This window comes from Lonchura striata, chromosome 12 (assembly GCF_046129695.1).
Source record: "Lonchura striata isolate bLonStr1 chromosome 12, bLonStr1.mat, whole genome shotgun sequence".
Lineage (NCBI taxonomy): Eukaryota > Metazoa > Chordata > Aves > Passeriformes > Estrildidae > Lonchura > Lonchura striata.
In genome coordinates this window covers 14,228,507-14,289,454 of record NC_134614.1, presented here as the reverse complement: position 1 = coordinate 14,289,454, position 60,948 = coordinate 14,228,507, and the positions used below count along the sequence as shown (strand labels likewise).

The window sequence follows — 60,948 nt, the reverse complement described above, 5'->3', positions numbered from 1 at the left end:
TCATTGCCTCCATCCTAACACAGTAATTTTCCAGAAACTCTTTGTGAGATGGAGCTTCCTTACCAGGGACAAGCAAAGTGCCAGCCAGCAAACACAGTAAGTCTGAAAAGCCTCCTTCAAGGGAGACACTGCTTCCAAGACATACTTGAACACTTGAACACACTTTTTTTTTTTTTTCTTCAATGACAGTCTATTTAATCCTCCAGCTGGTAAACAACCCAATCTGTGGTGCACAGGAAAGTCTGGAAGGAAACCTCCTGATCACTGAAGCTCCATTTTCTTCCCCTGGAAGGAGAAACTCAACAGCTTCACATGGGCCATGAGGGATGGGGCCAGGAGCTCCACAGCACAGCAAACCAGAGCACAGGCAGAGTGCTCAGCACACTCAGGAGGCTGGAGCTGCTGGAGGCACTTGGAGGAAGGGGCCAGCTCTTCATTAACTCCTGAGCCACGCTGGACTGTGGCAAAGCTACAGTGCAGCAAGGGAAGGTACTCTCTCTTATGCTGGGGAGTATACAAGTATTTATATAAAACATGGGATGGTGTACAGATACACAAATGTAGACATACGTAAGCCAAATGTCTATTAAGTATTATAACCATATAAAAATGTAATCACTCAATATATAATATATAGATTGACCCAGCAGTAATTCTATTATACATTATAATAGAATCATTATTTTCACTGTATATTTGTGCACACATGAACGTATCAAAGTGAGGCTGTTCTTGTTTCCTGTGTCTCTGGTGCTCTGAGAGCTCCCCAGTAGCTCCCAAGCCTTGAGCCAGACTCCAGGACCAACCTGACTTATTTAGAGTCTCTTGTCCCCAAGCTGTGCAGCCTGAGGCCAGGATGGGAACCTTTCAGGGGGCTGGGGGACATGATTACCATGGTCTCACTTCAGCGAGGCCAGGACTGGCACCTTCTGCTGGTCACATTCCCTGCTCAGAGAGGGCTGCCCTGCTCCTGGGGGACAGACCCCAGGCATCCCCTTGGAGGTCATGCCCTGGCTGCACATCAGCCACTGCCACATTCCCACTTCCAAGTGGAGGAGAAAATCAAATCTAGTTACATTTTAGAATGGCCCAGGCCTCCTTGGTGTTTTCTTCTCTATAAAGAAAAAAGGTGGCAGCGAAACAATTTGAAAAGCCCAACCAACCAGGAGCCATCAGAGAAATTGTTCCCAGCACCCGAACAGGGAACCACAGCGCCTGTAGTTGGGATCAGCGGGCACACGGGGTCCTCCTAGCTCCGTCCTGCTCCCGTCCTCCAGCGCTTTCCGTCCCACCGGGAAGGCTCGGACCGTGCCTGCCCCGCAGCATCCCGGCTCCGCAGCATCCCGACCCCCATCGCACAGCATCCCGGCCCCGCAGCATCCCGACCCCACACCATCCTGATCCCGCAGCATCCCGACCCCCATCGCACAGCATCCCCGCCCCGCAGCATCCCGACCCCACACCATCCTGATCCCGCAGCATCCTGACCCCCATCGCACAGCATCCTTACCTCACAGCATCCCCGCCCCGCAGCATCCCGACCCCCGTCGCACAGCATCCCCGCCCCGCAGCATGCCGACCCCACACCATCCTGATCCCGCAGCATCCTGACCCCCATCGCACAGCATCCTGGCCCCGCAGCATCCCGACTCCGCAGCATCCTTACCCCACACATCCCGGCCCTGCACCATCCTTACCCCACAGCATCCCGACCCCCATCGCACAGCATCTTTACCCTGCAGCATCCTTAACCCACAGCATCCCGGCCCCGCACCATCCTGACCCCCCAGCATCCTGATCCTGCAGCATCCCAGCCCTGCAGCATCCCGACTCCAGAGCTGGCCCCAGAACACCCTGGTCCCAGCAATTCGACTTTGGCACGGGCTGAGCGATTCCTGTCCCAAAATGCTCTAGTCCAGGCTGAAAGTGCTCACTTCAGAAATGCAAAATGCCCCTTTTCTGTTTGCATGGTTAGGTTTTCCTTTGGAAAGCTTTGGGTTTTGGCAGAGAGGATGCCAAGGGTATGACCCAAATGGTTTGGATTGTGGATGTTGTCTGTTGGGATTTTATAGAAGCAGCCCAAAGGTGAGTATTTCTAAAGGTCCTACATGACCCAAACCACACCTTTACAGGGTCCTGCTTTCAGAAGATCATGACCAAGGCTGCAGGGCTGCATTTGGTCCATTGGCATGTGGCTGGGCTGTTGATTCGGTCTGATAAGGATTTATTGTCCTGATAAGGATGCCAGGACAGGCTGTCAGTCAAACAGCCATTCACAGCTGGGACCACCTCCCCATTGGCACTGTTGCAGGAAAGATTAGAAACCACCTGGCTGAAGAACAAAGCCCAGAGGCTTCTGTTCCCTCACTCTCACACCAAAGAAAGCCCAAAGCAGCTCCCAGCCAGCCAGATATTCTCTAAACACCCACAGACAGCACAGCTGGAAGTGAGTGTATCCGTCCTTGCCACTCACTATGCCATGAGCTCTTTAGAGGTACTGGCAGGGAACACTATTTAGTAAAAATAAAAACAAAAAACCATCCCAAAATCCATCCATTTATGACCCTGCATCTGACCCCAAATTATGATTCATGACCAAAAGTGATGAAAAGATCTTGCAATGATTTGAACAATGATTTTTCCAAACAGAGGCAGCTCTAAGCAGGAAGCACAAGACTCCTGAGAAAGCAGGAGGAATGCACTCCAAGCCTGAATACTGCAGACGAAATTTGTTGCATCATATAATCTGTTTTTGTGCTTTGTGTTTCAGCTAGACAGGGAGATACCAAGATAGCATGAGAAAGGCCATTTCTTCAAGATCTCCAGTGCAGATTGGGAGAATCAGTCACACTGCCAGGATCCCCAGGAGCTTCATTTACTTTTCTTTTTCATTGCTTTGCTAAAGCTAATCTCCAATGGAGCAAGCAAGGAGGGAGTGTCAGCATATAGATGCCACTCGGAGGCAGAGAGGAAAAAGGTTAAGATATAACAGCTGAAAGTTGTTAGATGGAAATACCATTTTTTTACAGATACTGAGAGCACTGTGGTTTTATAAAACCTCCCATTGTATTGCACTAATAAGTCAAGTGTTTGCAGCCAAGCCAGCAGACACACTCTACAGCATCTATTACCAGTGTGTTTATTTACAAAGGCAGCCAGCAAGCCAAAGCCAAACAGAAAAAAGGAAAGACTGAAATATGGACTGGCTTTTATTTAAAATCCTAAGGCTCAGTTTGTCATTTTCTTTTGTGTTTCACTCCCTCCTCCCTGTTTTTTCTCCAAGGAATGATTGTCCAAAGGCAACCAGGAAAAGGACTGCTTCCCTCTAGGTGTCTCTCTCCCTGTTTTTATCCTCAATTTTTTCTCTCTCTCTCTCTCACATACACAAACATACACACACAGACTTTTCTGGCCTCTCAGTCCAATATTGCTTCTCCATTGCCACAGCAATCACCCACATCCCAGCCCAGCGTTCCCCCAATCACTTTATAACTTTGGTAAAGGGGCTGCACACAGGAGCAGCCCATGCTGCCATGGGAAGAGAAGCCAGCACTGCCAGTAGAGCCTTGTCTGAGCAGCTGGGCCATGGGCAGGACATGGTGGATGAAGTGATTTCATCAGAGCAGACACCTGAACCAATGCTGCCTGCATGGCTTTACAACTGTTGTCACCTGCTTTCAAAAAAATGGGAGGTGTGGGGCCTGGATTTAATGGATTTGACCAGAAATCCAGAGACATGCACACACAGGCACTGAGCACTCTGCTGTGGTAGTTCAGGGGAAAGACTGAGGACCTGCTGCAAGCCTTTCCTCTCTATCTTTGGAGTATTTTGCATCCCAACTGAGAACACATGGAAGGTGAGAAACAAAAAATCCCTCCAGGGATAAAAATGTGGTCAGAGTAACACACCTCTGTGTGTTATATCCCCCTCAGCAGGAGATGGCATGAAGGACAGAGGAGAGCAAGACAAAAAAAAAGTGGGAGCACTTTTAAATAAAAGGAAAGTTACATTAAATTATTGCTTTATTTCTGGCTCTATGCAAGTCTCGGATACACTCCCCTCTGACCCCTGAGACTCCATGTCTGCCCCCAGATGGCCCAGTAGGGAGGAGAAAGACCTGAAGGGATCCTGCCCAAAAATAGAGCCTTCGCAAGATTTGGATCTACAGAGGAGTCTCTTAGTTACAAGAAAGTCCCCAACCAAGGTATGAAGTGTCCAGTCCCACCACCATTCCCTGTAGATATTGAAGGCTGGGAGGGAAAGGGAAGGAAAATCTCCAACCCCAGTGTATTGAGAAGTGTTCTTCCTCCAGAGCATGCATGACCAAGGCATCAGGAGGTGGAGCAGACCCCAACAAAAGGGCACAGGGAAGAAATCAACCAAGGCAGGAGAGCTCAAGGCAGGAGAGGAGGAATTATGGCAAGGTGAGAGTTATCCAGCTCTCCCTCACCTCTTCCCCCGCAGCCCCTGCCTCACCGGATGCGGAGGTATGAGGGGATGGAGTAATTGAATAGCAAGTAGTCCATTTTGTATAAATTAAAGAGTCTCCTTTGGTAGAAGGGGCTAATGTCCTGGAAGAACTGGGCTGTCATGCCGTCCGTCGTCCTGGTGGTCTTGGAAGACGCCGGGAACTTGACGCTCGTGTCGGCCCCCACCAGCTGCAGGATGTAGTTGGCATCTTGCGCCAAGGTCTCGTACTTGCCCACCACGTCGTAGTGGATGATGCAGGGGTGGCAGAGCGAGTGCACCCGCTCCCAGTGCTCGTTGAAAGGCTCCTCCTGCTGCGTCCGTGGGTCCAGCAGGTAGTACACGAACTCCTCGAAGCGCACGTCGTCGCCGCGCTCCAGGGCCCGGCCGCTGGGCTCCCGCCGGTGCCGCCGGATGATCTTGGTGCCGTAGCGCTTGTGGAAAGCCGTGTTGTAGCTGAGCGTGAACTTGTTGCGATAGGCCGAGACCAGCCGCTCGAAGGGCTCCCGCACGAAGACGAACTTGAGGTAGCTGCGCAGGCGGGAGTTGATCTCGGGAACGCTGTACTCGGACAGGCTGCGCAGGTTGGAGGGCACGTGCGCCTCGTGCGCGGGGATTTCCAGGGGGTCCCGGTACTTGCCTTGCCCCGTCAGGACCATCATCACCCGCTTCCAGTTAGTGCAGGCCACTTTGGGCACGTAGCAGTAGAGCAGCCCGTGCGTGTCGTCCACCACCAAGTGCCGCAAGTCGTCCGGCTGCAGGAGACGCCGCTTGCGGGTGTAACGGCTGCAGACGCTGCTCAGCATCTCCCGTCTCTGCTGGTGAACGGCCTGCAAGGACGACTGCTCAAACTGGGGAGAAAAAACCCAACAGAGATGGTCACCAGCTTGCCCAGGCTGACTGTGGCATACACACAACACTTGTCCCACAGCTGTCCCCACTGTCTCCCCTTTACTGGGCTGGTCGGTCACCCATGTGGGATTTTGGAGACAGCACTCACTTTGAACACATCTTGATTTGGTGCACTTAATCCTTGGACAGGCTGGCATCAAAAGAAAGGGCAAAATATGATGAGGAGCTGTATGAGGAGAAAAATCCAAGGGGGTGATGGAAGGAGAGGTGGTGCAGGGAGGGTCAATAACAGCATTTTTAAAAGCAGACACACACACTGGGCTAACGTGCTCTCCCCTCACACCAGCCTGGGGGGGATGTATGGCCCCAGGGGCAGAAAGCACAGCCTGTTTGCTGGCACAGGGCCCTGCACACCTCCTGCTGCTATGGGGCATTGCTGCCTCACACTGACACCCACACACATGTGCTTGCTGTGAACACCCAGCCAAGGTGTTGAAACGTGGCAGAACATTTGGGCATGCTGGATGGAAAAGGCCTGGGTGTTCTGCCAAGGAAAGGCAAATGGAAATGGTCTCTCACGCTGATGATCAAACCCTGGTGACCAGGAGGGGACCTGGAGATGAGGTAGGGTGGCAGGTATGATGGACAGGAGCAAGGGGCTGAGTAGATAGTGCTGGGGCCCTTCCTGAGAGCTTTGGGTTCCTTCTCCTGAGGGACTTCTTCCACACAGACCAGTCTAATGCCTCAGCTTTGGCCACAGGGACAAGGAACCAACACATGGTCCTTTAACCTTTCTGACCCTCACATCAAGAACTGGCAGCTGCTGCACTGGCTTACCAGAAGCCCAGAGTCCCTTAACCCCTGACCCAGCTCAAACCCCTTACAGATCTGGGGACGTGGCCTCTCCTGTCATGTTTTTTGTCAGAAATTCCAAAATCTCATTAGAACATCTGGGGAAGGAAGCCATTTCCAGGAAGTCAGAAGGGGAAGGTCCCCTCCTCCTCCTGCCCACTATGTCCCTATTTTGCTCTCAAGGGTTGGGAAATTTCGTGTTCCTCATTGCTGGGAACATCCAACAGCCTCGTCTGGAGACGGCAGCACCAAGCACCCGCTAACCTGGGACAGCCCTGACCCCGCAGGGCTGTGGCTGTCACGCCATGCAGTGACCACCACCTCCCAGCATCATGGTGGCTCCCACTTTGGGGTTGTAAAGACAATCCCCCCAGGGTCAGAGGGTGCCACAGCAAAAAGCTCTGCACTTGCACAGACGTGGTAAGCTCCAGATGAAGGGCAAGGGCAGGCCTTGCTGCCTACACGGACACCCTTGCATGCTAAAGGACACCCTTGGCCAGGCTTCAGGTGCCTCTCACTGCTCCCTGGGGGCTAATAAGGTGTTTGGAGGGACAGTTGTATGGGCTTGTAAAGCTCCAGCCAGGAGCTGGGACACTAAGAAAAACTGTCCATCCTGTGGATGGTCCAGCACACCTGACATCTTCAGAGAGACACTAACATCTGGGCAGAAAGCTCCTGCAAGGGATGAGCCACTCTCAAGACTCTTTTGGATCTTATTTCCACAAAGGAAATAACCTTGTCCAGGTCACCTTAGTGACCACGTTCTCCAAGAACTTGTATGGGCAGTAACGTGAGACAGGGACAGAAGAAAGCATCCCATCTTTACTCCTTCCAACAGGGACATGATAAGGAAAAATGCCAAAATGAACAAAATTCAGGTAAACAGATGCCAACTGCCAGCAAGGTATGACTCTGACATTGTTGGCTACTAGGCTACAAAAAAAATACAGCACCTAGGGAGGTGATAACCACAGCTGAAGAAGTATTCTCATGCTGCCTTGCAACACAGCCAAACCTTTCAGTAGAAATTTCTTTTGTTTGGAGCTTCCCTGTCAGCTTTCAGAATTGGAAAACCTTTTTTGTAAGGGTTTAGAAAAAGAAGCATTTTAATAATGTGATTTTTTTCAGGTGTTTTTCCCTGCACTTGCATAATTCAAAACTATTGGACCAAAGAGACAGACAGACAGACATTGTCTGCAGGCATGGCAACAAATAAATGTGACTACTTTTCAGCAGCCGCCCACTGGAATAAATGCATGTCTTGCAGTTATTTCAGAGCAAAATTGCTCCTTTCATTTCCTTCTCTTTTAAAGCCAGGGAAATTAAGTATCACTTTTAAGGAAATAGCACCATGACATTCCAGCAGCATCAGGGTTTGCTGGCATCATGGCCTAGGGAGTCCATATTTGTAATTTTTCAGAGAACAAATGTACTTTGGCTGCTTACAGACAGAAGAGCATCAACCTAGACAGTGACACAAAGCAACACATAGGGGAAGAGCTGACTCTGGCTGCATGGGGCACTGCCCACGGGCATTGGGGAGGCAGCAGAGATGGCAGCTCACTGAGGGGCCACCAGCATTGCTCTCTGCTCTTGGGGGCTGCAGCAGATGACAGCCCCATGGACACGGCGAGATGCAGGGCACCCTTGGTGGCTGGGGCACGTGGCATGGCACCCGTTGGAGGGTGGTTTCCCACAGGCCTTCCTGCAGGGAAGTTGTGGGTGAAGATCCCTCTGCAAAGGGAAGTGTGGCTGAATTAGGGGAAAACTGCCTGCCCAGGGGGAAATGAAGCAAAAAGAAACAAAGACTTTTTACAGCTCTGACCACAAGCCCCACTGTGAAGGGCAAGCAGGACACCTTCCCTAATTCCTGAAGGGGGAGGGACCCACTAAGCCCACCTGGAGGGGAGTGATCCTTTGCCCAGGCTGTGCCTGGCTGCTCATTTCTCAGCAGGTATAGCTGGCACAGCTCAGAGTGATGGAGAGGCCTGAGATATTCCAGGATTATAAATCCCCCATAGCTGAGCCCAGCTGTATCTATGTAAACATATATATGTGCACATACCTATGTGTGTGCACATATATGTAGCAGCTAACACAGAAATATCTGTCAATTATCAGTTTGGAAGGGCAGCAATGAAGCTCTTGCCCATCTATGATGGCACAGAGTTGGCTTTGAAATGCTCAGATGGCAAAGTCTCCCAGGTTTGCCCAGCTATGGCTCAGCCCACTGGTAATTAAAGTATTTACCCAAGCACTAGCAAGGGCCATAAGCAGTGTTTATCAAGCTACAAGCTCCAAGCAGTGTCGTCTTGTCTTTTAGACACAGACAGAAGACCCTTCAGCTACAAGGACCCTGGGGGTGGCTGGGCCTGGCACAATGCCCCACACACCAGAGGAGTGGAAGAAAGGGTCAGCACTCAGTGCTCCACTTGATCTTTGCCCCACCACTTCTCTGTCCCTGTCCCCTTACCTGGTCACTCTCATACAGGGCCTGGAGTGGGCTGCGACCAGCCTTGCCTTGCCAGGTGGATCTCATTTCTTCAGAGGCTGAAAAAGGAGTGAGGGAAATCAGAGGGGCTGGAAGGGTCTGCTTCCCATACTTTCTCTTGAGATGCCCAAATTGGGATAAGACAACCTCTCCCAAGAAGAGACAAACCCATTTTGCCCTGGAAGTGATGCTCAAGCAATGCTCTTCGCTCCCCCTTAGTTTGTAAAAAAATCTGCAGCTAGGATTCAAAAGGTCCAGACCTATTTTTTATTCAATAAAACACCATAAATAAAGGTAACAATTACAATTTCAAGTGCAACTAGGAAAAGTTTGATCCATATGCTATTGGGAAATGCCACTTGGTCCAGGCTGTATGTTTGAGGGAATGACCCAGAGGAGACAGGCCAGCATTGCCACAGCCCTGTGAGGGGTGAGATAGCCCCTGTGCTTGGCAGAGATGAAGGGCACATCCAGCACTGGCAGCTCTGTGCTGAGCCCCCACAGACTCAGAGCTTGCACTTCCAGGCTCAGAGACACAGACAGGAGCACACAAATTGGTCAGGTGCTTTGTCTGACCGGTAAATCAATTGAAGTTCTTATTTGCTATTTATATTTTTTTTTCATCCCTTCTAAACCAGCTGCATCTCCTTTGGTGTTTGAAGCTGAAGACAGCCTCCCAGGCAGTCCTTGCCCCCTCCCTGCCCTGCAGATCAGCTGTTTCATTTTGGAGGTCCATTTGCAGCAGCACCAAACCCAAGGCTGGATGTGGCCAGCCGTAAGTGCAGCACCAGAAACCCAACCAGTGACAGCTGATCAAGTTCTTGTGCTCATAAATTATTTAGGGATGCAACCACCTTCCAGGCTAGGAAGCATCTGCTTCAGCTCAGCCTCTGAGGTCCCCCCAGGGACCTGTTTCCAGCAGAGTGGTGGCAGAACCATGTGGCCTGGATATCCCAAACCCAACGCAGGGAGCCAGCCAAGGCAGGGCACAGGCTCTCACTTGCAGCAACACTTTCAAGCAGCTCTTCCATCACTCACCCACCCTCTGTTCTTGGCTCTGACTCTCTTCGTTGGCAGAGGATGCCACGACTGTTTCTGCATGACAAGGTTTGTAACCATGGGGGTTGTGCAGCCCTGGAGTTGGCTTCCACAGAAGGAATCACACCATGAGTTTTAAAATGGAGAATTATGTTTTTTCTGAAGGGGAAGATAGGACACATTGTTCAGGAGACTGTGGCCTGGGAGGCTCTTCCAGTCTCTGGAAAAAGCATCTGCCACAAGACATTTCTGGCAACATGAAGGTTTCTAGCAGAAGCTTTTTGCATGACAGTTTGGGGCTCCGGATCTTTTCATTCACTGACCATCACCAAATAACCCCACATTTGTTATACAAGTCCCACGTGGCATCTGTACAACCAAAATAACCAGAAGGAAAAATCCAGATCCTGTGTTCATTTTGACATGCTTGTATTTTGCTTAAATGAAAACTGCACCAAAGCACAAAGTCACCAGGGTCTCAGCTAAACATTATTCATTCCTGGAGCTGTAATTAGGAGGAAATGACTGCCTGACCTCACAAATTTCATCAGCAGTGCCTGTACGCTTGCGCGTCTGTGGGAAATGACACTTCCTGCACGCCGGATTGATCAAGATGAGACTCAACGAGAAGTTGCAGTTTCTTCCTCAATCCTGTGTATCAGTTACCCCACAGGAGGGTGAAATAGCATCTGTGCCAGTGGGAGATAAGCAGAAAATCCAACGTACAGTTCTGGGCTGAGATGCTCATCCCAGAGGAGTCCCGTTTCACATTTCCAGGCTTAGCCCTCTGCAAATGACACGGAATGAGACCTTGAAAACTCGGCTGACTGCAGCCCACATCTGCAAACAGAGCACTGAACTTGAGCCCCTTTCCCCTTTGGCTGGGGCTGATAAACTCCTCTTGGATGTAGGACTGTGACCCTGCTGAGGGCTGCTGGCAGTACCCTGCAGCAGACACTGCTCCTATATTTAGTAAAAACAATGTGGAGGCGTTTGGTTTTGAGATTAACACATGCATCAGTCAGAACCTTTCTCATGGGGACAGAAGGAACCCCAGGGTGGCTCAGGCTGACTTAAGGATGTTAGAAATGCAAATAGTTCGTGCTTGTGCTGCACAGGGCAGCATGGCAACGTCCCAGGGAAAGGCTTTAGTGCCTGTTGCAGCATGAGGTCACGGCCCTGGAGGAGTGCTGGCTTGGCAGGAGGCTCTTTGGGCTCAACAAAAGGCAAATCTGCAGTAAAGAAGGGAGGGAGCAGAGATCAGGCAGGTCACAGCCATGCTCTGACCTCTTCAGTCCTCTTTTTTTCAGAGGGACCAGCCTGGCCAGTGGCTGCTGCATCTCGCAGGGCTCTTGCCAACAGCCCCAGCAGAAACATTGCAGAATGGATTTCCTCCATCCCTTCCCCAGCACAAGATCTGGCAGAGAACAAGGCATCTTCTCTGGATAGCTGCAAATCCCCTGGGATCCCTGCTATGCTCTTGCTGTACAGGGTTCCAGAAAAAAAAGAGGAAGAGATTAAAAAAAAATGGAAAAAAAGAATGCCTGCCAGGCTGCTCCCGTGCAGCTGGAGGAGGCTGGGAGTGCTGAGCTGGCAGGGGCAGACACGGCACTCGGCACTGGCTGCATCCCGAGGTCTGTGCGCTCCAAAGCGGTGACACCATCCCTGCCCAGCGCTGCCAAACCTCCAGAGCAAGGCCTGGCCTGGCTGCAGGTTTTGGGTTTTCACACGGCTCCACTGCAGGAAGCCTCCCTGCTCAGGAACTGTCTGCTCACCCTGCACACGGCATTCCTGGGATCCCGGCTGGGCCACGACGGTGACTTCTGGAGTCGGGGTGAAGGCCTGTGGCAGATGCACCATGAGGAGGGCAGCATCTGCTGTGTCCCATGGGATGGAGTGTCCATCCTCCATAAGGCTGGGTCAGCGCAGCTGCAGGTGTGTGTACAGAGACAAGTCCAGGCTGTCTGTGCACAAAGCATCCCCAAAACATCTGGTATCACAGTGGTAAGCAGGCCAGGACTGCTGCAACCCACTCGAGCCAGCAGCAGGCTGGAGACAGTGATTTAATGGAGTCCACTCCACTAAGATCAGCCTTTGACACCCAACACAGCCCAGCCCCATGACCCCAAGCTGTGGCCACCCCCTGTTCACCAGCCCCAGCACCTGCAGCATCACTGCTCACACACTTACAACATGTAAATGTTCACATTTACACATCCCTCCTACTCCACTCATTCATGCCAAGAGAGTTAGGCATCCCATTCCCTGTACCATTGGTTTACCAATCTCTGAAATGCCCCTGGGACTCCCAAGAAGTTTGGAAAGGCCAAGGAATACTTAAATAAATGACACTGTTGAGGAGGGAGTATCATGTGAGTAGTTAATGGTTTGTGTTGCATTTTGGCACCACGGCCCTGAGTACAGCAGGATATTCCATTGTGGAGGAGCTGCCAAGATCTTCACATCTTGGATTTTCTCCTGACTTTATAGCTTGTTACTGAGGTTCCCAGATTCCACCACATGCAGTGGTAATCCTTGGAAATTTAGCATTGCCACAATCACATCTGAAAGCGGGGACATCACTTAGCCAAGGCATATCAACTTTCTAAAGGGGAAAAAACACCAACCCTTGGCAACTGCAGGATCACTATTTGGGTGAGAAGTATCAACACAGTGCATGTCTGTGATTGAAATCTGAAGTGTTTTTCACTGACACAGGCAGAAGGAAGTATCACATTTGTCCTTTTAATCTTCAAACAATGAGGCAAGGGAATGGGAATGATGGGGAGCAGGAGACCAAAACTGCTGTGCTAAGGCAGAGACACTGACCAGAAATCACTGAACCAGTTGAGACTGAAAGGAAGCTCAGGCCCATTTTTGAGTCTCCCATGCTACAAGGGCTTTCTTTTGGAGCTTAAAAAGAAATCACATGTCTTCCTTTCTTTCCTCCTGTACCCCAGATTTCAGTGCTGTCCCACCACAGCACTCTCTTGCAGTGTGACATCAACACCGCAGCAGGATCTGGGGCTTCAGTGTCTTGCCAGCTGTCCTTGGAAAAGGGAATAGATTTTTAAGCTGTGAATATTTAGGTGTACTAGCTGATTACAAAGACAGCCAGACTTGTGAGGTGAGGGAAAGACTGGCTCATGCCTATTCCAGACTTCTGGATGCAGCAGTGAAAGAATATGCTGCTTTGGCTGCAGAGACCCTTAAAAAAAGAGGGAGGTTCTCTGCAACCACAGCAGCAAATCCAGTGTGTGAATTGAAGAGTTTGGCTCGGAGACAAGATTCAGGCAGCAACAAGCCTGCTAGGCTGACATCAGCATTGCCCAAGCTTTAGAAAACAGTCTGAAGAAAAGAAAGCAATTAAAACATGTGGGTGCAACTGGATAATAAATAACTTAGAATGAAAATCAACATAGCACTAACTAGACACAGCTCATACCCATGCAAACTTGTCTGTAAATAAAATAAGCTGTTTCTGTAGATCAAGCCTATGTGGTAGATCCTCACCCAGATACACACAGTGCATGAGAGACAACACTCCATAGGAAACAAGGATTTCATCCTCTTCGGTCAGAGAGGATGAAGTTTAGAAGGTGAACTGGAAAGGTCTCAAGCAACAAGAAAGCAGGTGGCACTTAAATAAGAAATATTGGGCAGAAGGCAGATTCCTAGAAAAATACCTCCCAGATTAGCTTTGGGATTAATACATTGAGAAGGACTTGATACAAAAACAGAAAGATACTAAAGATGGACAAAGACTTGAGAAAGGCTGCTGTGGCAGGGAGAGACAAACACCAACACAGAAACTGAAGTTCATCCTGGATGAGGGGAGTGGAAACTTAATAGGGGATTTAATTTCACAATCTTGGAATTCAGCAGTTTCTGCTACTTTGCTGCTGGAAGTAGCAGGAGGTCCCAGATGCATTAGTTCTGGCCCATCAGCTGCCGGTGTGACAGTCGTAAAAAAAGGCAAATGAAGCCCTGAAACAAATCAAGTGAGATATTTGCCAGCACAGCAAAAAAAAGCATTATCCATATGCTACTATCCATAGCATCGGTGACCCTCCCCTGCAGCACTGACAGCTCTGCTCTCCTGGAGCAAGGCAGAGCCAGAGGTGCTGAGAAGGGCTGCCAGGTGAGCGGGTGATGCCAGGACTCACTGAGCTGCGTGGGCTGGATGTGTGTATGAGCAGAGCTGGGATGCCATCACCCCTGGGAACAGGCCAGCAGAGAGGATGGCAGCTGTCCCACATGCAGGACATCATCACACCCACGTGCTCAGGTGCCAGACTGGAAGAGGTTTGGAAACCCCAGATCAGTGGGAGTGGGTGGCTGGGATGCAACAGGAAGAATCCCAACTCATTTTGGGTTTGAGGATGAAACTTTCAGATATTTTCCAGGCTGGACCCTCAGGCCACAAGAAGCCAAAAACTCCACATGTGGTCTCCAATATGTAACACTGGAGAGGGTTAACACCTGGAGAAGATCAGTGGTCTGCAGACAAGGGAAGAGACAGCACATGTACTTGCACATGAGCAGGCACCCCAGAGGCCCTGAGGAGCTAATCCTGACCCCACCTCTGCCTCCCCGCCGCCCTCTCACAGCCCCAGCCTTGCTTCCTGTTGTGTCTGTGCAAAACCTAAAAAAAGAGAAAAAAATAATTGCGGTGCCTGAAATGATCAGGGTAAATTACAGCCTGCAATTGCCAGCGGGGCAGTGGGAGAGGTGCTTCTTTGTTCTGTAGGAAGAGTCAGTTCTCAGGGGAGAACTGACTTCCCTCTTGGAAGGGAATGCTCTCTCCTACACCAAAGAAAAAGTTCTGAAATTGAAGGTGATATTTTCGATGGATGCTGACTTGAATAAAGGAAAAAGGACTGGTGACAGAAGCTGTCTGCTTGGCACACATGGCATGTGTGCAGCTAAACTGCATTCATAGGAGAAGGAAGAGCATACAGAGGGAAACAAATAACTATATTACCAGAAGGGTTAACAACACCCAGAGTTTTACATTGTACAGGGATTAGCACTTGGTTTAAGGCATCACTGGAAGAGCCAGAAATTAGGACCTGGATCTCTTTGTGGGCACAGCAATGAGCTTCTCCAGATCATGCTGACTCCTCTCCAGGACCTGCCAGGGCCAACGAGTGCTCCAGCCTCAGCAGTGATGGCTCACTCACCCCTGACCACCAAGATGCCACTGCACAAACACAGGCTCCTCACTACTGAAATAATGCATCCAGAAGGATCCTGCCACAGAATTTCTGAGAGGATACTGTGACTGTGCTGGTCAAAGCCAAACCCTAGCTGAAGCCACTGGCTACTAATCTGTCCAATTTTCGATTTTAACATCCAAGCAGGACCAAAAAAAAAAAAATAGAGAGAGAAAAAGAAAATAGAGCTTGGCAGCAGCAGTGGTGGATCCAGGCAGTTATTGCAGTCAGAACTCAGTTTTTCCTCCTGGTTTGATACCAAGGATGGTCCAGGACATGGAGGCCAAGAAATCCCACATGGGAGCACCAGCTGAACCCCTGGGCAGTGTTCAGTGGTCCACATGAGAGCCCTGCCTGCAAGGATCAGAGCTATAAGGTCAAACAGGGCCGTCTCCAGAAAGCAGTTTAATTCTAGGAAGCTCTGGCTTTTATGCTTGGGCTCCTATTGGTGGAGAACACATTTCCTTAATTTCTGCCTAAACACAAAGGCTAATTGTTGTTGTTTGTTCTTTTGAATTTTTTAAAAGACAGATATTTTTCAAAACTACGGTGATGTGAGACTCCAACACCAGAATCCCACAGAGAGCTCCAGACTCACTTACTGCCTTAATGTTGTGGAAGGCAGTGACCTCTCTTTGATGCACAAGATGACCAAATAAGTGACCATCTGCTTTCTCACATCATACCCCTGGCTGTGAAGAACTGTGTGGCAATTCTGGCGTTCACAGAGCTAAGGGAGGACCTTTGGGAATTACTCCTATTTTAATTCTTACTGAAAGGTTTTGATTGGGAATGGTAATTTTTTGGCTCCAAGAGCAAATCAAATTTTTAATAAGAAATATAACACAGCCACACAATTGATTTGTTTAAATGCATCCTTCATCTTTGTGAATTCAGACACAAGCACCTCTGCTGGGGAGCTGTAATGAGGTGTAAGTGACTGGGCTCATCCAGCTGTCTGCACCCAGAACACTCAGAGGGAGTGGGCAGCATCCATGTCCCATTCTGGCAGGTAACTGGCATCAGAGCACATGCACAAGAAAGAATTTTGGGGAGAGAGAACATGTCACAGCAATATTCAGACAAGCACAAGCAATGGCAGAAAGCAACCAGCCCTTTGGAGAACAACCAGAAGAGACAATTTCTGGTCTTTTCCCTGGGTTTCTTCCAGGCACAGCACAGTTCCCCAAGAGAGCTCAGATATCAACCCACAAAAGCCCACACCTGGCACAGCTTGCAGGTGGCAGTGAACAGATCCCTGTGGAGCAAACGCTGTACTTGACCTCTTTTGTTCCTCCTGGGGCTGTGCCAGGGAGTGGTGAGCAGGAGTGATGGAGGGGAGCTGGCATCAACTCACAAGCTCTGCAACTCTGATATTTATAATACAAACATGCATTTATTCTTCCTGACCAACATCCTCTGTAGCTCAGGAAATGCCCCTATGGCCCTTCCCACCATTGCTTCTCTTTTCATGGTGCTTTTCTCCCCAGTTATGCCTTGTTCAGCCTGTTCTGCCTCAGTCCTTTTGCAGAGGCTCAGCACTGACACAGGTAACAGGTTGCCACCTCACACAGCCCCATGCAGTGTGGTCACAGGCAGACCCACCACTGGCCTCCTCCAGTGTTTTCCTTGCTGATGAACGAGCCAGCAATGCATAACCCAAGCTATTCCTGACAGCTTGCCCTTGGCTCTGTGGCCAAGCCTGGGGAAGGGCTGGCTGCTGTGCATGTCTCTCTGCTGAGGTACAGGCGGCAGAGAGTCTGTTGAGCTGTCTGTCTCAGCTCACTTGCTAGGGAACAGGAATAATTCTCCATCAGACCTTCCCTGCCAGCTCCCCTCCTGTTCCCTACAGACAACTGACAATTTGGAGCACCCTGGGGAGCAGCAGAACCTTCCACATGCTTGCTCCAGAGCATTTTCAGACATCAGAGCAGAGCCAAGGGCCAGGATATTTTTACCCCTGCAGGGGTCCTGGAGCAGGTCCTTCCCAGATAAGCCAGCCAGGTTAATGTAGCATATCAGAAGGGCAGGACCTTTGTGATTCTGCCTCCCTGAGCAGATCAGCATCCCTGTGCCCTGCAAAGCCATCTCGTGATTCATTCCTCCATGTCACCAGTTGAGCCACCACCCTCAGGCACTGGGATGACACCAGGAAGCTCAAGTGTCCCTCTGAAACCACTGGGTAAGTGTCCTTCACCAGCGCTGCACCCTAGCTCTCAGGCTCAAAAATTGCCTCAAGTAGCTTGGTTTTGGGCCACACAATTGTATTTTGAATCACAGGCAGTGCCTGGGTGTTGTCAGCCTGGTTATCTCCATGGCAAAGGGGCTCCATTTGGTGGCTCTTGACTTAATGATGTTTAATTTAGCAGAAATTAAACCAAGTGACTTGAACTTGGCTGGATCAGACAGAACTGAGTCCCGGCAACACAGGGGTGCTTGAAAGCTTAGCTCAGGCTTTTTTTTCCCAGAGCTGCACATTTTCTCCCATCCCTCTTGAAACAGCCAAACCAAGTAATTAAACCCCCCCACCTCCCCTCACACCCAGCACTTGGAAATAAAGATACACTGGGAGAAGGTTACCCACAACACTAAGGGAAAACCACAAGGAAAGCAGCTCAGGGCCAAGCTGAGCAGAGCAAGACAGGACATGTGCATGAGTAGGTTTGCACAGAGAACAGCCCACGCACAGTGAGCTGCAGCAGGGGATGACAAATCTGCTCTCCCATCAGCCCGGGTGGGTGAACCCCCTCGTGTTTGCATAGGGGACAGGGTGGTTTTGCATCCCCACAGGCACTGGGCTCACACAGAAGTGATGTTTTAGCCACAAGGATAAAGTAGCATTTCAGGGCAAGATGAGGGGTAGGGTGCAGCAGAGGGATGAAGGATGGACAATGGTCCATCTTCTTCCTCTTCTCCAGTACCTGGCTATAATACAGCACTCTCCTGTGGAGCCAATGGAGGGATCCTACCAGTCTCTATCACACAGATGTTCCTCCCCAGAAACCTCCCCTTTTTGCACAAATGGCTCTCTTGTTTTCCTGGGAAGCTACTTAAGGCAAACTCCAAGCAGTCACAGATGGCTCCTGAAGGGTGATGGGGCACCCCATCCCCAGGACACATTTTCATCCCACGTCTCTGCTGCTGAAGCACCCCAGTCCCCCCTTCTCAGCCACAACCCTCAGAGGAGGCTCACAGGCACTGAACTGAGGTGACACAGCTCACTTCTGAAGAGGCACAGTGGTACAAACCTCTTAGCCAAGAGGGAAAGGAGCATTTTCCAAACTCCTTCCACCAAATGTCTATACTCCACAGTTACCATCCCCTGAGACAAACCCTTCTGCAGCATTTTCCACCCCAAACCACACAGCTCCTACTAAACACAGTTCCAAACCACACATACACAGATGTGAAGGTATTTGGGATCCCTGGACCTCACCATAACCAGGTCTACATAAGAAAGATGTCCAAGATTGCTTTCCTTTGGAAGGAAATGAAAGGAGGTGTCACACCCTAAAAATACCCTTGTTTTCAGCAATGCCCCCCTTGCAGCTTCTCCGGGGCTGTGTGGCACAACTGGGTGGTGATGGCAGCCAGGCTGCCTGGCACTGGCAACAGCCTTCCTCCAGCCAAGAAACACTCTCCAAAGAGGGGACAATGAGTCACTGTTTTACATGGGATAACTCAATGGACTGCACTTTCCTTCAGCAGGAAAAGTCATTCACTCCTGCAGGGATGTGGCCTGCCGGCTGGAAGGCAGCAGCCACAGGCAAGAGAGGAACAAGGGGGTACTGCCTTCAGGAAATGTTAGTGAGGGTGTGGAAGAAGGTTCTCACCTATTCTCTCTGGAAAGTGATGGATGGGAAGAGCCACACAGAAGGGTGAGTACATGTCCTGCTCTCAGGCCTGCCAGAAGCAGCAGTGATTGAGGTGAACGTGTGAGGGTGGAAACACACAGCCTCAGGGAACTGAAGTGAGACCAAAAATCCAAGCACACCTGCCTCCACTTGTGCCCAAGATCCCTGATATCAGTGCAGAGTCATCTGCAGACAGCATCCCTGTAAATGGGGCTTGTGGGACTGGAATGCCTCTGGCATGCTGCACTGGGGGATGGAGAGGCAGCAGAGCTGCATCACCTCTCTGTCTGATATTGGGACACTTGTCCCACCCACACAGTGCAGATTATTCACAGCACAGGCTCTCACACAGAAATCTGAAGGTGACAGAGGGCTGACAGAAATCTGAGGGCTCACACAGAAATCTGAGGGCGTAGGGACAGCACAGAAGCCCCAGGCACATTAAATTAAACAAAAAACTCACATGATTTCCAGCCTGAAAGAGGCAGATGGATCCTTCCTCAGTCTGGGGTTGCAGTGACCCATGCTCATGACTGTCACCTAGCCACAACTATTTCCATGCTCAGTGACTCATGCCACATGCAATAAATCCACAGACAGCAAATGTGGGGCAGGGGCCAGCAGCACAAGGTGCCACTGGCACCAAGTGCCACCAGACTTCAGGTTTCTCCATCTGGATCCAGTTCAAGACAGACACATTGACTTTCATCAGAAAATGCCTCAGCCTGGCCTCTCAAGCACCGTGGCAGCCTTTGTGTGGCAGGCCAGGAAAGGCGCAGCCGCCTCCTGAGTGGATGCTGTGACACTGCAGCTGACCTGACCCCCTCCCAGCCACGGGCTCCTCGTGGCTGTCCCCCTTGCCACCACAGTTCAGCATCTTCTCTTTCAGCTGGAACATGTCCCAGCCATGCTCCTTGCCAGGAGTCACACCTGGAGAGAGCCTTCTGACAGGCCACGCATGGGGCTGGCACTGCCATCACCACAGAAACGTGACAACCAGACTTTATTTCACATCATCCTTCCTCCACTGAAAGGATCCAGAAACTGCCTCTCCAAGGGGCAATTTCTCCATTCCCACTCCCCAGGATCTGCTGTGCCTTTGGCACAGCTCATGGCTGGAAACAGGACTCTGGGTCGAGATCAGCCCCTGTCACAGCACAGCCTGCGTGTCCCACTCAGCACCACGTGGGATGGGAGGGAGGCAGAGGTCTGATGTTCAGAGCTACTTGGGTTTTCTCCAAACCACTAAAAAAGAGAGATCTCTGCTGAAAGTGCTCCAAAGAAACACAGCAAGCACTGCTGACAGTACAATCTCCACTGTCCATTTCTATTAATGCTCTTACAGGTTTAGCAAAAACTGGAAAGCTTGGAGCTGGCTTTTCACTGCTCAAGGCATGCAAGAGCTCCCAGATGAGCAAAGCCAGCATGACCCTGCGTGCAGCCCCCATCAGCGCCCTTTGGAGGGGCACTTGCCTGGCAGAAAAAGACTTTGTGTGTTTTGCTCCTCATGCCTGGCTGACAAATGCACAGTGCACACTCAGCACTCTGCAGCTAAGCCAGGCTGAGGGACGATCCAGCACTGAGGGGTTTGCAGCCAGCTCTGTCTCTCTGCCTTCCATCTGCTGCACACAAAGCTCAGGCAGCAGCCACAGAGGTGGCTCTGGGGTTTGAGGGGATGTCATCTGATGGATGTTTTTTTAAGCTGCTACAAAAAGAACATTAAAATCCTGACGTGAGATGGGGTCAGAACATCCTGCGCTAGTTTAGATTTCTACTGCATGTCACACATATTGGGCAGGAAAATAATTATCTTTCTAACTTTACTTTTTTGCCTTTCCTTTTTCATTTTTTTTTCCTCCCTAACAGGAGGCTCTCAGCTTTTAACTGCCTGGAAGAGACCTCTGAAATCTGAAATCCCTGGTCTGTCCAGGCTTCGGCCACATGCCTACTGTTTAGGGAGTGCTGGCTGTACCCAAGCCAGTGCAGGGGCTGGCTGCCACTCATTCCAGAAGTGACTGTGATTCAGAGATCTGGCTTCTGGACATGCTTCAAAACCACTTGTGCATTACTCGTGATGTTCAAGATCCTGGAAAGTTTACTTAGGAAGAAGTTATTGCCATTGCCATTAGGAAGATATTAAAATTACATGAAGAGCCTCCTTGTTTTCTACAAAGCTTCATGAAAGCTCTCTCCTCTTCTGGCTCTTGCTTTCTTGCACAGCTTACTTTGCCTTTATGATTCTAAAAACAATTTGTCTTCATTTCTCACCGATGACACCTCTTGGACTATCACAGTGCCACCAGCTACACCAGGCTCAGGGGCTGGCACAGCTGGGCCTTGGCTGTGTGGCTCCCTCCTCCCCAGAGGTGGGAATGGCTCAGGCTATGTTTCTCAAGAAAGGCCCTCTTATTTCCATTTAGTCAAGTTGAGTCAAGGATCAACCAGGGATACTCTAATCAAGTGATGGAAAATGGTGACAGTTATAGGATTAGCTCACAAAAAATCACACAGAAAGGGAAAGAAGGAATCCAGCTGCTTCAAGGAGCTTGCCAAATGCCCCAGCATTGTCTGTGGGGATCATATTAGGAATAGAGCCAATGGCAGCTGGTCTGGACACTCTGGCCCATTCAGTGCAGGGGCTCTTCTTAAACCTTCATGTCTCCTCAGCAGCAGGAGGCTCTGGTCACCTGGTACCAGCCGGAGGCAGATGCCAGAAAGGTTTAATAGAAAGATCACAGGCATTTTAGCTGGAGGGATGTATTTTGCTGGGGCAGTGTCCCTAGGTCTCTAATGTCACAAGGACTGCAATTAAGATCTTTATAGGAAACAGAAAATTAACAATATCCAGCAGGAACACAGCCTCTGCGAGCAAATAAAGTATTTGCGTGTAAGTACCATGCAATCTTCTGTTTCCAAATGGTTAATTCCTCCTATAAGCCAAGCTAGAAGCTTTCCAAGAGCAATTTCTCTTCCCCATTATGCCTGTCATTCTCCTGGCCCCAGTTGGCTGCTTGCATTTATAATTCAAGCCTGAACTGCCAGCATTTCCATTCCTTGTCAATAAACTCCTCCTTTGCAGCCTGCTGCCCGAAGGAACTGCAGAAGAAGGGCTTGCACCAGCAAACCACCCTTTGTCAGGATGGACAGGGGCTGATTTTCCCTGGGCAAGGCTGCCCCAGAGATCCACCTCTCCCTAAAATCCCACTTGTATGGTGTCTGTATTCTTGCAGGCCCCCTTCTCTGGGCAGGCTCGGGCAGCCCACAGCTGCTCACACAGCACCACAGAGCTGCCAAGCCAAGAGCCCATCTGCAGCAGCCCGCTGCCTCCTGCTCAGCTGCTGAGGCCACGGCAGGCCAGCGTGCAGGGGAGCAGGCTGGGCTTGCTCAAAACCTGCCCATGCTCAGGTCTGGTTTGGGCAGATGCTGTTTGTGCCCTCTGCACACAGGCCACCTGCACAGGTACAACAAAGAGGAGTCTCTTGAATGTCAGATGGCTCAACTTGCCTGCTGAACATGACTCAAGCCATCTTCTCAGCTCTCATCTGGGATTGATGAAAGCAGCAATAAGCTGATCTGAGAAAAAAAGCACGCTCAGCAAACTCTTCCCAGTGCAGCACCTTGCACACAGCCATCCCTCCCTGCTCTGCTTCATGCCTCTCATCCCAGCAGAGCCAGCTGAGGGGCCGTGTCCTGCCTCTCTAAATGACACAGGTCATCAGCTGGTGAGACTCTCTGTCTCAAGATACACAACAAGAGGCTTTACAAAGAATTGAAGAGATGCATGAGCTCACGGAGGAGGAGAGAAGTGAATTACAGCCTGCTGGAGACTTGGGAGAACCAGCTCTGAGAACCATCTCCAGCACATATGGCCCCACCACACGGCCCCTCATGCCTGCATTTCCTAATGACCCCTGCCTGAGGCCACCAAAGAGCTCTGTCTCCCCAGCCAGCACATTCAGCAGAGGACACAAACATCCAGCACCATCGCAGCTCTGAGGCACAACAGATCCAGCATCACTGCTAGCTGCTTATCTGAGTGGCTGTTGGATTTAACCCTTCCTGAGAGTGGCTGCTGGCTCTGGGGACGTCCCTTTTCACAGGGAGTGAGCAAGCTCTGATGGGTACTGGGAGGCTTGTGTCTACACCACCCAGCAGCAGCTGTGGGCTACTGATGCAAAACTCCAGCAGCATCAATTCAGCCTTGTTTGGGTCTCACAGTGCCTGTGTCTGCTGATCCTATTAAGCTAAAGGGAAATCAATCTCCCTGATACTGCCAGGAGTAAACTTGGAAGAGACCCAGCTGTGAATATGCTAGCCCTGCACCCTTGCCAAAAGGAAAGGCCTGGCTCTGTAGATATGTGCAGGACTGAACTCGCTGCCTTCCCCTGCCATGGGGAAATCTGCTGTGGCAGGCAGAGCCCCAGTCTCGCAGGGCAACACAGTACAAATGGGAGTGGGGAGCTCCCGAGCAGCTTCTGACCTGCAACCAATTTGTGCTGATTTCTCAGGTCCCTGCTTTGAAGAAGGCCCTCTAGAACAAGCAAGGCAGTCCCAGGGACACCCACACTCGGCAGCTCCCAACAAACATCACCTTTGAACCTCACGTCGATATTACCCATCTTTCTGCAAGGTCAGTGAAGCAACATCTGGCCAGAGAGCAGGCTTGGGGTGGGTTCCACATTAGTAGTGAGGCTGCAAACTCACAAGAAGAGAGAGCACTGCAAGGGATGGCTCAAACCTGCTGCTGCTCCTCCCTGGAAGAGCTGGGAAAGCAGCCAGGAGATGGAGGGCTATAAATCAAGTGACATTTACATGGAGAAGGAAAATCTGTGAGCACGTTGTGACTGGAGGCCAGGACTCATGGCCTCAGCACCTCTCTGTAGCACAGGAGATAAGCTGATGGGAAGGGACCTATGGGCCCTGTGTAGTGCTGTGGAGATCCAAAACTTTAATGGCACATCTCCTTGCACAAGTACCATGGGTAGAGATGCCAGCACCTGCCCATCTGCCATGGCCAGGTTAGAGGCTTCCTCACCTGTCACTCGAGCCACTGTGGAGGCAGCAACACCTTCAGAGACATTCTTTGGGGAGAAAAACAGCTTCAAGTCCCGTTGAATGCTGCTCTGAGGGAGTCTATGGAAATTAAGTCCAATGGTGAAAAAGCTGTGTCTCACCAGAATCAGCTGCTTTTTCAGCACAGCAGGTCTCAGCCCTGTGCTCATCATGGTTTGTGTACGTGGCCCTGTAACAGACTCACCCGAGCACAGCACCACACACAAGCCTGGGGCACTGTGGTTTGCAGCACCTCACAGCTGCCAAAACAGCTTCACAGTGTGACACCACCCGAGGGTTCAGTGGCCAGGGCTGGGGCACTGCTGGGAGCTCTGAACACCTTTGCCATTCCTGGCTCCAATGTGTCAAGGATTACTGATAAGGTGAAGGGGTGGTGGGACATGTCAATAGACAGGGAGGCAAGCAGGACCCCAAAGAGCCAGGCCAGGGCTGGGGATGGCTGTCTGGTGTTTGGAGAGCCCTGCTGTAGGTCAGGAAGCTCTCAGCACAACACAGGGAAGGACTTGAGGTGGCACGGGGCAGTGTGTTGAACTGGGACAGAAAAATCATCAGACCTTGAATCCACACACACTCACACCCTCAAAACCAGGTTCTTGACCATTTTCAACACCCACTGGTGATTACCCTCTCAGCAGAGCTGCCAGAGGATGTGGGTTCTGTGGCCAGGCTTTCCTGCACTGCTAGACAGATGAGCCACCTCAGCTGAGGATGTAGCTGCAGAACCCAAGGGTGGTGGAGCTGCTACAGTCCTGACCAGAGAAGAGAAACCCTGCTTCCTTCTCCCAGGAAACACCAACTCCAAGCCCTTCCCAGCCAAATTCCCATCAGTCTGCCTGCCCATAAATTTACAACTATTTATTTAGTCAAAGCTCATCCAAATATTAAGAGCTCAGGGGCACTGTGGGAAAACAGAAGCAGGCAGAGCAGGCAGCCTGCTCCTCCAACAGGCTGCAGGAATTCCCCACTGCCTGGTTCAAGGCTGGACACCTCCATGCCCTGAAGCTAAATGTGTTCAGTGACATGCCAGCAAGCTAAAGGGAGTGGACTTGTGCAAGGATCTCTGAAGCTAGGATCACCAAGTCTAGAAACAAACCCGAGGCAGATCTTTGCCTCTGAGACTTCCAAAGGTGGGAGGTGGAGAAGGTTACAAGGCAGGGACCTTCAAAACCCTACACACCCCAGATATCCCAGTAAGGGCTGCTGCAAAGGGTTTAGGAAAAAATGAAACTTGCTTAATAGCATTCAAAAGAAATGCTGGAAGAGAGCTCAGCTTCCCTCCCACCTGTCCTCTCCCTGTCCACCAGAAGCCAGCATAAAGATGTCCCCACATCAACAACTGGCAGGTCAGGAGGACAGCACCAGGTCCAAGATGGAGCTCTGATGGCATGACTGTGGCTCTGATCCCATGTGGTGCCCTCACACAGCTTTCATCAGCTTTTCAGACTGAACATCCATATTTTAGGCAGCTGCCCAGGGCAAGTCACAGCAATGTGGGGGTGATGCCGAGACCAATTTGGCAACGGCAGGGGAGCATGTGTGCACAGGGCAGTGTGTGTGTGTTTGCTTTTTGCAATCACTGTCCTGTCTGAGGAGCTCACACTGAAAACACGCTCAGGGCACTTCTGAGCTCTGACAGATTCAGCCCATCAAGAGGGGAGCAGAGATTTGTGGGCTGTGAAGTGATGGGGTGACAGTTCAGGATGTCAGGTTCCTCTGCTATGGGTGTCCTGGGCTTGCTCAGCTCGGTGCAGAGGGGAACTGGCACTGGTGGCTGCTGGAACCACCCCTGCTGCCTCCTGCAGAGGAGCCAGTGCCGGCTGGTGCTGCTGCAGCCCTGTTTGCTGAGCAGCCAGCACACCACAGCTCCTGACAGCACGAGTCTTGCAGTGGCAATGTTGGTATCATTTGTGTACAGGATCCAAGTCACACTGAGCCATTTCTCACACCGTGTCCTCTGGCTCCCCTTCTCTTCCCTGTCCCCACGAGGGACACACTGGGTGTCCCTCAGAGCATCACACTCTTCTTCCAACACAATGAATGAGGCATCTTCTCTGCTCCCCAGTCATTAAACTGTAACAGAAACAAAACCAGCCCCAAGGCTCAGTGCTATCCCCTACACTGGCTGATCTCCTGCGAAGGATGTGCAGGAAGATTTACCCAAGCAGTGGCTGCCCAGCTCCTGGGGACACAGAGAAAGTTTCTTCTCACCTTTGCCCTTCAACTTAGATTGAAATTTTGGCTTCCCAGTGGAAGGCACAGGCAATTGGAAAATAGAGAACAGAACAAGAAGAGACATTTGGGGGTTGAACCCAATTTATCAGAACTCTACAACTGACTTTAATGTGTAGTTTACTAGAATGACATAGGGTACAAACCTGCAACAGCAAAACTGGCAAAGCTGGAATAAATCACAACGGCCAGTCATGAAGCAAGGATCCCAGCATCTGGAAATGAACACCAGGGATGGGGGACAACCTCACAGGGCAGCAGCATATCCAGGGGCCATTTAGCAATATGACCCACCATCCAGCCTTGCTGGGAGGATTGCACTGCTAAGGGGGGAGTTCAATTTCAAGAAGAGAAAAATATCTATGTGAATCAGTGGGGAAATTTCAGAGAGCTTGTGGTTGAATACAGACCTGTCCCACAGCTGCAGATCCAGACAGGAGACAGAGACAGGGTGTCCCAGTTTACAGCACTACAAGCTCTGCAGGTACAAGTACACATATGGGAGAGGACACACTGGTCTAAACTGGGCAGCAAAGCCTGGGAATGTGGGGTTCAACTCCCCATTGACATCAGTCACTCCCCTCCATCCATGACAAATTTTACTGGGGGAAGAAAGTACCTCCAGCTCCTAGGGTAGGTCCATTTGTCCCTGTTTTTACTCTCAGTGTAAACTGTGCCATGCAGGCAGGACCAAGGCACAATGATGTTAAACTCAGGACTTTCAGGCCACCGGAGCTACTCATTGAGATGTTTCTCCCTTGTCTGACTGCTAGTAGTCCTTAACTGCCTGTGAACGAGGAAAGTTTTGGGCTTTTGCCCAGCTGTGCCTCAAAGGCTCAAAGTGAAACATCCCCCCTTGGCCCCTCAGACGTATTTGGGGGGCTAAGATCTTCTTTGGGTACTCAGCTCCAAGAAGCAGTACTGGGAATTGTCTAATGCCTTTGTAGTTTCTTTTGGCTTCTCATATAAAGTCTTGGGAAAGACAGCTGTGTTTGCACTGGAATTAAGATGGAGGGTTTGTCATGCTCTCTGTTCAGATGCTTGCAGGAACCAAGGACCAAGAAATAAACCCAGCACATAAAAAATCCCAAGCCCCTCAGGAGAGCCCTGAACACTGCACAAGCACTCATCTGCCAGCCTTGGACCTCTGCCCTGCACCAACACAGGCAAAGCCCTCCTGGTGCTGCTTTTGTGGAGTTCTTATTGCAGCACATTGGAGTTTTGTGTGTGGGGACAAAATGCAGGTGCACGTGCTGCCAGCCAGAAAGAGCCAGGCTGAGATGCCAGAGGAACGTGGGGCCAGGAGAGGCTGGATGCAGGCAGCAGATCCACTGGGACACCAATTTCTCCTGCAGGGACAGAGTTAACTCTGGGTGTGCTAAGCTCACTCCTTTCCCCTCCAAAACCTCTTGCATGTTATCAGAGATTTTCAGGAAACTGTATAAAGCCAAAAAGGACTAGAGAAAAGCATTCCTCATGAAAAGCCCGGCCCTCAGGAGCAGATGGGCTTCATTACTGCCCTGCTCTCAGCACAGGACTGTGTGGATTTTTCTACCCCAACAGGTCACGGATGGAGTCTTCATGTCTTTTCCAAAAACGACAGAACTCAGGGTGCCCAGCTTGTGTTTGCCAGCAGCTTTGGTAAATGTTACTGCACTTCAAATACTGGCTCCTCAAAAGGAAGGGGCTGCATTCTGGGCATCACGATACTATGACTGAGAAAATGAGTTGGGCAAAATTGCCCCATGACAAACGGAAAAGGGAACAAAGGGAAAAAGGGGAAAAAGGGAAAAAGGGAAAGAAAAAGGGGAAAAGGGAAAAAGGGGAAAAAAAAGGGGAAAAAAGGAAAAAAAAAAGGGGGAAAAAGGGGGAAAAAGGGGGAAAAAGGGGGAAAAAGGGGGAAAAAAGCGGAAAAGGGGAAGGGGAAGGGGAAGGGGAAGGGGAAGGGGAAGGGGAAGGGGAAGGGGAAGGGAAAGGGGAAGGGAAAGGGAAAGGGGAAGGGAAAGGGAAAGGGAAAGGGAAAGGGAAAGGGAAAGGGAAAGGGAAAGGGAAAGGGAAAGGGAAAGGGAAAGGGAAAGGAAAGGAAAGGAAAGGAAAGGAAAGGAAAGGAAAGGAAAGGAAAGGAAAGGAAAGGAAAGGAAAGGAAAGAGGAAAGGTCAACACCATCTGAGGGTGGCTTGATTGTCACCCTGCCTGTGCTTGCAGCCTTAGCCAGGGTAAAAGCAGCATCTGCCTCCTTATCTGGAAGGCTGAGGACATGTGTCAGCCAGCTGCAGGCACGACCAGGCTCAAAGCATTCGCTGGCTGAACCGCACACGTCCCAAGGCAGCGGCTGAATTTCAGCCTCCAAATACCTTTAAACAATGGGGAGGAACTGAGGACTAAAATAGGCTTTTTCCTGTTCTGAAAAAAAAAATCCCTGGTTTTCGAAGGTCTGCTAATATTTAAGTGTGTATTTATCTCCATTCACATCAAGTCTAGGTGCAGTTGTAGGTTCAGGGACTAGAGCTCTGCGGGTCAAATCACTTATCAACTCTGTGATCTCTGTAATAATTTGTATCCCTCTGAAAGGACCAATCTTTAGGCACAGAGATGGAGTTGACTAGGATCAATAAATTTGGACCAATGAGAAGCAAGAGTTTCTCCAAGATCTGCTGGTGCCGAGGGGTGTTGGGCTGGGCAATTGAAACCAGCTGAGAACTGGCAGAGAGTGGTGGCAGTGGTGTCTCCCATATCCACCTTGGCACATCAGAGGGCTAAGAAACAAAGTTGGTGAGGCAGTTTCCTACCTGTGATATCTGCTACAAGTGTTGATGTGGCTTCTAGCATCGCTGCTCATCCTCCTGCAACACATCAACCCTTCTCTTTCAGGCTGGTGAAGGGATTGGAGAAGGCTTTGCTCTATCAAAGCTCAGAGGAGATCCAACTGGTTGATACAGGAGCAGATAAGGATGAAGACAGGGCTCTCATTGCTTTCTCACTTGGAAAGCTTTCTGGAATAGGATCACAACCCTGGCACTTCTGGTATCTCTCATTGTGAAAGAGTCAGACCAAAGGCTGAGTACATCTCAGCTGCAAGGCCCCATGAGGTCCAACAGCTCGCGCTGACAGCAGGTTGTAAAACAAATGGGAAGTGCAGAAGCCAGCATTGAGCAAGTGCTGCTAAAAAGACCTAAGAAACATCAGCTGGATGCTACAAACAGACAGAAAAAAAGCAGAAATAAAGGAGCACTTCGAGATTAAGAGTTTTTCCTTCTTTTTTATTGGAGAAAACTGCTAGCTCTCCAGATGTCAGTACAGTTTGCCTACCCACATTTGCTCCAAAGACATACCATTGGGTACTGCCTGCAGAAACCTCAGACCAGATGAGCATAAGGCCTAAGGACCTGCCACTCACCTCCCTCTAAATCCTTCACATGTTCCCCCTTCCCTCTAGCCCACATCTGTCCTACCAGAGTCATCTCACCTCCCCCACTGTTGCTAAAATCAGTGTGGTCCCCCTGAGAACAGCAGTGACCAAAGCTCTGATGCAGACAAGGAGTGGCAGCCTCCAGTATCTCCTGCTGTGCCAGCCTAGATGTGCTGCCAGCAGAGTGAGATGAAATGCCAGCCTGGGAGCCCTGCTGTGTATCCTCACCTCGCGCAGAAATGTACAGCGTGCACAAGCCAGCACAGCTTGTGCTGGGACAGCAGAAGAACATCAGCTCAGACGATGGATGATAATCGTGCTGAGGCCAGCCAGCATCTCCTGGATGGCTGTGGGGTGACACCAGTACAGCCAAGGACTCCTGGTGGCCCTCATCACCCCCTGAGCCCAGCTGAGATGGCACGAGGCTTGCCTGCGAGCTGAGCGCGCTTGCCCACGCCGCCAGCCCAGGTGCAGGAGGTGCTGAAAGGTGACTGCTCCAGGTAAACCCCAGAACTACCCACTGTGGCATAGTGTGGAAGGTCCAGGGTCAGTGTGCTCAGCACAAACACCTTCCTGCAATACAGATGTGCTCCCCTTGGCCATGTACCAGTGAGCCTGGAGTGGGACAGACAGGTCACCACTGACTTGAAGCAAGCAGGGGACAGTCCATGGCACAGCTCCACCCCAGAGCCAGGGGAGTGCTGGGCCACAGTCCCCGTGTCTGCTCACCAGTACAGCCAGCAGGAAGGAAAAGCAACAAAACCCACAGGGCCACGAAGGCAGGGCACACTCAGGCACACAACCCCACTTCCCTGTGGAGCACCAAGACATGTCCCACCCCTCTGGCAAACACTGAGCCCATTCCTGCCTCCAGGAGGTACAACAGGGAATTCTGACACTGCCTGCAGTACAGACTAATTCAGCCCACCACCAAAATAACCAACTCAGCAGCATTTAGGAGCAGAGTTATTTCAGCACAGGCTGGTGTGTGGGTGTTCCTGAGGCAGAACAAGAAAGCCTTATTCCAGCCCAGCCATGGAGCTCAGCACAAACCACTCCATGCACAACTGTCCAGATGAAGCTGTAAGTGGGCAACACAACCAGAGTGGTGAATTCCTGCTCCCTGAGCTGAGTGAGACCTTAGCACCCTCAAGCTTAAAGGTTTGTATCATCATTCTTCCCATTCCTTGCCCTGGTCACAGGAAGGTTTGGTCTCTACGTATGTCTCTTGCCATTAGCAAGGATTAATTCAGCATGTTACATGTAATGGACTGTGGGTGGCCCAGGGAAGGCAACCTGCTCAATCCTGCTAACGATGGAGAAAGGATCTGACTGCTCCTGGGGGAAATTCATAGCATTGCTTCTTTTTTTTTTTTTTTTTTTTTCGTCCCTAGCATTTTTCTTCATTATTGTATAAAAACCAAATGACACCAGACAACTAGAACTCCAAATAACCCCTAGGCAGGCATCACTTTAAAGATGACATTTTTGTTTGCAAATTGTTTACCTATTATTGTAACTTATAACTTCTAAAATTCAAGCAATTTGCCTCAGTTTGTTTTCCTTTGGGATAAAAAATGAAGCAATCTGTAGCTTGCTTCCTTTCTGTATATGGTAATGACCTTTCCTCTGCTAGTGTTTCTCACTGATCTGAAGAGGAAAGGAAAAACTGTAAACTGAAAAATAATAAGGGAAAGAAATGTCACAAAAACGAAGGCTGGACCCAGGGAGACAACTGTGTGGCTAGAAAATAAGCTGATTAGAAAACATGAATATTGCTTTAACTCACCTCTTTATTGAACCTAAAGGGGCAAATCTGCAGAAGGCATCCACATCCTCACAAACGGGTTTCCACAGAGTGACAAGCATTACTTGGTTCCAGCAGTTGGAGATCCCTGCCTCACACCTATCAGCATCTATGGGAACTTTCAAAAATCACACTTGCCCCATGTGAAAGAAAAGATTTGCAGGGGATTGCATTACCATTCCAGACCCAAATTCCCTCCAGCGCCTCGTGAGACACCACCACCATTACCATCACCTGGTTTGCTCTGACCTCACGGGAGCTCTGTGTGAAACTGGGTTGAGATCAGGTAAGGAATTAAAGTCAGCTAAGCACAGAAAGTTCTGCTGACTCAGACCAGCAGAATGTCTTTCTTGAAAACCAGAGCCCCAAAAAGAGACACGTTTTCCAGTCAGATGCTAGAAAGCATACCCAGTGTAAAACACAATCATCTCTTCATTAGCACCCCTGGAGATTAAAGCTGATTCAGTGCTGCACTTTTTACTGAGCAGTCCCAATACTAAAATAAAATGCATAAATCATTTCCTTAAGAAAAGAAAAAGTTACTAAGGAATACAATACTGATTACGGTCTTCTGGGATTTCTGAATTCACATGCTCATCTAGAAATAACAAATGCTCGCTTGAAACCCAACTCCTTTTCAATCTTACTCAGCCAACAAGCTATGCCTTTTTTATTTTTAGGAAAAAAACACATTAAAATGATAGAGCAGCCCCTATAAAAGGAAAATCACATTTCATTTAGTCTACACTGATAAAATTCCATTAACGTTTCAGTCAAGTCGGTCTTATGAATTTAAAGATGTAACTCTAAAGGCCCCATTGATGGATTGCTGCTATACTCAGAAAACATTAGTACATTGTTAAAACGGCAGGAATTACCCAAAAACGTCTCGTAGGAGAGAGGAACTAATTTCCCCAAAGGATCAGAAAAGACAGGGAAATAAATTATCCCCCCAGTACAAAACGGTTCAGATTTTATTTCAGAATTGTTTCCCAACTAGCGAGAAATTTCTAAGAGCACACACTAGAGAAGTTCCCTTGAGCCACTCAGACAGACTCGCAGGAATTTTCGTGAGCGCGGGTATGAACCGGCACTTGCGGGACAGAGCAGCTCTCCTCTCCCGTCCCGACCCCGGCACAGCTCCGTGATGGCACAGAGCTCCCCGCGGTTCCACGCCCCGCAGGGACGCCGAACAGGACAGCGACCCGACAGAAGGCGGCTGTGGAAAGGAGGCACGTTTGGGACGGGAACGCGCAGGGAGAACTCCGATGGGCTCAGCCGAGCGACGGGACCCCAGCTCACCGGGACCGCCCGACCCCGCGGGGACAGCTTCAGCTGGCCGGGACCGCCCGACCCCGCGGGGACACTTCAGCTGGCCGGGACCGCCCGACCCCGTGGACACCGCTTCAGCTGGCCGGGACCGCCCGACCCCGTGGACACGGCTTCAGCTCACCGGGACCGCCCGACAGCCGAGGCGCTCCAGGAGCAGGGAAGCGCTGCCCGCCGTGCCCCGCTCCCCGCTCCGCCCGCCACCGCCGGGGAACCCTGCTGGAGCGCGGCGCCCGCGGACCCACCTGGGCTGAGGCTGCTCTGGAAGTAGAAGAGGACGAGCAGGAGCGAGCCGAGGCCGGCGGCCAGCGCCAGGCGCGGCGCCCGGCTCCGCCGCATCCTCGGCCGCGGCTGGCGGCGCAGCGCAGCGCCCGCGGCCCCGGCCCGGCCCGCCGAGCCCCGCCGGGCGCCGCCGCCGCCCCGCCCCGCGCCCGCGGCCCCGCAGGAAGTGACACGGGCCGCCGCCACGGGAACTTCGCCCCCCGAGAACCCCGGAGCCGGTAGCGGCTCGGCCCGGCCGGCCGCGGGGGGTTTGCTCGCCCCGTGCCGTGCCCGCGCCCCGCCGGCGCTCCGGAGCGCGCACTTCCCTGCCCAGCTCCCGTCTCGGCTCTGGGACTCCCCCAGGGGAAAAGGGAGCCGCTGATGCGGTGGCAGGGTCGGGAGTTTCCTGGTGGCTTTCCTCTGCACGGTCAGCACTTTGGAAGCATCGCAAAGTTTCGTGGCCTTAAAATACACGTGGCCTTGAAATACACCTCTTCCTTTTTTTTTAATATACTGTTGGCTACCCCCGGCCCTGCAGTCTTTTACTGAAAGCAATAACGCTTCTGACTAATTCCACCTCAAGCAATAAATTTCTGTAGAAGGAGGACATAATTTTCTATTACTCCCGGCATGCTTTCGGAAAGTGAGAGCACAAAGTTCTCTTACTGCATGTTCTATCCCCCAGGCTCCGCAATCACAGGCAGAACCAGCCCAGAGCTTTTTGTTGGCCCAGTTCTGAAATAGCAGCAATGCTTTTCACCCAGCTCTCTAAAACACTCAAGATCTACTCAAGGGCCACCTGCCAAATTAGCCAGATCAAGAGCTGGATTCTACTGACAACACCCATTCACTGCTTCTCTTCAGCCCCAGCGCACTTAGCTTTAAGAAAAAGAGGACAGTTCAAGGAGGAGCCACAGGGAATGACAAAGAAAGCCTGGCTATGTGCAGATGCTGGGCTTCATTCTACTCTCATTTAGGAAAGAGGAAACCAGGAGGAGAATTTCATTGTAATGAAGGAAGCTGGAATGAAATAAGAACACACACAGCATCTTGCAGGCTGTGTTGGGCTACGACCATGGAATTAAACAGCTCTTTGATGTCCCTGTTGGTTGGTCTAGAGAGGGGCAACAGAAATGAGACCACAACTGGGACCCTACTACCCCTCCTTGCGAGGGCACACCAGTGTGAGCAGCTGGAAGGAACCTTGGCAGCAGAGCTTTGTGCCTGTTTGATCCGTGAGGGAGGGACTGTGACCCCAAGCACCAGACAGTGCCAGGGCAGCGCTGCTGCTGGCAATGGCTGCGCACATGCAGCCTGCTCTCTGTTGCAAATGGTGCAATAATTTTGGCCCCTTGATGAGTGTGGAAAGACTTGGGGTTTTCCTCACATGTAAAGATGGGCTGGTAGACCTCAGGGGCAGCAAAAGGGATGTCTGGGACTGAAGACATATCCAACCTGTGCAGTGGCAACCCCCTTGGAGTAGCTTTTAGGAGCTGGAGGCTGTACTCAAGACTGTTGCTGAATTTTTCATTATTTGTATCTCCCAGTACTGAAACACCAGAGAATCTAGCCCAAGGCCCATTGAAGAGCTAGGGACGATAATCATCCATTTAGCCCAGTTTCTCTAGGTTCAGCAGGAAGAATAAAAATGGTAGAAATAAGCAAACTTCACCCATAGTTGGAAATTCACGTTAAAAAAAATACAGTAAAGCATCCCAGTAGAAACTCATGCATTGAGCAGGACCTGTTGAGTCCTGCTGCCTGCTGTCTGTATTTCATCCCCGAGGGAAGGGCCAGGGCCATCTGTGAGCACATCACATATGCGAGGCTGGTCCTCAGCAGCCCGAGGTGAATGTGCTGTTCAGATCCATGGGGATAAAAATGGAAGCACATCATGAGGATTTCACAGGATTCCTATCTGGACTCAGCTGCAAATGCTCCCTTTTTCAAAGGACAAACCCCTTTCAGAAAGAGTTTCTCTTTTAGAAGGACAAACCCATTTTCTGGGGGAAGAGGTACATTTTGGTAAGAGCTGACTGCTGGCAATGGCACCAGCTGCTGGGAGGTCAGGTCTTTGCTGTTGCCTGTTCCTGAGCGAGTGACAGACCTCCCTGATCACACATGCTGCTCTCTTGTCCCAACCCCCTTCCATTCCAAAAAGAGCAACCCCAGCCCATTAAGGCAGACAACAGTGACCAGTGCTTGCTTGAGAAGATCACTGCAGATATACAGGATGGCACAAGATGAAGCTGTCAGAGTCTCAGATTATGATCCCAAGCCTATTTATAATGGAATCATCAGATTCAGACTGCTTTGGAGAAGCCCTGCTCTCCCTCCCCAAGCCCCAGTGGTGGCTGGAGAACAGCAGGTGCACAAAGCACACACAAAAATAAAATTGCTCAGCAGCACATGTGAAATAAATGTGGCAAGCACTGATGCCTGGTGTCTTAATCTGTTGCTTTGCCAGGTCAACTGGAAGAACTGAGAAATGAGTATTTGCTGTAGAATGGCAATAGCTCCTTCCCTGACAGGCTGTGAACTCCCTGTGGAAGGCCCACCCGGTTCCCTGTCTCCAGAGTGCCTCCCACTGTGAGGTTCAGAGCATGGCTGGAGCTATTTATGATTATTAAAACAATACTGGTAACCAAAAATAATGATCAAAAGGTGCTAAAAATGTGCTGTGGAGGGAAATTATTTGTTACTGCCAAGGTCTGAACTGCAGCTGGCTTGTAGGTGAAGAGGAAGTGCTGCTTGTCTGCGGAATGATGCGGTGCCTTTGATGAAGTGCACGCTTGATTCCCTCCCTGCTCATTAGCAGTGCTTGTTACTGTCTTCTCAGCAGGTTTCTGCCACATGCTTTGCTTTTTCCCAGGACCTTGGTGCCACCGAGTGAGATTAACCCCGAGCTTTGGTCTGATGACCATGTTGAATAGAAATTAAACAGCGTCTAGTTTCTGCTGGAAACTGAGGAATCTGTTGTACTCCTCCCTGAGGCCCAGTTGTCCAGCCACTGTGAAAAAGCCTTTCTAGAGGATATTTTGACTTTGCAGCCAGTTGTTTAATTCTGGAGCCACAGAAGCAGTTTTCCCTGGCCTCCTGCAGCTGAGATTCCCATCTGCTGGTGGCCCTGGTACACTCACAGTGCTGCCACTGCCCAGGTGTCACTGAGTGAAGGCTTGGGTGGGGATGTGGGCAATGACACTGGTGCAGCACAGGCTTTCCTCAGAGACCAGCAGCTGGGAGGTGCTCCAGGAATGACCATGGGTCATCTCCTCTCTGTTTCCTAACAACGACATCACCCTGCCTCTGGGATTTCCATGGACCCCTGTGTATCCTGATACTCAATGCTGTGTTTTAAATTTTATGGAATCACTGTAACACACTGGCTGAGAGGGACCTTGCACAGCCTCAGCCTATCCCTGCTTGAGCTTGTTCTGTAAGTTTCCCCAAGATGGACACTGAAGATCTTGCCAAGCAATCCTTTCCAGATTTACAAACCTTATCTGAACCATCCTCATCAAAACAGGAACCCATTTTGTCCTGAAAGATAAGCAGAATGCCTGGTTCTGTCACTTTTTTGTATTAAAAGGAAAAGTCATTGCTGCTGAGAGCACCAAGCTGGAGTACTTCCTTTTCTCAAGCAGTGCATTGATTTTCCATCATTTCCTGTAGCCCTTTGCACCTGCAGAATGTGACTTTTCAAATATTATTTCATAAATGCACTAGTGTTTATGCTCACTTTGCACTGATATACAAGAGTCTTACTTCACAGCAGCAGAGAACCATGCTGGGGTGGACTATTCACCATCAAGTGCTGGACTAAATATTAGTAAGGTCAGTATACAAAAGACACAGGTTGGATTAAAAGTAAAAATTATATTAAATAGCCCTGGAGAGGTAACTGGAGGATTACTATTTACATAGAATATAACAAGATGATTTGTGCATATTTTTAAAATCTGCAGCTAGATTTTGTCACTTGTTCATATAAAGTAGCACTGATGCCTTGGGAAATCTCCTTGGTCTCAGAAGGACAGGGCATGGAAACAACAGAATCCAACCCCAAAGACATTCCACACCCTGAGGAACTCCACTGATGTGGTGGGTATGAGACTGTACATTGCCTAAAGTTAATCAGATTCTTATGCCTCATCAGAAACAAAGTACAAGAGTTAGAATGGTTCACATAGCACCTGATTCTGAGCAGTCAGTATTGTAACCTGGCTAAATTCCACAGCTTGTCAACCTTTCTGCTACCCCCTCACCATGTAAAAAAGAAAAAGCTAATGACCTCCCAGGGACCCTTTTACAATTATCTCCTCATCTCCTTGGAAATCTTCCTAAAGACCTAAAAGGAGGAACTAAAAGCTGAGCTGTCTCTTCTCATTTCGGCATGCTGGCCTCTGTCAAAATATATTTCAAGGAAACACTCCTTTAACTTTATTTCAGCCACAATTTTTTCCTTTAAAAGCATCAGTGGTGATGGAAGCAAACCAAATTACAGGCTCCAAGGACAACCCTCTGCCTGCATCTACTGGAAATGCTGTTGGTAGGAAGGAAACTCCCATTAAACTTTTTATTCAGTGGTGTCAGCTAGGGACTATTGTCTTTTGTACCAGGCATTTATATTTCATTAGTTTATATTCTGTTCCCAGCTGGGAGCTTGCTTTCTGCTGATGTCTGATTGAGGGGCTCTCCTGAGGAAGGGATGTGATTTACAGATACACACTGGAAAGCCAACTGACCTTGGCACAATGATGGCAGTGGTGCAGTATTGTAAAATGCAGATGAACCCAGTGGGAAGAAATGATGATGTCCAACTCCAGTTCAGAAGGCTGAATTATTTCTTTATTATAACTATGATATAATACATTAATCTACTATATAAAGAAAGATACTAAAACTACATACCTACTTTTATAACTACCATATCTAACTCACAATTCATGACCTTCTCGTGAGAGTCCAGCCTCATGTGGGTTGGATTGGCCACCAGGCTCAGACAATCCTCACCAGAATCCAATCAAGCACTCACTCCAAACACATTCCACATAGGAAAAACAAGGAGCAGAAATAGAAATTGTTTTCTCTTTCTTTTTCTCTGTGCACCTCTATAAAAAATCCCGAGAGAGAGAGAGAAATGTGCTTGCCACAGTGCAGTTCCTTCAATAGCAAACCTGTCAAGCTTCCCATGAGGAGGATGGTCAGAGTTTGCCTCCTGTTTCTTGCACAGCCAGGGAAGAAAGCCACAGCTTTTCTCCTGCTGCCCAAAACAACAGGTTGGCTCTGCCCTGCACCTCTGTACCAGCTGTGGTCAGGGTTGTACAAAGAGAAGGTGATGGCCGAGATGGGAACCAGCCAAGGAACTCTTATCCCAAGGAAACCCATCAAATATCTGCAGAAAAACCCCACCAGGGTCGTGCCCATCGTGTGGCAGAGCACAGCAGCTCAATGCACAGCTGCTCTGGCTTGCAAGGGAACACAACTCGGAGGAGATGGAGGGAAGGAATTCTTCTGCTGTGTCACCCAGATCTCCTGTGACTGAGGCTTTGCACAGAACAGGGACTCTCACATTCACTGCTTGTTCTTACCGCCTGATTATGGTGGCTGGGAATGAGGAATTAGAGCCTTTCAAGCACAAAACCCCTTGTATTTCAAGTGTCCTCTGGAGGTGGGAATTTTTCCTTCTTGCTCCTTAAGCTGTTGCTCCCTCCAAAGAAGAACTATAACTGCCATATCACAAGGGCTCTGAAGCAGAGGGTAAAAACTCCTGAAACAAGACCCATAGGATTTTGCCTGGCTCACAAACACCCAGTTCAGACCAGGTACATTATCAGACTTTTTATAGGACCCAAATTACCTTCTCTTGAAGGTTTCTCAGTATTTGTGGTCACGAGTAGTCACTATTTCATAAAAATATCTTCTGCCTTATTCATACCTTGTACTGCAAATCTCAGCAAATAACACCAATTCCTGTCTTGGGAAAAAAAAAATATATATATATCCCTATCGTTATATACCCAAATTCCTCAGGGTAGGATGGTCTCTCCAGGGCCCAAGCCTGTAATTTTTGAATCAATGGAAAATCCTGACTGCATCCTATGCCTTGCTGCTTCACCTCACAGTGTGACACAGCAATATTTAAATCCCTGGGGGGATTATGAGAGCTGCACTACTGCCCAAATTTGGGGTTAAAAACAGGTCATGGCTAGTGTTCTGCAAATAAATGCTTAATTTGACTGCTCTCTAAATCTGGGGGGAACACACTGTAGGGGTCTGCATTACTGGGTAGCCCTAAACCTCACAGAAATTCACCATGACCTGGTTAGGGTCTTTGGGAATCCAATGTTGGCAGCTCTGTTAAGCCTCTGTCTGCATTCAGGTATTCTTGGACCTCCCCAGCAAAACCAGGGGAGATGGGAACAACATCTGCACCACCACATGCTGACCTTGCTCCCACAGTTCCAGCATGTCAGAAGAAGAAATTCTCTTCTTGGAGGAACAGTTTTCATTCAAAATAGTCTCAAAATGGGGAAAGAGAGGCTTGGAGATGCCATCAAGAAACATCTCCATATTTCAGAGCACCGTGCTTTCAACCATTTGGCTGAAGCTGATGATGGGGAAGGAAAAGACAGAGCTTGCCCATGCAGACACACTGCCTTTGTGATGGATTTGCAACCAGGATTGTTAGATCAAAGCCTGTAATGGAAAGGCCAGATCTTTGGCTGCTCTAAGCATTTGCTCAGAGACTGCATTCATTTTTATCCCAGCTGAGGGGCCATGGCCAGGAGACATGTATTTGATAGAAAGAACTTTATTAACAGAATGCTTTTATACTTTCACAAGAAGTATAAATCAGATTATTCTAAACTGGCCTTTATTTGCTTGAAAGCACATAACTCAGCAGCACAGACAAGGCTGGTATCTCAGGAGCAGAGCAGTTAGCAAAGAGTGCTCAGAAATCCCACTGGAAAATTGTGTTTCCTGGACTTCAGTTGATTTACACTGACTGTTCATGACTGGAATCCTGGGACCAAAGACTCTGGTCTTGGAATCTTCTTCATCCCATCAGCTACAGCCAAGAAACAGCATGAGAGAGACCTTAGTTTTAGTACCTCATTTGGAGAGTCCCCTTCTGAGCACAGCAGCATTGAGCATAAGATTGTGACCTGGGTGTTGCATTCTATAACTCCTCAGATCTGAGCAAAGGCAGGTTTGTCCCTGAGAGTGGAGTGAGGGGGTGTTTTGTGGGGATAAATGCTTGTGGCCAAGGGAAGCATCTTCCCAGCCTGGCAGGGCACTGCTAGCGCTCACATTGCTGCTACAATGCACACATCCATCTGAGCTGGCTCCAAAGGGAAGGGGAAAAGCCCACACTGTAAATAGCAAGTATAAATTGCCATCAGTGGTCAGAACAGCACTATAGAAATCTCCTCAACCACAGAATAAACATGCTGAGAAACTTCTCTTTCTCCTTAAAACCCTGTGTTATTCGCAGGGACCGAGATCCCGTTTATTCTCATCCCTCTTACTTCAGGGGAGCTTGAGCAGGTCTGTCCTTTGTCCCCTCAGCACCCCATGTCCTGACAGCATAACCAGGCCATCCTGAAATACTGACACTGATGACTCTTTCTACAACGAAGCAGGCTGGCCCTGGGGAAAGAGGAACATGAACAAAGACAACAGTATGGAATGACATTTTCAAAGAAACCTGTGTGACTTAGGTCCTGTCCTCACTGACCATGTCTACTTGAGGTTTTAGGTTCTTAAATCCCTTTAGTACTACTGATACATTCCCTCATGACTAAAAACAGATCTTCTTGTTTACCAAAAGAGGTGCAGTTAAAATAATCATCATCATCAACTAAATACCATTAGTGAGTACATACTGCCACAAAGTCAAACTCAGGTTTGTTACTGCAATTCTAAGCATAGAGAAGTAATTGCATGTCTGAACATGACAGGGCTGGTCAGATCCAATTCAAACAGCTTCTATTTCATGGAAACCCTGGTTGAAAAGGCATATAAATATTCTTAGTCCAGCTCTTGTTAATGATACTCTGTGTTTTCACTATTCTAGGAAGCCTGAGATACTATTTTTATTTAGACTAAAAATAATAAAGGCTTTTCTCCAATCCTCTGGGTGCCCTATTTGAATTACGTCTGCATTAGAAAATTCCAGCACTGCTAAAATCAGACAGCTACTGACCCATAATGTCTAGGAGGTCTACCAAGGAAGCATGGTGTCTGCCTCCACCAGAAACTATATCCAGAGGTGTCTTGTGCAAGAAGTTTAGTCCTGGAGAGGTACCAAATCAGCTTAGTGTGGTGTGGAGAAAGCCCTTTCCAAGTATCTGAGCCACTGCAAAGGAAGCCAAGCCAGCTGGCTTCTCTCTTTCCTAAAGAAATCTTCCAAACAAGCACCTCATCCCAGTGTCCACAGGCAGAAGGGAACAGAGATTTGCAGTTGGAGCTTTTATTACTACTGCAATCAATTCAGGAGAAACAGCCCAAGGAGCCCTGCAGAGTGCAGGCCAAACCCCTCAGATAAAAGGTTTGCAGGTAGTGCCTTGGGCTCTTCATGCAGAGGTTGGCTATGGAGGGATGATTCATGAGCTTGTGTGTCATGGGCTTCCAGAAACTCAAGCTGTGAGTCCCAGCTCTCAGTTGCAGCCTGTCCCCCACTTTGAGGCACCCTGGAGGAAGCTCCAGCATTCAAGCAGAGAGAGTGTGGCTGCCTGAGTTACTGCTGCCCTGCACTGCCCAGACCTCCTCTCAGAGGTCTGGTACTGCTGACAGTGTTGAACAGTCTGGCTGCTACCAAATCTATACATTAATGGCAGCTAAATCATGTACTTTTTAAAGAGGTTGCTGTATTTCCAGCTGGTTGCAGTTAGACAGGCTCTACCCTTTCCAGTGTCATGAAAATAATCCACACAAACACCCATGAGCCTGACCTGCTCTGAAGTTTGCCATCAGTGAGAGGAGAAGAGAAAAAGCCACTTCATTTCTACAGATGTTCTCCGCAACAGAGTGATTTCAGCAAAGCCAGAGAGAATTCCAAATTCTCTCTCAGCTGAGGAAGACAGCACAGTCACAGCCTTGCCCAAACCTTCTTTCCAATGAACAGTGCAGCCAGTGTCATTGGGAAAAGAAAAAAAAAAAAAAAAGGAAAAAAGTGAAGTGAGTATACAGTTGGTGGGGTTGTTTTTTTTTTTTTTTTTTGGCTGCTATTTTGTGGTTACAGCTATAGCTAAAAGCAGCAGTAGCAGGTTACAGCAGAAACTGAATATGCTACTGTGCAGAGGTTCAGTTCAGTGAACTGGGCAGATATAAATGGGCTTTTAAACTTCACAAATTAATTTAAACAAAACACCATTATCTCTTTCAATGAGGGCATGTCCAGAAAGCACCAGCTGGCCGCAGTACAAGGTAGCTCAGGCATATGTTGCAGTGTTTAAAACCTGAAGCAATGAGAACTGCACTGAAGCTTGCTCTATTTCTGTTTGGCATCCTGAAGCTAATGGAGTGAAGGAGCTTGAACAAAGTGCCTCAGTCAGCCTCTCTGTGGCTCATGCCCTGAGATGCCCCTGGCCAACAGTTCTGCTCTGCAGGCCTCCAGAGGACTCTCCCAAATGCAGGATGGGGCACTACGGCCACCTCCAACCTCCTGGTTTGACCAAAGCAAGATGTCGTGGTTTGACAAGGAAGAGAATTCTCTCAGGAAGTTAGCGTCAAACCGGTCGGGGGCCAGGTTTGGATAGTGGCACCTGGAGTGGCCACTGGAGGCTGGACACGCCTCTGAGAACGCAGAGGGGTTAAAAGCAGACTCCCAGGGGAACTCTCTCTCTTTGGTCAGGGTGCATGCAGAGGCCGTGCAGCCTGGCTGAGGTACGGCCAAAGGGTGGAGGGAAATCTGGGATGTGCACTGTGGGGAAGGAGAAGGGTGGGGGGCAAAAGGTGCCCAATGTGGGAGCTGGAGGTCTGGGCAGAGATCCCAGCTGGCCAGGGAATTTGAGCCTTTTAACCCTTCCTTCGGAAATGAAAGTTTTGTGAAATATTACTCCTCCTCGTTTTGAAAGAGAGGAAGAGAGACAGTCTGGGAGCTGAGATGTTAGAAGGAGAAATTCTAGATGGGAGGAGATGATGGAGTGGCTTTTGGCTGGACTTTTCTTATATGGCCATAGACTGAACCAAATTCTCCTGCAATTGAGGCTGCATTTTTAGGGGTATGCAGTGATGAGCCAAGAGACCTGCTTCAGCAGCTGAGAGTGACAGGAATGAACAGAGAAAAAGTTGAGGAGAGTTGTGGTGATGCCCTCTGTCTTCAGAGAAGAAGATGATAAGAAGAAGATCTCTGTTCTTGGACCCTTGGCCCCAGGGGGAAATGGAGGGGACTGTGATCCCAAAATGAGAAACTGAACTGTTGTTTTTCTGTGGTCCTTGGCAAAGCATCCTTGAAAACAAACCCTATGAGCAGTCTGTCCATGCACAGTGGTGAGGGCACTGTGGATGGAAAGGAGAGTGTCACCATGGCATATTTTCTCCAGGTTGTGCCATGTGTGACATAGAAGCACCAGAGGTCACAGCTGTGTTTCTTGGGGGTCTGTGACACAGGAGAGACTCCTCTCTCCCTTGATGGACTGAGTATTGATTATCTGGAGGGTGAGAACCTGATTGAGGGTCCAAGTTGTGTCTCATTGTTGTTTGTTGGAGTTGGGTGGAGAGAGGAGGAATATTTTGGAAGGTTTTCATTCTGGATTTTAGTGTGTGTGTCCCTTAATAGTAGTAGTAGTTTATTAAAGATTTTTTCCTTTGTTATTAAGCTTGGGCCTGCTCTGCTCTCTTCCTGATTGCATCTCACAGCATTTATTTGAGAAGGTGCATTTTCATGGGGGCGCTGGCATTGCGCCAGTGTCAAACCACAACACAAGACAAGGAATACCTAATAATCAGTGAGGGATTAAAAACTCACTGCTCAAATTGCAGGGGTGGCAGAGAGGGACATGCTCTGAATGAACTATGAATCCATACTGTACTGCAACGTGGATGTCATCCAAGCTTGCATGGAGTGTGCAGGCTGAGGCTCCCTGTGCAGAGCTCCTCAGTGAACCACGAGGCTGGGCAGAGCCAGGGGCTGCTGCTGTGCCTCAGCCTGCTGCTGAAGGGGGGTCAAATCCCTCTGGGCTGAAAGCACCAGGCTCATGTCACGTTTTGATGATGTCCACAGACTGTGTGGAAAAGCTTCATGCTGCCCAGCAAAGCAGCTGAAACTGAGCTGTCAGATAATCTGTGAGAGGGAATCATGGTTAAACATTATCTAGACATAGGGCTGGCCCAGACTATAAACTCTGGCCCCATGCTAGGAAAAGATTAGGAATTAGGGGGAGAAGTGTAGTAAAGGTCTGCTATTCTGACAGTTACCATGCACTGCAGTGCAGTATATGTGACTTTACTGCTGTCCTGCACTTTTTGTCCCTAGTTCTCTTGCCAGCTGTGTGTGTGTGTCTGGGAGTCTGTCAGGCAGCTGTGTGGTGTTTTACTGCCTGCTGGGTTAAACCACGACTACTGTCTTCTGTTCTGCTCCCATAGCTGTACTTTCTCTGGTCTTTGGTTAGTAGCCAGCCAAACTATTCCTGCAGAGCCCAGAAGAGACTCGTGGTGTTAAACCAGCCAAGCATGCAGTCAAGGCAAATGCTAACTTTCCAGAGTCTCCTCTCAGGATGTCCAGAGCTTGACAAAGTGGGCAGGACTCCATGGATCTCGTGAGCCACTGTCTGGGTACACAGGAATTTATAGCTATGTGGTTGCTACAGCTTCAGCTGAAGAGATGTACTTACCTAGTTGTTTTCCAATTAACTCTTCACTGAACAATGCAGAAGATGAGAAAAGTAAACCATTCTCAGATGAAGTCTCTCAAATGTATTCTTTGATCAGTCAGGACTGCAGAGGGAAATTTAATCCTAGATCCCACACTTTGTGACCACTGTTAGAAGTGAATGACACAAAGCAAAATCTCCTCCTTTTGATTGCAGTGCCTTAAACACCTGCACAGAGTTCGAAGTCTGATCTGTGACTGCATGTTGCTGTTTGTGAGTGTGGCAATGAAACTTTAAAAATTGCAATGAGAAGGCTATAAAGGAAAAGTTATCCATCAAAAGCAGCATGGAACCTCTTCATGTCCTTCCTTACTGTGTTAAATAATGACTGAATAAAGTAAAAATATGTAACAGCTGAATGAAATATTAGACTGCACAGAAACACATGGCATTGCTCAAAAGATCAGCTTTTCCTGCATGGAGAATTAGTGCTAGCTCTATATGGACTTAGCCATCACAACTTTCCATCCACTCCAGCTTTTGAAACAATTAATCTCATGGAAGCCAGAGCAGGAAATCCTGCTGGGGAACCAAATGCTTTTGGTGAGAGATCCAGCAGCAATGAAAACAAATGCACCTGACTTTCTGGGCTGTGCTCAGAGAAAGTCCCCGTTAGTTACAGTGACAGATGTGAATATTTCTGTTTTTCTGCAGCAAGTCTTTCTGTCAAACTTTAAATCATATTAAGTGCTATTAAGTAATTATCATAATAACTAAGTGGGGGGCAGGAGCGGGAGGAATTTTTTCTTAACTAGCTTCAGGTATCTGGTTTTCTCCTTGCCCAAAAACCTCTTCCACCCAGCTGCCCATAAGAATATTAGCTGTAAAATCAATCAACTATATGAAGAAACCAGAATAAATTCACGTAACACAAGCAACTCCAGACATAGAAAGTGCAGAGAGGTTTTGTCAAGTGGGAAATGTTCATAATGTCCAGGCTCGTACAACCAACTAAAATCAGCCTATTTGCTGACTTCAGGGAGGGCAAAAATGTACATCTGAGCATCTGGGACAGATTTGTAAGGAGGCATGAAACCCCAGGTGTATTTGATTGAAGGAGGGGACAGCAGAAAGCTACTCAGCTTGGATGGTGGGACTGAGGACAGGAGCAGGAAAAGCAAGATTTCCAGGAGACAGACTGTAACAGAAGGCAGTGATATGGGCTGTGATTTTACCATTTGTTTCACAGAGGCTCTCAGGACAACCCTGCCTGACACCAGAAATCACATCCAAGAAATGACAAGCTTAGAGTACAACACATGTGGGTGGTAGAATTTCTTTGATGGAAGGGATAAAAACCTCCACCATAACCAAAGTAGTAAGAACAACGTCCAATATTGAATCTCTTTAACCTTGGCCAAAGAACAGCTGAAACATTTTGCTGATATTTAAAGCAAATTAATCAGCATGAAGCAGACATTCTCTGCTTAGTAAGTTTCAGCCCAAATAGTTGCAATCTGGCAAAACTATGAGCAGCTGAAATGAATTATTGTTGCTAGAAGTGCTGGTCCATTTCAGCAATAGGTGGTGTACCTGCATCACTTGCCATATGCACAAAATTCAGTGTTGCAAAGACAGAAATGAAGGCTGACACTGTTAATCACTAACACCTAAAGCATTGTAAGGAAATCAAGAAAAGCAGCTTTTTCCTTGGTGTTAAGAGGTGGTAATTTCAACCTCTTGCAGAGAAAACATTGGTTGCTGAATTTAAATTTTCACAGGTCAAAAAATATTTTTAAAAGCCCTCCAGGTGGTTTCTAGTCCATGAATTTAACTGAGGCTGTGAATTTTGAGACCCTCTCAGACAGAGACATTATTTTCCAAAGCCTTTTGGAATAATAAAGATTATGTGGGAAGCATTTTATTATCCATTCCAACACAGAGGCCAAGAATGGGAACAAGAGGGGACACTGCTGGAGCCAGGACCATGGGTGCTGTGTCATCTCTGCAGTAGAAGCTTAGGGGTGAAAATGGGGGAATAGTTCATATAAGATATGGATCCAGCTGTGTAGGAGAGTGAGGATGAAGAGGGAGGTGATGTCAGAGGTGCAGAAGGAGCACACAGTGGTGCACCAGCCTGTGGGCTGGATTGACTGTTGCATAAGAAGAGACCAGTACAACAACAGTATCCTGGGCTTTGAATAGAAATTCTTCAACCAGATTCCAGGGGAATATTTTTGCTATTACCTAAGCAAGACAGGTGAAAGTAAGTTCAAACACATAGAACCCCAAAGACTCCCTAGGAAGAATGTTTGCTGGGCAATACCCTTTAGGATCAGAACTGTACTGAAGCACATCAAAAAGATGTGAAAAAGAGCACAACTGTCTCATTAAGTAGTCCTCAAAAGCCTCACCCAAAGACAAGCCCTGTCCCCAGTTTACCACCCTGCATGTGTCCTGTGTAAAAGCAATGGGAAGCCACTGGGGAATGCAGAGCTCTGCTCACACGCTCTGCAGAACTTCCCAAAGCTGCCACAGGCAGAAGGAAAGTCCACTGGCCCAGGGGTATCAGCAGCTTCCCCTCCCCACATTTCTGCTCTGGAAAGGGGATACTCAGTGAGTCAGAGCAAGCTGTGACCCTGTTTGTGTGGTGCCACTCTAGAAATACTCGGCTCAGAAGAGGCTATGCTGCCAGACAAGTTAATGCCATGGGGAACATGACACATTTATAGCTCTTTGTGGCAAAAAGCAGGCAGCCAAGAGTACAATGAATTTTTAAATCATTGTATGAGCCCCATAATAGTTTTTGTGGGCTGATGGAGTGAGAACGTGGAGCTCTATTGCCCTACCAAGCACAGGTTCCTTACCATTTAACTCACTCTTTAACCAATTACACATTCACTACAATTTTAAACCATGTATTGCACATTTGGCTTTTTAACAAAGACTTCTAATCCATGCTACCCCCTTCTAAACTTTAAATTCATATCTCCAGATCAACTGAACATGGACAAAGTAAAAGTGAACACAGCCATTACCAGAAAAGCATGGAACAGACTTCCCCTGGATACATGTTCCTGCAATCCTTGTATCAAGATGAAGTGACTTACCTGTGATGGAAGAACAAGTCAATGGCAGAGCAAAACAGAACCAAGCTAATTGGATTCACAGCAGTTTACTCCAAAAAAGCTAATCCCTCCTAAAGTACATCTAAAGGAGTTTCTCTGAGGGACATCCAGGGTTGTTACTCAGCACCCTCCCTCTCCTGCCTCTGTGAAGGTGGTGGTGCTCACCACTGAAGGTGTCTGAGAAGAGCAGGTATCCTTTCTTGAGAGAGTTAAGTGTTGTCAGGTGATACTTACCTGTCCTGCACTCTTAGAGCACCAGTGGCCAGCTGCTGCAGGAAGAAAAAAGGTTTCAAACACATGGCACAAAAGCAGCCCATGTTGTGGCAGAGGATGGAACCCATGGGGAAATCCCCTTGCCACAAGCTAGAATGTGCCATCAAAAGGAAAAGGCCCTTGGCTTTTACTGAACACCCACATCATGTGAGGATCAGGGGCCTGGAGGGGTTTTCTGACTGTTTTGCTGACCTTTCAGTATTAATCCAATGTTTTCTTTGTTCAAGTTCTCTCACATTCACAGTATAAATTCACTTTCAGTTCACTTCCACAGTAAAGGGCAAACCTGTCACTTTGCTCCACCTTGCCCCAGGAATTGTTATATTATCAGTGCAGCCAAACACCAGCATGGGGACACAGCCTGGGTTTTTATCATTTCAGCAGCTTCTCCCCTGTGCACATGCACAATTCAGTCCAAACAAGCTCTCACAGGGATTTAGTTCCTCACTGCAGCACACAGGCCAGCCTCTCTGGGTAGGATTTGGGAATCCCAAATGCAGTGTGGCTGAGAAACTGGCTGAATTTCAGCAAATGAGGCATTTCTCCCTAGGGCCCACACCTTCACCAGGAGAGCTGGAGCATTTGGAAGGGGTGCACTGAGCTTTCTCTGCATCCTGGGAACACTCAAAGCCCAAAAGACTCCCTTTGTCCAGGGTGCCCACTGCAGCAGGGGGCCAAGTTGGGCAAGGCCAGCCTGGGTGTTTGTACCCAAACCTGCTCAGGATGCTGCAGGGGGACAGAGGGAATAATGTCCCTCCCAGTGCAAAGGCAGGCTCTGTCTGCAGAGAGGTTTTGCTGCTCTTCCAAGAGCAGCCAGGAGCAGAGTGGGCTCTGCATGCCCAGCCCCAGGAGCAGCAGGAGCCTGTCCCAGGGAGTGCCCTGTGCCTGCGAGGGGCTCAGCCCCAGAGCTGTGCCCGTGGCACTCGGAGCTGCCAAGGCTGCTCACACCCACCAAGCCCCCCTGCCCCGGGAGCAGCCCCTGCACGTGGCTGTAATTCTGTCTGAATTCACCCCTGAGCCCCGGGGGCTCTGCAGCCTCCCCCTGTGCCCCCTGCCCGCTGCTGTGCACACAAACCCCTCTTCATTGCATTCAGGGCAGGGAGTACAGAAATCAAAGCTGCAATACAGAGGGGCACACAGCCCTGGCTGTGCATGGGAAGCATCTGCTGGGAAGGAGCCAAGTGGCTACTGAGCCCTCGAAGTAAAAACAACAACCGGTTTTCATGAAGAATTACAAATCAAGAGTGAAAGAGATGTGCGTGGGATGAAATTCCAAAGGGAAGCAGCACAGCTCAGCAAAGCCCCCAATCCTTGGGAGGAAGAGGGTTTGTCCCAGCACTGCTGCTCTGCCAGGAGCCTCTCTCATCTTCCCCTTGTCTTTTTGACCTGTCTGAGTGATCACACAACCTAAATATTTATAGTATTTATTTCCCAGTGCTCTCTTGGATCTTTGGAAATGTGCAGAGTCTCTTGTTTGGGTCTTCTCCTCAGGGCTGCTGCCACTGCACAAAAGGGCTGGGTCTCCCTGGCAGAGATCAATGTGGCATCCAAGTTCTCCCTTCCAGCTTGAACAATCCTGGTGGGCAGTCTGTGGATTTCTCAAGTCTATCCATTACACTTTCTGATAGAATTTTTGTTTTCACCTCTTTCCCCATCTCTGGACATGCTAGAAGAAGTCACTGGCAGAGCAGGCTGTTGCACAGCCTTTGGGCTGTCACTGCCCCTGTAAGACCAGCAGACCCTTTTGTTCTAACCCCTGTATGTGGGGTAATAATGGCACAGATTTGACATAAAGGTGTTTGGTTTTGGTTTTTATTTTTTTTTTTGTTGGTTTTTTTTTTTGGTTTTTTTTTTTTTTTTTTAGGGTTTTTTTATCTTGGGAACATCAAATCTTCTGGATCAGACAGGCCTTGCTCAGGGCAGTGTTCCTAGAAGCAAGATTGGTTTAGCTTTAACCTCCAACTACACCCTGAGCAGGAACAGGCCCTGGGTGCAGATGGACAGAAATCCCTCTGGCTCAGTTTTTTGCTGGCCAGATGCAGGTGGCTCCTGGCCAGGAGCCGTGGGGCTGCATGAGCGAGGCCCTGAGCCTGGCACAGGGGGCAGAACCCCCTACACCCAAACCCAGGGGTGGGAATTGTCTCCCCACTGTCCACCCAAGACTCCCTGGGCAGGGCAGGGTGCCAACATCTGGCTGGGGTTTGTCTGCTTGGCACAGCTGCTTCTGGCACAGGCGGGAGCGTCACGCCCGCCTGCGGACACAGAGCTATGCCTTTTTATACTTCTTTCTCTTCTTTTAATTTGAATCTCTTGCAATTTTACTTGCAAAGCTTTGGTGACCAAGTGAATTGTGATTTTCAGTGAGTTACTTGCAACACCATCCAATCACGGGAAACCCCACCAAAAAAAGAAATCAGCAACGTTTGTGGGGTCTCTTGTAGCATCTGCCACATGACCCCAGCTGGGAAGGAGGTGGCTCACTCCTTTATCACCCTGCCTGGATGCCAGGGAAGAACAAGGCAGCTGAGAAACTCCAAACACTGTGTGAAGCAGGGTTTCATTAAAATAAAATACACCCAGCACATTGCATTGTATTGATTTGTAATTCTCACCAGTGGTTGCTTTCACAAAGTAATTGCAGATGCTCACTCTTGTTCTTGCAAAGAGAGCAGTCAAAATTTTTGTCTTGCTTAACAGCCTCTGCATCAAAGACCTCATGAGAGGTTTGGGCATTTTAAAAGGATCAGCAATTATTTGTGGTGCTGGCTTTGCATTTAGTTTCCTTGCATATTCATGCCAGTGATATTTTAACATGCACATAACAGGAGGAAGCAAAGACTGACAGTAGGGGATCCAGCTGAAGTGAAGCAGATGTCTTTTAAATTCAGAACACATACAGCACAGAAACACTGAGTGATCGAACACAAACTAGAAGCGAAACCAGAAAAAACAGATTTTATACTTAAAACTGAGCACTGCGGAAAGAACAAAGAGCCTGAGTGGTGCAGAACAAACTTATATTAAAAAAACTCTTTACTCTGAACACTCTATTGCATTGCCAAGGAGCACAGGTTAGGAATTTCAATAAACTTAGTTTTATGTTGACTGTGTCCCTTTAATTATTACTTTTTGGCACAGCATGTAGGACACCTCCAGGCCAAAACACAAGTGATGTTGAAAGTGCAACCGTTCCTTCCCTTTGGGAATGAAAGTTTTCTGATTATTATATAAAAATATTTGGATGTATTTTTTGGAGATTCACCCCATTAGCAGCTATATTATTAGCAGTGAGTCAGAGAACATTTTGCTGATGTTTTAAAACACGTAACTTAAGGTCAGAACTTAACTACACCAAGCAAGCAGGCCTGGTGTGAAGCAGCCTTATTCTCTCCAGTGGGATTGCTCTAATGAGCAACGGTTGGCAGCATGTGATCTTAGATTGTGAACTCTACAGAGCAGCTTCGTTTTAATTGCAAGGCACCGGGCACATCCAGGCAGGAGCACAACTTAAGGATAAAAGAGCAAGTGTAGAGAAAGAGCGGATAATTATAAACTGAAAAAAGAACCAAGGGTGGAGGGTTTCTCTTTTTGCTGGTTAATCTGGGAAATTTATTCAACTGTGGCAACAACCAGTGGTCATTAGAGGAGCACTGTGACACCAGGCAGTTTAAAAAGCTCCAATCTAGGCTTTTCAACAATCACAGGCCTGAAGACCAACATTCATCTTCCCTGGGAGCAGCCCTCTTCTAAAAGCAGACCTGAAATGTAACCCACATGCCTGAGGCTATCTTTGGTGCAGGAGCCCTTCTGGATAAACCAAAGTGATGAGTCCTTGGCAGTGGAGCAAAGTTACTTATAGCTCTTATACTTATACTTTGGCTTCTGCACACACAGATGAGGCCATGGGGGGACTCAGCTGCTTTGTTTTGCTGATACTCACTTAAGATTTTATGAAATTTTGATCCATACAGATTAGACAACTGCCTCCCCTCCCACTCTTTAATTTCACGCGGGTTTCAGGGAAAGCTAAAAAAAAAAAAAATTAAAATAAAACTCAGCTTAAAGCACAGCTTCTGTTTTGGGCGTGTGCCCACTGGCTTAAGTCACACTAGAGAGTTGGCTTCCCCCGGTATGGACAACATTCCAAAAGACAGCTCGGACTTTTCCCAAAAACCTTGTGTTTCCCTGGGCCCTTCCACAGCCCTGGGCTGGCTGGAGGCAGAACCACACAGCTTTCTCACTGTTTTGCTTTTTGCCTGGGTATGTTTCTATTAAATCTTCTTCCTGTCCTGAACCACAAAGGATGAGGTGAAGAGGGAAAAAACACCAATGCTGTCAGTGAAACCCTTCCTGAATAAGGTGATATAAGCCTCGCTTTAAGATTGAGCTTAATTTCTGAAAGGGGACAGCAGAAAGGCTGGTAGAGTTCAAAATGAGCCACAGCAGCTGTGTTTGGGTTGGCCAGCAGCAGCTCACCATTGGCTGGGCTGGATTGGCTCATGTGGACCAGGCAGATTATTGAAATACCCGTTCAGCAATCCCATCCTTGGAGCACTTGACAGCGCTGCCTTCTCCTTTGTGTGTCGCTGCTTTGACTGAAAGTGGTAACAAAGCAAAGTGGAGTAATAATGTGAGGTGCCCATGACAACAGTCAGTGATAATCCTATGGTGCTGTCCTGAGTTCAAAGCAAAAGATACCATTTACTGGCTTAAAGCGCTGTCTTTTTGTTTCAAAAGTACCTTTTGGGTAGGGAAATGCATGTCTTTGTCTGGCTTAACTGCTGGGCTTAATTTGCCTTATTTTAGAGCATAATAGATAAATCAGCAAGACGTGGCAGAATTCAGAATAAATCAAGCTAAAAAGCTTTTCATAACTCACCACAGAAGGAGAGAAACTGCTCATTTTCTAAGTAATAAGCTATGCTACCAACCTGAACAGCAGTTGAAAATAATTAACAATACCGAAAAAGAAAGGGTGTGTATATGAGTGGTTCTGCAGAGCCACTCCACCCAGTACAATGGAAAAAAATTAAATGGGTGGACCTGCATTCCCGTGCCAGTTCAGAATGACTGCACTTTATATTTCTGTGCCTTGAGATATACATTTCTTGCACGTGATCACAAGCATTGAGGCAAAAGAGGAGCTTGGAAAGCAAAGCAGGACAAAAAAGCACACTCAAGAAAAGAAATGGAAACAATTTCTACAACAAGATAAAAAACAACTCACAGTGAATTTTCAGGAGTGCTGGTTTCCTTCTTCACAGTAATTATATAATTTAGTAGGTAATGTTTCCTGTATGATATTTAGAGTTATTGTATGAGGATGTCACAACATCTGTGTTTATTAGATAACTTTGGGGACCTTGCTGTGGGAGACTATAAGATAAAAGAATGAGAAAGATAAATTATCTAAGAAAGATTGAGTGCTCTGTTTGAATGCAAAGGGCACCACAGACTTAATGGAGATGGGAAATAACCGTGCAGTGCCCTTTCTCCTGCAGATGTAAAATGTCTGGTATTCAGCTTTAACCTGGTATTTAGGACATCTCTTATATTGACAATAATCAGGATAAAAAAAAGGATGCAAGCCCTGCCAGTTCTGGCTGGGAAGGAAGGAGATCAAAGAAGTGTATGTGCAGAAAGGCTGGGAGTTGTGGAGCAGGAGGAGACTGAAAAAAAGGATCCTTAGGGCATGATAAAAAAAGCCTGTGCCTTGCACCAAAAAAGCCCAGGTGCTTTTTATAGAGGGATTGCCCAAAAGGGCTTTCATTGCCAGTGAAGAGCTTCAGGATGATTCTACTCTGAGGCCTGGACACTTGAGGTTGATCAACAACTCTGCTGTTGATGGTGGCCTGGGGATCTCAGAGCTCTGTGCCAGCACTGTGGGACAGGGCTGGACAGAAGGTCAGACAGAAAAGTGGGCTGGGCTCTGACATGGTTCAAACAATGTGTTATGAGAGCTCTGTTGGATCTGGTCACCATCACCTCTTTCTTCATAAGTTTGTTTCCTCAGGAGAGTCCAAGAATGAAAGCCAGCACCCTTCACTCCACCTTTGTGACAAATATATTGCACTAATAGTTACTTTAAAAAAAGAAAAAAAGATGGACGTGTAGTTTCTTTTGTAAAAATAAAAGTCATTTTATCAGTTGTACAGAGAGAAATATTCAAAGTATTCAGGTTTTGTCTCTGGAGTCAAATCAACTTGATTTCCTCTCCTTCAATAGGACGTCCCTTTGGTATTTGACATTTTTTGAAATTCCAATTTTATTGTTGTTAGTGAAATAGATTTCAAGGATCCTCACAGAGTCCACTCATGAATAAATGTTGATTTATTAATATCCTAAAATCCATCATCTTGGCTGTGTACTCTTACCTGGGGTGACACGACTGCGGGTCTGTGTGGGGCTCCCTCCGGGTGTGCTCTCAACCAGCAGCTCTGTGGGGAGCTGAAGGCATTGCTGCTGCCAGCTCTGCCAGCAGATCTCAAACATCAGCATCGCTGATCACTTGGCAGAAGCAGCATCTCCTTGGCAAACCTCAGGGAGGAGGAGGAGGAGGAGGAGGAGGGGAATTAAATCTAAACACATCCAGGAATGGAGGTGCAAATCTCATCTGATTCCAAGAGCTTGGGCATTTTCATCTATTTCTTCACTCTGCTCTTTCTTTTCCCTGTTGTATGCACAGTTGCTGCTGTCAGATTCAAGCAGAGGGAGCCTGGTGAGAAGAACTCAGACTCCAGGCACTCCTGTCCTCTGGAAGCAGGTCAGGCAGTGGGAGCAGGGGGCAGGATACATTAGAGCACTTGGGGTGCTCAGGAACATAAAAGCTGCACACAACTGTGCCTTTTATGTGCAATTGCTCTTCACAGCCATGCCCAGTTTATGGAGCTGGGAAGCTTTTTTCCTTGTTTTAAAAGTAAGCTTTATGGATTAGCAACAGAATGGCAAGGTGAGTCTTCTTCACTGTAAAGTTTTTATTTACAGCAGTGATGGAGCACAGAAAGAAAAACTTGGGGTTTAGCTGTTCAGAGTTTGGAATGACTGCAGTTAGAAATACTGCCCTTTGACTTGTAGAAAGAGCACATTTGATCTGGGAATTGCTCAGACAGGAAAAATCAATATGGACTAGTATAATTTGTTTTTGACAAAAAGTTGTTCTAGTCTTGACTGCTAAAGGCTTTACACCATTTAGTAACAGACATTTTTCAAATAGATTGCACTTAAGACTCTAAAACCCACACAAGCTCTTCTCTTGGCTGCTGGTTGGAGGATCAAGTAGGATGTAAAACAGCCAAGAGGATGAGGCAGAACTCTGCAAAGGAAAGTTGAATATGAGCACTGTTGACATTAGCTCCTAGTTGGGAAAACTTTAAGCTCCACCTGAAGGTCTGTAAATATCTGCCAGACTGTTCTGTCCAAATGGATTTCTCCATGGCAGCATCATGTCCTGTCCCAGAGAGCACCACAGAGCAAAAGAGAATAGTGCCAGGCTCTGCTCTGCAGCAGCATTTTAAAGCTGAAGGGAACCAGCGTAACCATCCAGCTTGGTTCTTTCAAGGATAAGAAATTGCTCTTTTCTTTTCAAATTCTGAGTTTGTTCTGCACTGCTGCTAAGCTGGGAGTTCTAAAATTTTGTCATCTGACAAAATCTATATCTAGAGAAAAACTGCAAATTAATCTCACAAGATGAGTGCAAATGTAAACAGACATCTAAGCAAAGTCTGTCTTAATGTACAGTCTGATTATTTACTTTTTTTCCATCTCCATCTGCTGTCTGCATATAGCTACTCTGGCATTTCCACTGTCCCCAATTAACACTTTCTGCTGGACTAATGCCTTCTGTCTTATCACCATGTTGTCCCCATCATCTGAGCTGCAGAGCAAGGGTGGCATCCCAGCAGTGCAGCCATTTCATCACTGGCTCTTTCACTGGGGCTCTCTGAAAGTGCAGGAGTCATTTGGTCTGTGATGTTTCGATTTTCAGATGGAGAATTGCACATGTGGATCTGGAGTCTTTGGGAACAACACTTCTGTAATAAAAATGAGACTGGTGGTGACAGTTTTCCTTACAGTAAAGCAATGAATTCTTATAAATTCTTTTGTCAAAATTAAACTCTTCCCCTTGGCCTAAAAAAATACCATTTCTCTGTTTGAATTGCGCATGTGATATTTTTTGCTTTTTGATTAAATATCTCTGCTTTCTTAGAGAGACTGTTGTTGTTACTCAGTTTCATCAATGTGGCACAATGAGGTGGGGAGGGACTTGTTCGCTGCTCTTTTCCCTGAGGCTCTATTTAGGACCTTCAAAAATTAACCTGTAAGTGAGTCTTATAGTGCAGCTATATATATGTGCTGTGCCACCTCATCTGTAAATAATTTTTTTCATTTAAACAAGTCTTTTAATGTCCATCAGTTCAGTCACTTTCATGGCCTCGGCAAGTCAATGTCCTCCTTGATAACAACTTTCCTGTTTGTTTTCAGCTGCTTTCTCATTCTCCTCTAAGTGACCCCAAACAGCACAACATGGGAACACATATGATCATCACTCAGACAAGCACACAAAGTTTCATTTTGAGTAAAAAAAGCCTGAATAGCATCCTTTTTAGAAGAAACCTTACCTTGGTGGATGGGTAGGACACACTGTACTTGCACCATAGGTGTCCTGATGCACCTCCTTCACCACCCACTCCAGGGCACATTTCCCTGGGAGATTCCCCACAGCCAGGAGGTGGTTCCATGTGCAGCAGCCACACTCCACCTTCTGACCTTACCCTGCACAGTGTTCAAGCAGTGTTGAGCAACCAGCTGTGTCAGGGATGCCAAAGCTGGGAGCTGTGCAGAGGTACAGGGGAGACATCTCGAACTGGAGATACAGCAGGGATGAGGGATTAGTCACAAAATTAAGATGGAAAGGAGTGATTTGGAAACTTTACCCTTTCTCATAAGTACTGATTCAGTGAAGCATTTTTATTCTGCACTGCAGTCATAGCCAGCAGCATATACAGAATAAGGATTGAAATATTTTGAAGTGCTGTCACAGTGTGAATGATTTTCTTTAGAGCATAAAATCAGACTGCAAAGTTATTTTCTCTCTGCAGCAACACAAGAAGAATATGAATGTCATCATCTCTGGCCCTGGGCATACAGGAATGCAGAACTGGCCTTAAACAGATGCTCTTTTTCATTCTGAGTCCTTCTAAGAAATGTAAAATCCAAAACAAATTCTGAATCTGGCTAGAAGTCTCATAAAAGGAACAGGATTTCTGCATAGCTGAAGCAGCATGACTTTGATTATTTGAAAACGCATGATTTAATAATTTCATTATGCATACCTTTTCTCAGCAGGCACCACAGCCTAAAACAGACAGGGACAAGCATTAGATAAAACAATATGCTTTGTAGCTGAAGAGATTGGAATCAAAGAGCTTAATCTTGCAAGGTACTGGTGTCCTCAGTGCCTTTGGACTTGGCTGCAGAGAGCAGGAGTGCTGAATTGAGCCCTGGCAGAGTGCCCTGCTCAGAAGAAACATCCTGCAGGATGGCTTTGAGGTCTCCTTTCCCCAGTGCACATGGGCCCGTGTCCCACACTGCTCCCCCTCCCTGCTCACCCGTGGAGTGAGGAAGTGCTGTCAGCATCCCGACACCCACCCCCAGCTCAGGCTGCTCTGAGTGCCCCCAGCTCCCTGCTGTGCACCCCTGCAGCATCTGGCCTGCCTGGGCAGTCGTCCTGGAAGAGACCTGGATCCCAGATCTGTCTCTGAAGAACCCTTTTTGCACCATGTAGTGAGTGACAGCCTCAGCACAGCGTCCTTGTCACAAGTCAAGGGAGCTGCTCACCCAGAGGGGTTAGAGTGCAGACACTGTTTTCCCCACTCAGAGCAACTGGGGTGCCCCTCTCTACAGTGCCAGATCCTTTTTCTCTAGGAGAGTGGAAACAACAGGGCCAATGCTCTGCCTGATCCCAGAGGAAAGACATTTCACTGCCCTTCCCTGCCTCCCCAAACACCAAAGAGGAAAGAGCTAAATTGCACAAAATAAAGTTTGTGCACAAAAGCAGGTTTTAACTCTTTAGAGCATCCCAGACAAAGAGCCAAGCACAAGTCAGACACAGGCACTCTCCCAGACAGAGAGCCAGACACAACCAACCACAAGTCCCTGGGACCTCCTAAATGGCATGGCTTGGTACCAGAGGCCATGCCCCCAGCTGGGGAGGGTCCCTTAGGGGCAGAACAAGTTGATTATTATTGTGAAAATAGCCACGCATCCATTATCACTGCCTGGGTCAGTGGGGGCTGCTGGCTTCCACAGGGGCTGTGGGGCTGGGCCAAGGGGCTGTGGTGGGCAGTGCTGGTCCCCCCCAGGCCCACACCAGGGTCCTGGGGCTCTGACAGCTGAGTTTGGGGGTCCCCATCAGGGGATGGGACCAAGCATGAGCCAGGTGGGCCTGAGCAGGGTGAGCAGCAGGAGCCATCCATCACCCAGTGCCTCATTGTTCTGCCTTGGACCTGCTGCATCTGTCCCTCCCTTTAAGCTCCTCTCTGCTCCCCAGGGAATGGGGTTTTGAGGGGTCTGGGACAAGCCTTGTAAGCTTGGGAAGGCCAGCCAAACCTGCCTGAAATCTCTGCAAAAGGAACCAGGGGCATCCCCACCCTACAGTCTGTGGGAATGGGTCTCAGCCACAGTGCAGAAACCCCAGAAGGGAGAGCAGGCACTGGGCAGGTGAGGGAGCAGGGCAGGTGAGGGAGCCAGGGCACACAGCCCCCTCCCTGCTAGAAAGGAGCCCGAGAACACCAACCACTTCCCTGCAGTCCTAAACTGGATTCATCCAGTGACCCAAGGAGGCAAAGCTCAGTCCCAGGTCCTAAAATGTGGTCTCATGGCCAATTAAATGCTGTTCAAAGGGCAGCAGAGCATCAGGGAGTGCTTTGATCTCAGAGATGCCAGCCAGATGTGTAATACCTGCTCAGGTGTCTGCCAGGTATCAGTTTACAGTCCATGCACATCAGACAGACAGGTTTCTTCCTGGCTCTGCTAACAGAAGCAGCAGTTCTCAGAAATCACAGAGAACAGAAATAATCCCTACCTTTTTATACATCAAAAACTGTAAAGCTTCACAGCTGCATGGCTCTGAAATTGAATTGAATGACTTGACTTGCCAAAACCAGAGATCAGAGTTCTAGGTCTTTCATGCCCCAGCTGAAAGCATCAATTGCACTCAAAGGAGGGCACAGAGCCGCCTTTCAAATACCGATTGTGACTTTAGAAGCATAATTTGGTCTCACCCTTCAAACACAGTAACCTCAGTTCAAAATGGATGTGGGAATAAAAAACCTGATTTTCAACATGAGCATTTTATTATTTGAAGAACTGTTTTTCTTTTTTTTTTTTTTTCTGAAGTTATATCTAAAATTAGCCAAGGAACCTAGATTTTGAATAGGTTTTGAATTTAAAGTAAAAACATTCGAATCATCATTACATAGGAGGGCAGCAATGTGTTTTCTCTTCAAGCAGTGCAACAATTTGAAAGCAATACTGATGGAATAGCAGACTTGATCCCACAGGGATCCAGAGAAAAAGACTTTTGGGATGAAGCATTCAATTCCCAGATATTACTTTTTCCACTGATCCATAAGAATTCCAGGTCTGTTGACTGCTCCTCATGCTCTAGGACCTCGTTGCTCAGCCTGAATATCTTTCTGCTTAGCTATAAATCCCTTGCCTTCATCTATTGTCCCAGCACCTGAAATACCTGCAGAGCTCAATGTAAATAATTTATTTATCCTCCTAATGCCCCTTTGAGTTCTGGCACTGCTGCTACCTACATTTTACAGTGGGAAAAACCAAGACAGAGGGAATCTAATCTAAAACCAAGGCTGGGGAAAACTCCAGCAGGGGCTCTTACTCATTGGTCACTGCATTATTCACTTAGGTTATTATAGAGAAACAAATTGTTATTAACAAATGAACAACTGATTGCAGCACTAAAACCAGAACTATTTCCCTTGCAAACACACAGAAGGGGATCAGGCATTGTTTTACTCACCACAATATCTCTCTTGATACTCTAAGGGAGGCATGAGGAGAAAACAATGTCATCATTATCTGGGGAAAACACCTGTGGGTGATCTGACAGGCAAACACTGTATTCATACATATACACATGTACATATTTATATAAACCATACCTATATTTTTATAGTATTATATTTACAAACCTTCTATGCATATATAAACATATATTTAGGTATGTAATTGGCAGAAGGATTTAAAAATGCAACATCCCTAACTGCTGTGAAATTAACTATCTTCAAAGCAAAACATCCTGAAATGCCTGAAAACCTATTCTCTCTGACAAATACTTTCTCTTTTTATCCTGTTTAGCACATCCCTGAGCTGCAAAACACAGAACCACTTTCTGTCATGGCAGAGAAAAGAAAAGAAGTCAGTGAAAGCTTTAAAGTCAAAGACAATAAGAAGTTTGAATGCTACCTTTGCTAATGCTACCACCATCACTTTCTTGGTGAACACTGGTGTGTGTGTTCCACCTAAAGCTCACCCAAAAACCAGTGCTGATGATGCAAAACTCAGGGCCTGCTTCAAATGCAGAGTGGGGCATCTACAGAAGGGCATGAGCTGGTTATGCTGACACTGAGGAAGAAGCATCCCAAACCCTGAGCTCTGAGCTTCCTGAGCCAAAGCCTTGTGTCAGTTCTGCTAATGCCTGGTCCTTGTGTGTGTGCCCCAGGTGTGAAGCTGCATCCGAGCTTCCCTGCACCTTTGATCCAAATCTTGCATCTTGGGACCCCGTGGACAGTGGAATGGTTTAAAAATAAACAAAAAGACAGCTCC

The 60,948-nt window shown here is 48.3% G+C and overlaps 1 protein-coding gene across 1 annotated transcript; it reads right to left on the bottom strand.

Annotated features, from left to right (window-relative positions):
• Positions 1 to 4,005: 4,005 nt before the first annotated feature.
• Positions 4,006 to 32,970, bottom strand: CHST13 (carbohydrate sulfotransferase 13). Its single transcript, XM_021531926.2, has 3 exons — positions 32,864 to 32,970; positions 8,646 to 8,722; positions 4,006 to 5,319 (listed from the first exon to the last, which is right to left on the bottom strand). Exons 1-3 carry the CDS (start codon positions 32,955 to 32,957, stop codon positions 4,474 to 4,476), a joined length of 1,017 nt encoding a protein of 338 aa, XP_021387601.1. The 5' UTR covers positions 32,958 to 32,970; the 3' UTR covers positions 4,006 to 4,473.
• Between the last annotated feature and the right edge of the window lie 27,978 nt (positions 32,971 to 60,948).

Excerpts from the sequence above, each read along its gene's own strand:
- CHST13 (XM_021531926.2), bottom strand. The coding sequence starts at position 32,957 with ATGCGGCGGAGCCGGGCGCCGCGCCTGGCGCTGGCCGCCGGCCTCGGC. Across the intron at positions 8,723-32,863 it reads CCAGAGCAGCCTCAGCCCAG|CCTCTGAAGAAATGAGATCC; the intron begins GTGGGTCCGCGG and ends CTCCTTTTTCAG. Across the intron at positions 5,320-8,645 it reads CCCTGTATGAGAGTGACCAG|TTTGAGCAGTCGTCCTTGCA; the intron begins GTAAGGGGACAG and ends TTTTCTCCCCAG.